Genomic DNA, 60,948 nt, shown 5'->3' on the forward strand with positions numbered 1-60,948 from the left:
AAGTGGTCCGTAATGTAGCGACCTCTACTCGAGGTTACGAATGGAACTTGAGCATCACGCCTGGAGACATATCGACCCGTACAGCAACATGGTGTCTCGAGAATAAAACTTGGCAAACAGCCATTTTGTCGAGAACTTTCGCTTAGTAAATTCCTCATATTCCAACTTATTCCATGCTATTAACCCTTGTGATTGGAATGGACTCACTCTCCCAATCTGAAACTAGCAGCGTGATAGGCCAATAACAAAAAGTGAAGAGAATAATACTCTTAACAATGCAGCTTGTTATATGGCTCTCGATACACCGTAGTACGCTCTCAGAATCAGAAATTTTCAAACTTGCTTCATTTAAGGTAACTTTATGAATTTCTGATTGATGCTCTAACAATTTATTTAAGTCTTCTATTGCTGTTTCACGTTCTTTCAACTGTTCGTTAAATTTGTTGTTTAGCATATCCACTAGAGAAATTTCGAGTTCTAGAGCATCGTTTCTTCTTCAGAAATTTGACTTATTTTCTCTTGTCTGCTGCTACATGTTGCTGTTATTTTATCAACTTCTTTCAACATAGGTGCTTGTTCTTTCTTTTTCAAGGAATATATCATTGTCCGTACCTTTGGATTTTTCTTTTATAACTGTATGTTCTTCATCTAAATTTATTACATAGTCTTCAGCTTCCATTCTCGCTTGTTTTGTTACTGACTCGAACATATGAGCTGCACGTCCTTATACTGAGTAGGTTTTTAAATTTTGTCTGGCGTTTGATATTATTTTTAGGCGATGATAACTCAAGCAAGGATTTAATCCACTGATCCATCATTTACTTTTTGCACTTCAGATACACTATCCTTTTCATTATCACATAAATTATTTTCTATAATAGGAGTTCAGAAATCTTTGGTTCACTGATACTGATTTCATTGGTTTCTTCAAATTCCTTAAAGTTATCTTTAGGAACTTCGATATTGTCGTTATCACAATCATTTGAAACAATTTTACCTACTTCCTCATCCTCAGCTGTAGCATCATAGCATTTCATCAAAGGAGAAATGTTGGAATACAACGATATCAGTCGCATGCGGATAGAGTGTTTGATCGTACAGATTCTTCCATTCGTTGCCCAGCGCCATCCCCACCAGCGTGCGTTCGTGAGATGCACCACGGCAGTTAGCACGTGCATGCTTTTTCAAAAGACGCCGGAAGAAGCGTGAGGATATGGATGGAACATTCTAGATGGGCACGTCGAGAAGCTACTAGAAGGTTCTGTGCCACATGTGACGCCACACGGACACCCACACAGGTCACACTCATTACTGCATAGAGAGTGGGGCTCTAAACCTTTTCAAGGGCCATGGGTCACTAAGCCAGTCTGTGAATAACTAGCCAACTGTCTACATTCCAGAACGCACATTTATAACTCTTGAAATAATTGTTTAATAAATATCACATTGTATTATTTCAACATAAACATTGTGTCTTCCACAGAATATTAATCCTAATTCCAAGATTAAATTCTAACAAGAAATATCCTCCACTTTATTAATTTTAATAAAACATTATTTTTCAGTACTTTTTTCTTTTTAATAATTCTGATGTTTCTTAGGAACTTTCTACTATATCTTCTGCATCATGTTGAGCTTGATTTTTCTTTCTTCTATGGATTTAAGATCTTGATTTAAGCTTTGTGTTTCGCTGTATGATTTATTATTATTAACAACTTCAACAATATTTTCATATTTTTTGTAAAGTAAATCACATTTAACATCTGATATACATTTTGAAGTAATTTCTATCTGTATATTTTTTTCCTTTCCCCTACTTCTTTTTCTCCTACTAATGAATTCTTTTTATTCTGTAAAATAGTTTTTGTATCTTCAATTTTGTTAAGTTCAGTTCTTATTTTTAATAATTTATTTTTATCTAATTTAGATAATGCTTGTGAGTCTTTTACTACATCTTCCATATCATTTTGAATGTGGCTCCTATCTTCAGTAAATTTAATATTTTGAACGCTATCATTAATTTCAATAGCTCTTTCGGTATCATATAAATCGCACTTATTATTTGATATACCTTTTGAATTAACTACTGTCTCTGCAGTTTCTTCTTTTGTATTTTCTTCGACATGTCTTTGTTCTTCTAATCCATTCTTTTTATTTTGTACGATGTTTCTTGGATCTTCACCTTTTTTAACTTCAACCGTGCCCCTAGGTCTGCCTCTATGTTTCGCTTCTCTCTTTGCGATATTAGCATTTTTGTTTTCTTCTGATTGCTTTTCATTATCACAACACTTCGATCGCCGACTACGCGATAGGGGACTGTCAAATAACATATTTATACGTAAACGAGATATTTCATTCCTATTACGTTGGCTTAAATTCGCTTCATCAATTGCTATTACACTCGTTACTGCATTATCATTTTCTACAGATTTACACCTATCGCTATCACTAGCTGTGTCCGTTAAAAGAACTTTGCTTCGTTGACGCGCATTAGTTGTTTCGCTTTCACTATCTGAAACTGATCACCCACTCCCGATAGTAGAATCAATCAATCCTAATGTATACATCTACAAATTTAAAACCATCGTAGCAGAATACCCATCCACTAGGTAAACAAAATAAAAACCTGCCAAGCACGAACGCTGTATAGATTGTTGTCACCTGTTCGATTCGTGCTAGATTTGACTAAAAAACTCATGCGAAGTTATTTAAAATATAAAATTCGAATTAACATCTAGTTTTCAACAACCTGTCTAAAGATACCGCTCACAAACAAGCTATCATTTCTTGAAACAAATATATAAGATTTATTTATGTTATCAATTTTGTTGTGTGTCGAAATACAGCCTACTCAAAACATTCTATGGACCAAACAAAAAAATTGTTGACATTGATTGTCAACAAGTCCTATAAACTAAGATCTTTCATATTTCTTTTGCTTTTGATAATTAGACACAACCTCCCGCTAGCCGATGAGTCATTCTGCTATATTTGGCTTATCCTTTGTTATTATACAAATTACTGCCATTGTTCACGGCTGACCTACTAATTCGTTTAGTGACTAGACACTACGTTAGATATTTTAACCAAATAAACTCATAATTGTAGCGATAAAATACTTCCTATCAGTACAATATATAATCTAAAATTTAAACATCCTGCTTCAGGCCTACATATCCAGTGAATTAACGGCGCCTGAACAATCCCTTAAAACGGGTAAATCTATAACTTTATTATCTAATTTCAACCTAATATCCAAAAACTGATCAACATAATTTCACTATGCCCAAAAAGCATCGCCTTACAAATGATATCGATATTTACGATATTTCTTTGCTATATTAATATAGTATTATTTGTTATAGATCCAGACCAACAATACGGACACACAAAAAACTACTGCAACAGAAACCCGGCGTGTGTCAAATGTGCAGAAAACCACCTAACAACAAACTGCTCATACATAGGAAAGATAAACGAAGTAAAATGCTATAACTGTAATGGAAACCACCCAACAATAGAGAAAGAAATGTTAATACCAGATCACTAATTTGGGTTCAGAATCAGGCACTCCACGATAGAGGAAATTCACAGGCCCATGAACGAAATTTGACTAGCAATAGAAAAGAAACAATACTGTTTAGCTCTCTTCATGGGCATTGAGAAAGCATTTGATAAAGTGAACCATGAATACCACTTACAAACAAGCAAAAAACACTTCCCGCAACAAATACACCACTCATTCAAGTCATACTTAAGCAACAGAATCTTTGTAGTAAAAATAAAGGATGTATGTTCTGAAGTAAAAGCATCAAGGCAGGGGTACCGCAAGGAAGTGTCTTAGGACCAATATTATATATACTATACACGGCCGACATACCAACAACTACCAACAGCAAAATACTCACATTCACAGACGACACGGCTATACTAGTTAGGCACACTAATCCAGAAACAACATTCACATTACTACAAAAGCACATCACAAAAATAGAAAAATGACTACAAGATAAGCAAATAAAAATAAACCCCAGTAAATACAACCATATTAAATTTACACTAAGAAAACGGAAACCATAAAATACTCAATTGAATGACGCGCGCATAACGCAAACAAAGCAAGCTAAATACCTAGGACTCCACTTAGACACACAACTTACATGGGAACAACACATTAAATCAGTTATAGATAAAATACGGATATAAAGAAGGGAGATGTACTGGCTAACTAGTCGAAACTCTAAATTCACCATAGGAAATAAACTAAAAATCTACAAAACGATAATAAAATCGTGTAATAAATCGATAATAAATTCGTTTGTCTGATTGAAGGACTTTAGTTAGCTAAATCTTAACATTTATAACGGGCCCTCGGGCTACCTGAACATGTACTGCGGAGACGCATCGACATCTGGCAATCATCTTACTCGAAGAATAGGGCCTGCGTGTGGCGAGCTACGGGACAGAGACCGTTGGAATGTTTACTGTCGAGCGTTACAACTATTTCGTTTTTAAAGAGAGCTATAGAATTGCTCCATGCCTTTGTTAGACAAAGCGTTCATCCCTTGACCGCGGCTACGTTGGGCGACAGACTGTCGCCTCGAGCCAAAGCTCACTATCACTAACCTCGAACAATTACAATCGGATTGAATAACTACAATTGTTTAATTACAGCTATAGTAGACTCTAGATTACAATGTTGCGGAATTATCCAAAATTCCAGAGGCTCCGGTGGTCTTTCATTTCCGACATGTATAATCGCATTCCCTTCGGACTCAAAAACGCACCAGCAACGTTCCAACGCACGATGGATACCGCGCTACCGGGATTAGTAGGACATAACTGTAATATCGAAAAATAAGGATAGAAATTTTTTTTTATTACTTACAATTTATTAATATTAAACTGAATATACAGATATAAATTGGACAGAGAACGATATTTATTTAACGGAAACTAAATGCAATACTCGTATCTATATCAAATAACTTTACAGTTATTTGATCACTGTCGTCACAACGAATCTAACACACACACTCTCTCTCTCTCTAACAACTCTATCAATTCTCACGACTCTACTCTTCGACGACTCGAAACCTCTAACGACTCTACTCTTCGACAACTCGAAACCTCTAACGACTCTACTCTTCAACGACTCAATTCGCTCTGATCTTCGCCAATACACTCCTGCCCGGTCGTGCTCGCTCTTGCTCTCGTCCTCTCACACACATACACACTTTTCGGCTCACATACTCTGGCCTCTCGATTGCCACTCCTTGAAATATGAAACCCTACCTCTGTTTTGACGCTGCTTATCCTTTCTCGCGTCGCTGTTACTAGGCGCTCTTGGATGTAAACAAATCACGAAAGACGACGTACACGGTTTTTTCTATTTTCAACCGATCTCTAAGTTTAGTATACTTAGACATCATAATATTCTGAAGCACCATCTAAGAACATAACCGAAATCTAGCTATTGTATTAGAAAGATTGCAAAATTTAGGATTAAAGATACAACCGGACAAATGCGAATTTTAGAATATCTAGGTCACGTAGTAACAAAGAAAGGAGTGAAACCCAATCCCAAAGAGATTCAGGCCGTGAAAGATTTTAAAATACCAAAAACCGCGACTCAAATAAAACCATTCTCAGGACTCGTTGGATACTACAGAAAATTTATACACGACTTTTATAAATTCGCGAAACCATTGACAGATCTCACAAAGAAAGGCACTCCATTCCACTGGACTGATAAATAACAGCTTGCATTTGACACATTGAAACAAAAACTCTGTGATGCTCCGGTACTACAATACCCAGATTTTGAGAAAACATTTACATTAATAACACAATCGATCAAACCAATAGATTACAACATTGAGCTAATAAACCGTTAATGCAAACCACTTTGCGCTTACATACCAGAGATAAACAATCTAAAAATCAAGTATAGAAATCTCGAAAACCTAACGCATTAACTTAAAATTGTTATTACACTATAGAAGCAAACTCGGACTGCTCAACGGCATGGGCTCAGTATCTAAAACTCTATTCGGTGTTACGTTTTTGTTTGGTTCGTTTTGGTTGTGTTGCCGTTAATTTTTGAATTTAGATTAAATGGTAGTGTTGTCTGACGTTTAATGCGATTGGCAATTAAACTCCACGTTTCGGCTAACCTGGTACGCGCAGGAGTACTGGCACGGGAGAGGATAAAAGTTGGTGAAAATAAATGTTCGCTTAATCTAATAATATAATAATATTATTAGACAAATATTCTTCACAAAAAATGTTTATTCGTATTCTAATTGGATATTGCCAGAATACTCGTTGAAATTTCGAATATTCGAAGTCACAATCGTTCGCAATATGTTTTCACTCTTATTAATTACAAGATTTTAATTTGATAGATTTTCAATAATTTACAAATTGACAAATACAAACACGTCGATTAAGAAGACTAACAAAAACTGGGAACTAATGAAACAAAGAACTAAAAGCTAAAGAACTAAAGGACTAAAGAACTTAAGAACTGAGAGCAAAAGATAAGAGCTAAAGGAACTAAGAGCTGAAAAGCTAAGGAACTAAAGAATTGAAAGGCAAAGGAACGGAGAAATTAAGAGCTAAAGGAATTGAGAATTAATCGCTATGAACAAAGAAATTACTTGCCAAGAATTGGGGAACTGATCGCCAAGAACCAAGGAATTAATCACCAAGAACTGAGGAACTAATCACACAGAACTGAGGAATTAACTACTCTGAACTAAGGAATTATTTCTCTCTCTTCTATGTCGCTACGCTTATTTATATTTAGGTCTACCGTGGAGGGGTCGTCATGTGACGGGTTATTCCGTGGGAGTTCTGAGGCTCGAATTTGGTTTCTATACAAATTGTTAAAGTTTATTTAAATTTCAAATTGAAACGCTCACTCGCGCTATTGGCAGTTTTAGTCTACGTTACGGCGCGTGCGCACCGCGGGACGTGACATCGGAACTCTCCTTAAAAAAGATCTAGAACTCATTAACGAAAATATTGATACATTATTTGACTCCAACAATAAAATAAAAACGATCCTTAGTAATCAAACCGCACTTATCAAACGCGTGCTAGACTATGCCATGACGAATCAACTCGAAAATGTTACCAACGTCATACACAAGATTGAAAACCATAAGGAGAAAAACGAAACATTGATCTCTTTACTAATTCAAACTGAATTTACCATATCGGAGCTCCATATTAACATCGACGAAATTTTTAACACTATCGTATCAGGAAAACAAGGAATCATAAACCCGCAAATTATGGAACCTAAACAATTCTTAACAATACTCGACCAAATAACGAAACAAAACTTTATGAGTAATCATATCGATCTTTCAGTTCAAAACTTTCTACTAATTCTAGATCTAAGTAAACTAAAATTATGGACAAATGATAACAAACTTATATATACGATAACTGTACCGCTTTTAGAAGACAACGAATGGAAAATAACAAAAATTTATCCGATACTGAAACTGATACTAATCAACTTAGAACGATACACCTTTATCGATAGCCACTACTTAAACAAATATAAACGAACGGCAATCATCGACATTACTCAACCAAGTCACAATAGAATCAGTTCACCTGAATGTAGAATCGAATTAACTAATAATCAACAGACAGTCAAAACCTGCCCAACTGCTGTATTCAAGTTGGAAGAATTGACGTTCATTCTCTTACAGACTGAAAATCATTATATCATTATCATTAGGAAAAATGTGCAGATCGACGTATCGTGTAAAACACATAAAATCTTAGAAATCAGACAACCGAGTTTAATTAGCAGCAAAACTGGAGTTCGACTCGAGACGTCGTTGCTTGCGGACGTGTTTGCCGCGAGCTCCCGCTCGTGAGCATAAGGCTAATTGTAATAGTAGTTGGTTAGGGATAGACGTGTCATATCGTGGGTGGAATTAGTTTAAAGGAAACATCAGAAAGATGGACCCTTTGGGGCGGGACAACTACCTGACGTTAATAGAGGAGGAGGTTACTCGATTTATGGAAACTGAATGGCAGGTACCAGATAATATCCCGACCGTAGACTGGATAAGGGCTGGTAAATGGTTAGAGGGAAAGAGTGGAACGGAAATGAATACAGTAGTGCACGTGGATGGAAAGAGGGTGAAAACGAGAAAGATGAAGGGAGTAATGGGCATTTACTGGTCCGACAGCGATGCGGTTAGAGATTTGGTCACGGCGGGCAGGGAGACCATGGACGTCCTGCAGAAGAGCGAGGGTGGGAAGATAAGGCCTGTCGCCAAGACCGGCAACTCGGTCAACCTGAACTACCTGCTGATGAAAGATGAACTACCTGAGTGAGGTGCTGGAGAGAGGGTTGCACTGGAATAAATTAAGCATGTTGTTCGCGGGTGAGCTTGGGAACGAGGCAATTGGCATGGATCTAATCGATGCGAGAAATTTCCGTACATGGAAAGTGCCCCTTGATCAAGGAGGCTTTGACCAGCATCAGAGAAATGCGGTGATAGCGATGACGCTATTTTGCATAGGCAGACATCTTTTAAAATTTGTGCCGTAAATAAGAATAGTTATTTATATAATCAGTCTTACCTTATCAAGGAGAAAGAGGATAAATTTCTTTATCACTGACAGCGCTAAGCATGCAGTACCTACAAATTAAATACATTGGCTCACCTTACCAGCGTGATATGGGTGATTGGGTTAAGTGGGACTCAGCAGATGGTTGCCATACCGACTAAAAACCCCTCCTCTATCCGCTCTTCTTATGGTACAGATACCAACCCCGGAACTGCCTTTAGGCATTACTTCAGGGTTGGCCCTAACTTCCTATTTTTCTTCTTCTTTCTACGTCTATCTCCTGTTTCTGTCTCGCCTTCATAATTCTTCTGCACAGTGCGTGGAACTTATTCCAGTTGTCCTCTTCCTTAATTACCTCCTCAATAACATTTCTCCTCGTCAATGTCGTGCCAACATAGCTCTCCAGTTCGGTCCTATCGAGGACCCACCTAGGGCAGTGAAACAACGCATGCTCCGCGTCGTCTACTTCCGTGTCGCAATCCCAGCATCTGGAGTGAACTTCTTTGCTGATCGTCCTACGGTACACGTTGAATATCCCTTTCCACAAAATTTTCAGCAATTTCTGCTCTAGATCCGTCAATATGCACAGCGCTGCACGCGACACAGTTCTGTAGGCCGTAGACGATCTCATAAGTGCGACCCTTTGTGCCCTCTTCAAGATGTTTCTATTCCTCTTGGTCAACAGCGCTTTGGCCCATACCGGGGACGCATAAAGCACCACCGACTCCCATATTCCATAGTAAAGCTTCCTGACTGAGCCAATGTGACGAGGATGATATGCCTGGTAGTTATTTATTTATAGGACTGCAGTGACATTCCTTAAATTAAATTTAATTAATTACATTGAATAATATTAAATGAATTTAATTAACGGTTGCACGTGGGTCTATGATACTTGCCAGTTAGAGTGCAGGTAATAAGTTGAATGGCTAATGTTGACGTTTAGGTTGTTAAAGAGCGTGTAACATTGTTAATGGTAGTAAGAATCCATGGGATGACAGATGCCTTGTTGTTGCTGGACCCTTGGCAAGATCGAATTGCGATTTGTATAACCATTTTGCAATACCGCTTGTAATGCACTTGATCGGCGCGAGTAGAGGCGACGCTTACGGCGACTGGCAATCGGCGCCATGTTGTGATAGTGACCTGCTCTTCAGATTTCGATTTCGAAATCACTGCGTCTGTGTCGGACGAGAATGCCGTATACGATATTAAACAGTTGGCGCCATATTGGGATGGTAGCTCCCTCCATAATCACATTGCGGTCGGCTGAGATAAGCTGCACTGTTGAGTGTAAGTAATTTTATTTACTTTTCATGTTATTTGCTTACCGCTCCTTCGGGTATTATTAGTACGGAGCTAAGCGTATACAGTTGTGTATGTTTGATTTGATGACATCCTCATACTATCGACAGTGACCTCCGAATACTGTCTGAGTTATCACTATATTCAGGGATAATTCGAATGTGTTGACCATGTTTAACGCATGTAAATATAGTTTAAGATTGGGAAAGTGGGGTCATTTTGATCACGTGAGTTAATAACATGGATAAGTCGGAATGGGAGTAATTTTCTAAACGAAAGTTCCCAACAAAATGGCGGCTTGCGAAGTTTGGTTCTCGATACGCCATGTTGTTGTACGGTTCGGTATGTCTCCAGGCGCAGTGTTCGATATCCACTCGCAGCTTCGGGAAGAGGTTGTCACCTTATAGACCTCTTGTTTGTTGGCAGAGGCAGAGCCTGCTCGTAGTGGGTTCCACCGTGGTTGAGCCGTTTCATTGCAGATTTTTGGTATTTCGGAAATGTGCTCATGGTTTAAAATTATCTTAGTTAGTTTTATACAGTTGTAGCTATCTACTCGCCAAATCGCGTGTCGGGAGAAAATCTGGAAGTATGGAAAAATTACTGTAGAATTTCGATACAGTCGGCTTGATATAGTCGGCTGCCCCGAAGTTCCTTTATAATATTACATTTGCAAGGAGGGCAAGAGCGGTGTTCTGTGAATTTTTGGTAGATGGGAAATATTGTCGAGCATAAGGCGTATTCTAGTAACAGATTATAGAAGCAGTTTCCGATTGGCTATACGCGGCGGTAGGGAAAGTTTGGAAGTATGGTCTTAGATGCTATGAGCGATTTTTGTTCTTACTGCCGAATAACTGATCTCTTCTAGTGGACCGTCGCCCTTTTATTTAACGAAATGAGAGGAGCCGGTTCATGGTCGAGCTATGTTGCTGCGGTATGATAGCGTGAAGATTTCCCCTGTATGTATAGAGTTTGAACATTGGATAATTATCGGCACACTGATTTAGGAACTTAGAGACACTGCGAACGGAAATGAAATTATGGTGAAACATTGAATTCGAATTCATGAGCTTTGACTATTGTAGTATTTAGCCGTTTCTCTAAGGACAAGGCTAGGGTTGTAGCTTGAATTCAGCCATTAGAGTTATCACGATGGAATAAGGGAATGTAGAGTCTAGGACCGCACGTATCGATGGACTCACTTGAAGAAGACTCACTTGAACTAATTCGCGACGACTTTGGCTACGATTTAAGGACACGATAATGGTACAACTCTCTTATGACGAACGCGGCACTGTCCCTGTCCGATTATAAATTGTCCGAGATTTGTGATAATGAGCTTGGGCTGGTTACTAAAGTTCAATTCTTCACCTTATTTGTAAAACGTTCGAACTGCGACGGAAGCAGATCACCGGTGATCTGTCAATTTTGCGATTTTTTGTGTCCACTACGTGACACTAACATCGTGGCGTCAGCGAGGGCGTGTTTCGACTCGCGGAAACTGTTTTCGGTCTGCTTCGAACACTCGATGGACGCGTTGCCCTTTTTTTTTGCATCGTTTCGTAAATTGTTGAGTGGTTGGAGGATTTTTGCGGCCGCTGATGTGAAATTTTAGTAGAAGTTAATCATACCGGGGTACCTTCGCAGTTGCTTAGTCGCGAGCTTTGGAACGTTCACAATCGCTTTAACACGCTCGACCAGCGGCTTAATTTCATCGGCGTTTACGGTGTATCCTAAAAATGTGATTTCGCTCGAACCAAATTCTTATTTCGCGGGGTTAATTACGACACCGTAATCGTTTAACCGTTCGAAGGTTCGCAAGTGATCGCGGTGTTGCTGCTCATCTTCCGAGGCTATCAAGAGATTGTCGATGTACGCGTATACGAAGTCTAAAGCAGGCCAGAATCCGTACATGAATCGTTGCCACGTTTGCGCTATGCTGCCGCAAAGGAGTGCGGAGGTTGTTTGAAAGTAAAAAAATGGGAAACAGGACACCCTCCCAGTTCTATAGAGAATTGAAGAAGCTAGCCGCCCCATCGATTTCTGACGACCTCGTTCTGACGCTTTGGAAAAACGGCCTCCCAGTGAATGTGCAACGGATCCTGGCTGCCATAATGGAAACAAGTTCGAATGACCTCACCACGGTGACAGACAGGATCCACGAAATAAGCCCAGAACAGCCCGGACAGGCAACAGCGGACAGCGAGGAATCGAACCGCCCCTAGTCACGAAGTCCGCGGACGTGTAGCGTAAATTCGCGCGCTGCTCCTCAACAGTCGTCGCAAACCACGATCGCTGTCCCCGAATATCCGAGACATGACGCAGCAAAATGGTAGGATGCACCGTAAACGTAAAAGTTCCAGAGGCTGCGACTGTTAAGCAACTGCGAATCGTGATCCTCGCCAAATGTCTCGAGAATCGGCACCCGCATCAAGTCGAGGATGCAGTGGTGAGTCCATCAGCCACGGGACGATACGCAAAATTAAAGAGTGAAATTATCCGCAAACTGGCTGATTCAGACAGCAGGAGAATGCGAAAGTTGCTGGAGTCTAAAGAAATGGGCGAAAGAAAGCCGTCCCAATTTTATCAATACCCAGGAAAACTCACCAGGCACGTAGCATCCCCAGTCGGAGCATTCGAAGCGTCAACGGGTAAATTTGATCACATACATATACACATACACATACACATTTCGTGATGCAATATTCGCAAGGCTACCGATATTGTCTAACGTGTATCGACCGGTTCTCGTGTTGGCCCCAAGCAATACCCATACCCGACATGGAAGCGTCAACCATTGCTTCAGCTCTCCTTTCCATTGTACCATCGAAAATAACAACCGATCAAGGACGCCAATTCGACTTATAATTGTTCAAGGAACTATGCCGGTTCTCGGTATCAAACATTTATGCACGGCGGCCTATCATCCCGCGTCCAACGGGATGGTAGAGCGCCTACATCGACAGTTGAAAGCGGCGATAAAGTGCCACGACACGAGCAACTGCGTCGAAATTTTACCTATAGTATTGTTAGGCATTCGAACCGCGATAAAGGAGGACGTAAACGCAACGATAGCCGAAATGATTTATAGCACCGGCATACGATTGCCGGCGGAATTTTTCATCGCAACTGAGCAGCAAGCCAACACGGAGTATGCGAACCGGCTTAAAGGACAGATAGGAAAGGTCAGGACGCATCCGGCTACGCGTCATGGAGGAAGAAAAATTTTCGTTTTTAAAGAATTAGAATCGTCGCCGTATGTTTTCTTGCGTCATGGCGCGATAGGAGGCCCTTTACAGCCTCAGTTCGACGGACCGTTCAAGGTTGTAAAAAGAGGCGATGAGGACTATGTTATTAAAATAAACGATCGTGACGTAACGGTTTCCATAAATCGTTTAAAAGCGGCGTTCATGGTCCCAGACGACCTTGAACAGAAGACCGCCGAACCTCGGGACATACTTATTCCGATAAAGTAAGCGAATGCGCGCGACGAAAACAGCGCAAACAGCGGTCGAACAACAGAGGAAAATACTAGGAATAGGTATGTTACGCGGTATGGTCGTAGAGTTCGTTTTCCCGACTGGTTCCAGGCAAGTCTCGATTAGGTGTTCTAGATTATCGGATAGATGTATTGATAATAAAAATAGCGACGACAAAAGAAACTTGGTAGGTATTTTATAAGTTTAACTTAAACGTCATCACTGGAACGGGGTAATGTAGCGGCACGTGAGCAGAACAATTCAAATCCTGTTGTTGTTTTGCTTCGGAGTATCAAGACCGTTAGGTCACAAATATTGTAAGGAGTAATGAACTCCGCTACTAACAACCGTCAAATGCAGTCGAGTTCAAATTTTCCGGCTGTCCCCTGACCAGTATAAATAAACAGACGCAATAACGAGCGACAGAGTTCATCGAACAGAGTCGAAGCATTTTGGCGCATAAACAAGCATCGCAGTGATCTACGAAGTCTCTCTGAGTGTTTAACGGGTATTTATACCGTAACTCAAAATTGTACCAGCGGACTCGCAATTTGTCCGTAATTGATTATTCAATTGAAAATATATTTAACGGATTGCAATAATTTGTCTTCGTTATTTCGCTTCACCAGAACAGACCTATCCTCCACAAATAAATAAGTAATGGTGTGCCGTGTAATGAGGAGGCTGTAGGAGATACGTCGCGATTAGTAGGTTGGAGTATGTAGCGGTTGTATGTAATGCACCGCTTTAATATTTTAATATTTTTATTTATTTTCTTTATTCTTTTATTTTATTTTATTTATTTATAATTTTGTATTTATTAAGTAGTTTTGTTTTATTTGTCTTATTTATTTATTATCTATTATTTTAAATTATTTATTTACTTATTTATTTATTTATTTAGTAAGTTATTATTTATTATTTTATATTTATGCATTTATTTATTTATTCTTTGCTGGTCATTTATTTACTTATTTATTCATCTGCCTACGTGACTATTTATTTTATTTATTTTTATTGATTTATTTTATTATTTATTACTTATTGTTCATTATTTCGTACATATTGTTTTGTTATTTATTTATATTGTGGCGTTTGGGCGCGCATCATCGGGTCTTTAGCAGAATGCAGGCGTTAAACAGACAAGTGAATCGTAGATAGCACAATATTACTGTATTTATACTATCATATGATCGGCTTATTTGTTGACGACCTGGCGAGTTTATGGACAACGATTGGATACTTTCGGACGGTATATGGGCAGGATGTTGACGACTTGACGATGTCTATGGACTATTCAATTATATATAATATGGACAAGGTGAATAAAGTTAATGAAGCTACGGCGCAGGGGGTGTCGGATTCCCCAGGCCCCGTCGGGAACACGACTGACTTACCAGGTTCGACCCGACGGTCATCAAGTTACTGGAAGAACGGCTGGGGGGAGGTGGAACCCCAGGCACCCCCTTGTGCGGTAAAAGCTACTGGGGAGAAGGAGAAGGAGAAGGGCAAGTTGAAGAAGGCGATAGTGGGAGGAGAGAAATCGAGGATGGTTTCTGATGTAAAACTGAATGAGAGTGAATCTCGGTTATTCCGAGGAAAGAGTGGGGGGGGGGAGGAAAGTGAGGATTTCTGCCCCTTTAAACCGAGAAGGAGACTTCAGAGGAGTCTTACGAGTAATGAAAGGACGGAGGCAGGAATGGTCGAAGAATCGGAGGATTCCTTTGGAATTAGAGGGAGCGACCACAGTACGTCGGTACACGGAGAGGAACGTCAGCGCGAAATCTGCGAGATCGGCTATGGCTAGTGAAGCCGAAGATAGTGCAAGAGACGATACGCAGACGAGCGACGTTGATGACGAGGACGTTTTGATTTCCAGGGCTGAGTTGAAAGGGCTCACGCAGGCCCTGGCAGGAGCGGTTAAAATGTTCAACGTGGTGATGAAGAAATAGAAGTTGGACAAAAATAAGGATGAGGGGATAAGGGAGATTTTTAATGGAAAACATGCGGCTAGCGAGACCCTGATAAGAAATGTAGGGATTGTAGAGGTCAGGAATTGTGACGTGTTTTGTGTCAGTGGTTATTGTTCCCCTAATAAGAGTAAGGACCAGTTCAACGATTATTTGAAGGAACTGGAAGGGGTCATAAAGGAGGAGAGAAAAAGAGCATCGGCGATTATGGTTGCCGGTGACTTTAATGCGAAATCCTCGGTGCGGGGGGGGGCGGCTCTAAGAGGGAACGTAGGGGAACATGCCTGCTGGACGTTACAACGAGGAACGAGCTTATACCTATTAGGACGACGGGAAACTACTCCTTCCTGAGAAATGAAGGGACTAGTTTCCCGGATATACTTGGTGTTAATAGATGAATGAGGCTAAGTTGGAGGGGGGTAGGGTCCTAGATTAGTACTCAGCCTCTGACCATTTTTATATTGAGCATAAGTTTAGGGATAATATTAAGCGGGTGGAGGGTGGTGCCCTTAAATACTCGACAAAAGAGATGAATGTAGAGAGTTTTTTAAACAAATTTGACGGAGTCTATGACGAAAGTGGTTTTAAATTTGACGAGGCGGCATGCGGCAAACGACTGCAGAAGTGTCTGGAGCATACGTGTGCCGTGGACTTGAAGAGGAGATACCCGGCGAGTGCGAAGAGGTACGCCAACTATTGGTGGAGCGATGAGCTCGCTACGTTAAGGTGCGAAACTCTAAGAGCTAGAAGAAGACCCCAGCGAGCGGTGGCGGCCCGCAAGGATGATGCCGAGGTCCTGATGGCCGAATTCAAGGATGCTAAGAGGCGACTGAAAAGGACGATTAGGGCGTAGCAAGGAGGAGAGTTGGTAGATGTTCTGCGCTACCTTAGATCAGGATCCATGGGGCAGGCCGTATCGTGTAGTAAGGAAGAAAATGATGCGGTCGACGCCAATGGAGCCCCTTGGAAGAGATAGAGTGGAGGGAATCCTGGATGACCTCCTTGTCACCAGGCAGGAACTGCGACTGCCTACACAGGAAGGGACATCGATCCTACCTGGCGAAGAAGGAGGGCTAATCATCGAGGAAGTAGACCTGAGGATGGCCGTTGGGAAATGCGATCCCAGGAAGGCGGCTGGAGTGGATGGGATTCCTAGCACTGTAGTAAGGTTATTGGCGGAGCAAAGACCTAGCGTTCTCCTGACAGTGCTCAACGGAATAAATACCTATGGAAAAATACCGGCGGTGTGGAAAGAGGCTAGGGTGGTACTAATACCCAAGCCTGGCAAAGATGGCCGATTAGCATACTGCCGGCGTTGAGCAAGGTGTGGGAGCACACGCTGAAAATGCTCATCGACTCATCAACTGGTCCATAGGGACCAGTATGGCTTCAGGAGAAGGAGGGGGACTCTTGGGTTCGAAGGAGACGGCTATCGGGACGGCTACAGGAGTTGTTAGCGGACTATCTGGCTGAGAGGTGAATACTGGTACACTGTCGTGACGGTGTCGTAAGGAGGAACGTCTACGCGGTGGTTCCGCAGGTGTCGGTCTTAGGGCCGTTACTGTGGAATCTCGTGTATGACGGGGTGCTGGATGCGCTGGACCGGGAGAAGGATACCGAAGCAGTAGCGTTCGCCGACGGTCTGGCGGTTCTACTCAAGGTCAGAGGGTCCCACGGCATCAATGAGAAGATAAAGGCGGTCATAGCCTTGGCCACCAGGTGGTGCCGCGAGGCTGGATTGCACCTGGCCAGGGAGAAGACGGAGGTTATTCTCTTAACAAGGACGAGAATACCGACGATTTTTAACTTTGACGTGGGGGATGAGGGGGGGGGGAGTTTTCCACTAGCCGTGTTGTGTACCTAGGGGTACCTAGGGGTAGTGCTAGGGGACTCCTCCCCACCTCGTAGCAGTTTGTGATAAAGCGGAACGGTTCTTGGACGCCATACGGAGCATACTCCCAAACGTCGGCGGGCCCAAGGATTTAGTCAGGAGACTGTATTGTGGCGTCTGGGAGTCCGTGGTTCTATATGGCGTACCAATATGGGCCTCCTCCCTGGGAAAAGAAACAAATAGGACGATCATGAGAAGGGCGCAAAGGGCGGCGTTGATCCGTACGTCGACCGCTTACCGGACGTTGTCACATGGAGCTCTGTGTATGCTTACCGGTAGCATGCCGATTTACATCAAGGTATGGTTGCGGTGGAAGCAGTATGGAGTGAAGAGGCAGATCAACGAGAGACCTGAAGAAATGGCACATGTTGGGCAAGAAGAAATGAAGGATTTAGAGACGGAGGCAGAGGACAGGTGGAGATTGGAGTGGGCGTTCCACAACCCCTACAATTGGACTAGGAGACTGCTAGAAGATCCGCTGATCTACAGAAGAAAGGGGAAGCTCAACTATTATATGATGCAGATCCTTACGGGACACGGTATCTTTAACTGGTACCGTCATGGGGTCGGTAAAGAATCGCACAGCAGTTGTTGGGATTGTGGTGCGGTGCTGGATGACGCCGAGCATGTGCTCTTTTGGTGCCCTAGATGGACGGTGGAGAGAACGGAGTTGGAGGTCGAGATCGGTGAAGATTTGATATTGGAGAATCGGGTCGTTGAGAAGATGGCCGCGGAGGAACGGTTGTGGAATAGGTTTTATGAATTCTGCACAAAGGCGATGAAATGTCGGCTTTCTATAGAAAGGGGGATGGAGGTCACAAGAAGAAGGGAAGGAAGGAGGAGAAGAAGGACCAGAGTCGAGGAGAGAAGATAGATAAAGATTGTGTACGTTGTGTAGAGGCCAACTCGAAGTAATGTTGTATGACTGTATCGGGTTGGTACCTCGAGTACCGTAGCAGAGGGAGAATGAGGAGGGGTTTTTAGTGGGTATGGCGATGTCATCTGGCCGAGCCCCACATAACGTGGTGACGTGGGTCACTGGGTATGCGTAATAACATTTTCCCCTCCTCGCGCGCGCAAAAAAAAAAAAGAAAAAAAAAGATTCTGGTGTACCTGACAGGTGGTTTGCACTATTTATATTAAATTGATAATGAGATAGTGTTTACTAAGGTATAGGTTTACCGGAGGTGTATGGATAATTACTCACTTACTGTTACCAATTGCTTCAACCCGCTTATTAAAATATCTTCGACCGTATCATTTGTCAAAACTGTTATTACAATGTAGATGAAATGCCAAAAGCAAGAAGGAATCATAGACGTAGAGGCTATAATCCAGAATGATCGAGTTCTGTATACGACTGTTAAACCCGACATTTTGTTATCGAACTCACGATAAGAATAAATATAATGACCGAGCCCTTCTCGCTGGGGCATTCGATTGTTGCATATTCACTACCGTAATTTCCAGGTCGCAATATACATTGACAAATTTTGAACATATGTTAAGATAATAAAATGAGCCGCGATACTTTAACAATTTATGATTTTACAACCCACGGGAAAATAACATACTCAATATTCTGATTTGTGGCTCAACAAAAATAAAGAAACAAATTTATACGTCCTTTGTACTGCATATCTCGTTGAACATGTGGAAAATCGCTAATAGCACATAGATTATGAAGATACATTTTGCTTGTTATGATATAGTAATCCTAGTTTTTCAGCACTGTATCATATTTGAATTTAGGCTTGAAGAACGCTTCTACTTTACTAGTGTTGCTGTTTTTAAGATCTGTTTCTCGTAGTAGGTCTATAGAATTGTATTATATATTCAACATTACTTCATGAATATATTATGAAAATTATGTAAGAAAATTTAAATAAAAGGCAAATTTGAGATAACAAACTGATAGAGCATGTTATATAAAATATGTTGTAAAACGAATAAACTGACTTCACTTCACTTTTCATTCACTTTTTATAACACTTCATGCTTTGTTTTTTTTTGTAAAATGTTTTGGCGTGCTCATTTTTGTATTATTTTTATGCAAAATTATGTTATTCCGCCAGAACTTTATAATCTCAAGTTAACTTACTGTTTGAAATTCACTTCCTTCTGCGAAAACATTTTTCACTAAATTTACCCGGATATTTCCTGTATCCAATACTCAGATCCGATGATTATGCGGAGCATTTCAAGGCTTGAATTTCGAACACCTCTATTAGGCGTCAAGTAGGCCAAGGTGAAGAAATTGACCTTCGTATTTGATAATAGAGTTCATTACGCAGATCCAATAGAGTAACGGTCCAAAGTGTTACAGAATGATTCAAAGTATTACAAGAGACTGCGTCAAAACATTTTAACAGACTGCTTCGAGCGCTTATTTTGGAGGGTTTTTATACTGTGGTTTCTAAGCGGTGGACTTCTTGAGCGTGTGACACTATCGTGGGGTTTTAGTCGATAAGTCCGACACTACCCCGACAGTGTCCATGAAGATCTCCCCGTGAAAAAAAATCCAAAGCTTGAATATTTTTAGAAAAATAATAATTTCACTGATCTTAGTATCAATTTCAATAATTTCAGTAAAAATAAATATAATTTTCAGTATTACTAACAATTCTATTCGCAGATAAAATTAACATGTTCTTCTGAAAGTTGCACTTTATTTTATCCTCTTCTTACCACATTTTGAAATACAAATTTTTAAATTTAACTTCAATCCAACAATGAATGTCATCATCCAGGTTGATACATGTTTTCGTTTCGCATATACATCAAAAGAAGTACCTTATCTTAAGTTGAGATCACAGTAAGCATTTTCAGTCTATTCTCTTGTATTAGTGGTAGAAAGAAGCAATCGAAGAGGTAGTATGCATCAAAATATAATACAATATGCTCAAATATAGTACAATATACTGCAAGAGCGATATCGGAAATTGTCTTTTTTTTATTTAATTCTTTATATTCACAATTTGTCAAGATTGGACATTAGGTAGAATTTTTTAGCTGTTTGATTATCATGTGGATGGCTACCACCAGCGGGATACCATCTTCGTGTTTGTTAGGCTGTGTCCTTTGTGAGGTCTTCTGGGTGTTTCCTCTTCACTCTTCTATCCATGTTTGAGGTGTTGATCGTTTCCGCAGCTAACCGGTTTGGGTGTGTTCCTATTCTTTCTTTGTATTTTCCTGCGTATCTGCTAATTTCCTCTTTGATCGTTGATATACCCAGGTCCTTCCGTATATCCCCGTTTCTAACGTACCATGGGGCGTTTACTATTGTTATAAGAATTTTAGCTTGTACTGTCTCTATTTTGTTTATATGTTATTATAAGATTTTATTAATTGGTATATTTGCTCCGGGAATTATTTCCATGATTGTTTGCAGTAGGCTTTCGTGGTTTATTTTGTCAAATGCTTTCTCTATGTTCATAAAGAGGGCTGTACAGTATTGTTTGTTTTCTAATGCTAGTATTATTTCGTTAATGAGCCTGTGCATTTGCTCTATAGTGGAGTGTTTGTTTCTGAATCCAAATTGGTGATCTGGTATTAATTTTTCCTTTTCTGTTATTGGTTTTATGCGGTCGTTTACTATTTTCTCTAGTATATTGGAAAACACAGGAAGTAGTATAAGATGTAGTTTGGTGTGAGTCTTTGCCTGGTTTAGGTAACATTATGATCTGTGCCAGTTTCCATAGTTTAGGGAAGTATTGGATTCTTAGTATTGCATTGAATGTTACTGTCGTTGCTGTTATTGTTCTGATTTTGGCTGTCTAAGGATGGCGATTGGTTGACTACTTGCGCGTAGCTTCGGCTACCAACGGTATTAGTGTTACTGTGGTTATTGCTCATTAAGTGCTGTAGATTTGGTGTTGTCTCAGTTTCTGTGCTATCCTGTTGCGCATGAAAGTTATTGTGTGTCCTGTTTCGAAGCGGCGGAAACAGTTTACGTTGCAGTTGTTTTCTGACTACACAGACTTTGTAGCTAGCTGGGTGGTTTCCATTGCAGTTGTAGCATTTTACTTCACTTATTTTTCTTATGTATGGACAGTTTATTGTTAGGTGCTTTTTTGCGCATTTGACACACGCCGGGATTCTGTTGCAGTAATTTTTTATATGTCCATATTGCTGACACTGTGTGCATTGCGGTATGTCTTTTTTATGTCTAGGTGGCTCCACTGTTACTATTGTGTTTAGAACCTTTTTAATTTCAAAAATTTCTTTGTTATTGTTTTTAGGTTCGAGTTCTATTAGGAATAGCGGTAATGGTTGTTTCGTATCATACCTGGTTATGTTGTTTATTGCTCTTACCTGATGCCTGATTTTAGCTAGTTCTTCGCATATGTTATTTGTATTTGTTTTTGGATGTAATCCTCTGATTACTGCTTTATAACTTTTATCAGCTTTGAGCTGATAAGTGTGATACCTGGCGTTTTTTTCTTTTAGTGCTTTTGCCACTTTTCTGAAAGTTTCTGGTGTGTTCGTTTGTACTTTTACCTGATCTTGTTTTAATTGCTTTATACTGTAGTTTTCTTTTCCTGCCGTGTTGCTCAGTAGTTCAATGAGGGGGTCTGTTATTTGGGATTCAATGTAAATTGGTGGTGGTTTGGCGATGTGGGTTATTGGTTTTCCTGCTGGGTCTGTTTCTTTCTCTTCTGGCAGTGCGCTGAAAGAGTTTCGGAGTGTAATTTCTTGAAGCCATTGTTGCTTTTCTGCTTCTATGGCTTTCCTAACGTTTGTGTTTGGTGTTATTTTGCGTTTTTTATTGTAACTTGCCACCTTCCAGCTTTCATCCTGGTGGGTTACTTCGTTATTGGTTTTATTCTGGTCATTATTTTGTATTGGTTCCATTTCAATTTCGTTTGTAGCTGAGCACTCCTGTGACCGAACATAGAAGACCTTTTTGTTCCTTATTTGGGCTTTTAGCTCCCTTACATTAATCAGCTCTTTGTATTCTATCTGTTTTCTCTTCTTTTTCCACCTACTTAGGAGCTCGTTCCTTGGAATCCACGGGTACAATACGTAATTGATCTTCGTCGAGCAACCTTGCCAATACGCATCGGCATTTGCCACTCGCTCATTTGAAGAGATTAGATCTCGGTACTATTCCTATTACAGCGTGTATATTTTTCATGATAAGGAGTAATATCATATGATGGTAATAAAAACATACATCGAGTTCAGCAGACGTTCATATAGATCAAATTTTTGATATCCAAATTTACTACAGTGGTGCAGTGCGACATATGATTAAGTAATTTTACAAAACGACCTGAGTTAAAAATTTGGCAGGAGTCCCATTTCAAGAATAGGTTATCCGGAACAGTAAACTCCATACATTTTAAGGCAGTCTGTATGAGATGGCTGTCCCAATAGACTCAAATGCCAACAAGAATATCTTACAGGATTTACAAATCCAAGTCGAAAATGCATTCATAAGCAGTTGCAATTTTCTTACAGCGATGATTGATTTTAGTTTCCTGTGCAAGCACTAAATATGTTTTCACTTGAAACCTCTTTGACTTCAGGTGTTTTCAGGTTTTTCTTTGCATATTATCTGTCGACAGTCTTGAGTGCAGTGACGTTGGTTTGAAAATTTTGGGTGGGCTCGACACCCGTGTTTTGATAAGAAACGTAATTGTTGACAATACATCTGTTTGGTTGGAATGCACTTGCTAAGGTATAATAAATTAATTGCTTTATTTGCACACAATATCGATACATATACATTACACTCTGAAGACTTCGATAACCTTCTAACACGCACCCTTGTTGTCAAACAGACTATTCTAGATGCTTCTAACAGCTACCAACAGTCTTTTGTCTCAACTAAGACCTGGACGTCCTCTGACGCTTACACACACATTCCCATGTACAGTGTAAATGTATCTACCTAACAGTATACTACCGCACTGATACATTGTATTAATTGTATTGTCACCTATACCGTGACTATAGCCAGTTTTCAATGGTACGAGAAGTATTGTAACTCGTACAAGAGTTACGTACAAGATAAAAGAGGAAATGACGCAGTGCGTTGATCGCAGTCAAAGCAGTGAAACTTTGTGCTCCTGTTTAGCAACTGGAGGTCAAGTTACGCGAATTGCATTTTTCTGTACAAGAAAATGCAAATACGTCTGTAGTAAATGCCGCATATTTATCGAAAAGTAGGTTGTTCATAAGATTTTCAAGTTTCAAATATTTTTGAGGTGTTCATTAGATCTCTTCAAGAAGTTTTTGCATCTTACAACCTTTTCCATCGATTGCGACCTCACTGCGTATAGTTTTGTTTGTATTACATAAGCAAATGTTTCATTTGTTCTTTTATCCATATTGAAACTTAATATTATGTTATATTATTGTTGCTATATTACATTGCACAATCCTTGTATTAAGAGAAACAAGTTAAAATTCTGGATATAGTTTCCTTACAGATAAAGCATGATGCTACATTCGAAGTATACAAATGTATTCGTTTGTGAAATAAGGAGGATCTCGTCTTCGTGATTAGAAAATTGATGTCCTGCATCGCGTATCTGACAAAAATAATTGGGTCCATTTCCTTGAGTAAAGTTGTTACAAAACTGTGTGCTATTCACGCGATTATGTGATTTGAGTGCACAAACGAAAGATTGGACTCGTTATAGTTTTCTTCTTTTTATATATGTATCTGTATATAACTCTGCGCGTTTTAAGCGAATCACGTTGTTTATATTTTTCCCGTTACTTTGTCAAACTTCAAACCGCAAATTTTTTCTTTTATTTTTTACTAATAATTATTTACGAGTCTGCCAAATTATTCAAATTCCCCGTCACATAAATATATATCACAAGTTCAAAACGTTGCTGTGTCATTGTCCAATCTGCATAGAGCTTTCGACGATATGATGACCAATATCTATATCTTTAGATTTGTTATAGATATCTCCAACATATGTCGATATACGATAAATTACAATATAGTAGATAATATATTGTTGGCTAGGAACTTCCTAAGTATTCTACAATTCCGTTCAACTAGACGGATTGCATTTCTTTAATGTTTCCTACATTATATACTGTTTAAGTATTTTTATGAACTCTATACGTTTTTACGTTGAGATGTGAATGATATCTAAGGTCGTAGCGTTGCATGTTACAAATGCTTATATCGATGCAAAATACATTGTACGGTTTATCGCAAGACCTACTATTTTAGCGAATCCTTTTTTGTCAATGAGACTGCTCTATGCTCTTTCTTGTTTTATATTTTGTAGCATTTCTAAGCAATTGCTTACGTTGCTATTTACGTTGCGTTGTAATTACGTTGCTATCTTTCCATTTCTACTAACAAATTTTGTAACTTCTATGACGGTGTAGTTGTTTACTGTAATAGCAGAATTCTGTCAATTTCATTATTATTTACAAATTTTTCCTTGAAGGGACACTTACTTACTTGCAAAATTTAGTGAGAAATAAAAGAATGAAATTTTGTGTAGACTTGTACTCTATTAGTCTGCTTTCAAAACACCTCAACAGTAATTAATAAAAAATGTAATAGGATTCCTTCTATAACTCTAGATTTTCTTCTATAATTTTCATAATTAATTACAGCGATTTTCCATATGCTTTGCGCGACACACATAACTTATAGAATATAAACTTGTAAAACTTATATAAATATTAAGTATGTTCTGTATCACTTGTAATGCCAGTTTATAACATAACCAAGAAAAGTGTGTCGCAAAAAAAAAAAAAGAATGGGAAATACAAATGAACAATGGAAAAAGGTAAGATATCTCTTGTAAATACAACACAACCCCTATACGTAATCTGTTGTTTCAGTGATCGTGCTTTTACATATGAGAATCAGTTACGATTAATTGCAACCCGTTAGAATGAAATAATTACATAACCATACAGAATGATTTATACAGAGACTCGCATCTAAAATCGTCCTGTGTGATGCAAAAAATATTTCTAATTGTTTACTCACAAAATATTGTAAATAAAAGTAGAAGGCAAAATAAAGACTTAAAAACTTAAATACATGGCTTAAGTGCTGCATGGACCATATTAATTAGCAATAAAGTTAGAAAAATTTGCCGAATGGACATATTGTAAGGCACAAATTAAATAAATAAATAAATAAAATATATCTGTAGCGGCATATGAGTTACAGAACGATTCGAATCGAGAGTAACTCATGTTGTTTTGCCTCGGAGTATCAAGCCCGTTAGGTTCCAAGTAATGTAAGAACAAATAAACTCTGGACAAAACAAAGTCGCCGCTACATACAACTGTCAAACGTAAACAAATTCCAATTTTCCGGTTCTCCCCCGACCAGTATAAATAAACGGACGCAACCGAAAAGAATTTAATTATCTAGAGTTACCAACCAGTTATCTATCCAATATTTATTAGCGATCTTATACACTGTATGGGCGTCTTAGCGATTATGGTTTGCATACATATTTATTGAATTATTTTAAATATATTCGACAGTTTCAACAACGAGCAATCTCGTCTAATACATTTCACGATCAAACATTCTCTACAAAAGTCCTCTACAACAATATTTTTGAAGTGCGATCGACAATACATATAAAAGAAATGACAAAAGCAAGAAGGAATCGTTTACTAAACGTTTCCCGAAATTAGAAGAGAAGAAGAAAAAATTGGAAAAAATTAGGAATACCTTAAAATTAGGAAACCACAGAACAAACAGAAATTAGTTTTATCCATCGAACTCACCTATACCCGAACGCGATCTAGGGCTGCATTGCCAATAGTTTAGGATAACGATAATTATCCTCGTTTTATAAACTACATAGAGAGTTAAGACCAGAATTTTGATAATAAATATATAACTAAATAAAATCGAATAAATTACCAGTTACGAGACATTGAAATTATTTATTTATTCTTAGAAAACTTTAATCCTTCTCGCGCTAGTACTCTCCTGCCCATAGCAGCTAAGCTGAAACGTAGAGTTTATTTACCAATCGCATTAATACGCTAGTTAACGCCACTCCTACGGTCATATTAACGAATTAGAATATCAAGAATATGACAGTTTGAAAATTCAAAATAGAGTTGCGCTTTAGGAAGGTGCGACAAGTTTTAAATCTATTCTGGTGGCAGCAACTACCGTTTTGATTCAAGCGTTAATTTAAGGAAGCTAGGATCCGAAATCGAGAATATTAAGTAACGGTAACGGAAACGCTTAACCGAAACATTAAGCAAAAAAGATGAAAATACGTGTATTTTCAGGAAATGGCCTTTTTCCTGCTAGTGAATTCGAATATTTATCTAATGAGCAAAATTTATCTAATTGTGATAATGGTGAACGAGACGAAAATTAAAAGAAAAAGATTGTTACAGGAAAGCTCTGCTGAATGATTTTCCACTTTATGAGATCAACGGTTCATCGATCAATGTTTTTCAAAACTCATTGTACAGGAGCATTATGTGTATTTTATGTTTTTTCTTTATTATAACCATTTTTAAACTTCATGATTTACGCTATACTTCAATTTTAGAGTTGACAGCTATATTTTACAAAAAGATTAAACAGAGATTTACTTCGTTTACAGATTTACAAAAAATTCTGTACGAAGATCCGGGCTGTACCAATATTCCTGTTTGGCACTGTATTAGCATGAACGAACAGTCTAACTTTGAGTCGACTTGACACAAATCGAACGACTAGCACAAAGAACTAGCGACTGCTTATTTTCCATAGCTCGGAATACAGTTACGGGCATTAGGACAAAATTGTTACCGGAGAAAATACAAAAGTTATGTAGTTCAATACGACAAAATTTCTACCGGTTTTCTACATGTTATGTATATAGAAACCAAAAATGTAATAAAAATAAGAAGCGACGTAAAATAAGAAGATTAAATATATTCGTATTCATGACTTACCCTTTTATGTAGAATAACTTCCTGTCTGGTTACTGCATTACCCTATCTATTATTCAACAAATTTTTAGGTTACAATCATTTACACAAAGCTAATACGCGTACGAATATCTTTTCATTTTATAAACGTTTATGTATAAAATATCTATCCACGTTAAATCAATCTCTTTTTATAGAAACTTAATAAGTTAATTTTCTAGATCGAAAAATTAAGACTTTCAGTAAATTCTTATACATCGCGCACTCTACTGCGTTCCGGATACGAATGACGAATGAACGTTATCGAACTCTACGGTGATCGCTTATATAGTGACGACGACGGATTAGTACTGCTGAGTAATTGGCTACGCTTCGGGTCTAGAGGCGGTACCTGTACGCGTAAAAATCATTTCGTGGCATGCTCTCTTCCCCCACACTGCTACGTCCGCCGTTCCTGCAACCCCACAGGAACTAAAAGTAAGCTACCGATCTATCCTGTTTTGCGATTAAGTTTTCAGGACAGGAAAAAAGAGAAAAGACAATATCGCATAAAAGTATCGCTTTTGAGCAGCTTAAATTAAATTACAAACTGTAATGTTAAAAATGTAAACCCAACACAAAATATGGTATGGCTACGCCGTACCGTTGCGTAAAGGTACTTTTGTTAAAACCACTATCAAACAGAAATTCATTGTTTATTGCGAATACACATATGCAATTTATATTTTTCTTAGGCAATAAACATTATATATATGTAAATTCTATAGAACTTAGAACACCAACCGACGGTCTGACGTTACCTGTGTTTACTGGGAGTCGGTCGAACGATATGAATAGAGGAGGACGGGGACTTGGGATAGAAAATAAAACAGGACTTGGAGAAGCGAAGATTGAACAAAGAAAAAAGTAAGTTAAGAGCCAGAAGGAGAAAGAGAAGACTTAGACAATCGATTCTTGAGTTTTCACAAATCGATCGCCTGATTTCCAAAAATATTACAACATTACATATATATATATATGTCGGGTTTACATTAGAATTAGGGTTAGGGGCGTGAAACGAATCTTCGTTTGGGGTTACACGTTGTCGTTATGCAATAGAGAAGACATTGACTAGTGCAAATATGATTATTATAGAACCGGACAAGTAACCGTGGTAGTTAGGTACTCGAGAAACTAATGACAATGATCAAAGATTCAATAACGAATCCGCGGTCGACGTGATGATAGATGAACGTACTCACAAAATCTAAATCGGACGCGTAATATTCACTGGTCGTAAAGGATTACTCCTTTCATCAATGAGATCGCGAGCGAGAATGCCTTTCCCGTCCCGATGATGCCACATAGGAAAACTATAATGGGGTGTGTCTAAGGACACGAGATCATCGGATTCGTCGAGAAAAGCCTTCGCTCAGAAAGTAAGGGAAATTGACGTTGCCGCTAATTGGTCAATCTCCATATCGGTGGTTAGAAAAAGATGCTAGCCGCCCTCGAGGGAAAGTTGCTAGTGGGAGACGCCGCTCGTTGAAAAATAGGTCTCCCTTATTTTCCCGTAGTTGGGACAAAGACTGTTTGTGTGTTGACTTTAGTTGATTTAGTTGACTAAATCTTAAGATTTATAACGGCGTGTGGCGAGCCACGGGACAGAAACGGGTTGGAATGTTTACTATCGCGTGTCGCCACGAATATTTCTTTTAAGGAGAGGTATAGAATTACTCCATACCTTTGTTAGACAAAGCGTTCATCCCGTGACCGCGGCTACGTTCGGCGACTGACTGTCGCCTCGAGCCCAAGCTCATTATCACAACTCTGGAACAATTACAATCGGATTGAATAACTACAATTGTTCAATTACAGCTATAGTAGACTCTTGGTTACAATGTTGCGGGGTTATCCAAAATTCCAAAGGCTCCGGTGTTCTTTCATCTGCGACACGGCCATCCTGACTATCACACGTCCTCGTGTGTAACTAAAATATCGTGTTTTCTTACTGTTACGACCGTTCGCGGAGAGACGCGATCGCGAGATAGCACGTCAACGAGAGTTGTAAATTCTCGCTACGATCATGTTAATCGACGCCGCGAAATAGTCGTTCCCCTGTTTCGTTTAGGATAACAGAGGTGGTTTAATGAATATAACACTGTATTAACAGGTTAACATAGAACAATATATTTTACAATAATATGATGAAGATGTTACAGAAATTTGACTCGATTTTGCGATATCTCTAGATAAATTCGTTTGCTCGTCAGATTTGTCGAAGTGTCATGTTTGACTCTTCAGAAGGAACTGAACAATCGGATTCAACGCTACTAATCACCTTGAATTTGACAAGCTTCAACGAGCCTTTGGACCTGAAGAAAGAGAGGGTCTCACCAGGCGACCAATCATTTCAGAAACTAATCTCCCATAATCTGTTACAGAACGTTTCGAGAAGCCGAACAGTCAACACGTATCTTATATCGCGCATTACGTAGTTACATTTCTTTTTGTTGTTCTCTTTATGTCTTCCTAGTTGATAATTTGTTAAAATAAACGTTAATTTATTTGTGTTAATTCTGTGGAATTCATTAAACCACCTCTGTTATCCTAAACGAAACAGGGGAACGACTATTTCGCGGCGTCGATTAACATGATCGTAGCGAGAATTTACGACTCTCGCTGACGCGTTCTTCTAGCGGCCGCGTCTCTCCGCGAACGGTCGTAACACTTACATTAGATTCGATGCAACTGACATTATTTACGATTTACATTATTTACATTAATTACGTCCAAGTAAGTCAAGGGTCCAGTGCAATAACAAAGTTTTGTTCGGAGGTTTGACAACAGAAAAATAAAAGAGAATAAGAATTTGTAATGTTATAATTTGTATTCAAAGTGTTAGGTGCGTTCTGTGAGTCGCCAGTCAGACCGTAATGACACAACAGATCATTTTCGATTTCGTACACTGGTAAATCTCAGTTTGTTGGATCATATTGCCACGTTAGGTGCATTACAGAAAGCGCAGAACACCACTCAACGGGTTACAACAGAAAGCACATAAAACCACTCAACGGGTTACAACAGAAAGCGCATAAAACCACTCAACGGGTTACAACAGAAAGCACATAAAACCACTCAACGGGTTACAACAGAAAGCGCATAAAACCACTCAACGGGTTACAACAGAAAGCACATAAAACCACTCAACAGGTTACAACAGAAAGCACATAAAACCACTCAACGGGTTACAACAGAATGCGCATAAAACCACTCAACGGGTTACAACAGAAAGCACATAAAACCACTCAACGGGTTACAACAGAATGCGCATAAAACCACTCAACGGGTTACAACAGAATGCGCATAAAACCACTCAACGGGTTACAACAGAAAGCACATAAAACCACTCAACGGGTTACAACAGAATGCGCATAAAACCACTGGGTGTATTACTATGACCACAACGCAGTATTAATGATCCTCTAAGGTCAGTGTACTTGCATCGTTATTATCACCGCCGTTGTCATCATCGCAGACGTCTAACTCAGCAGGGACGCAACCTTCTAGCATTTTTCTCAGTCTGTCATGTCTGTCCTTATATGATTGTTTGCCGTCTAAGGTTTTTAGGGTATATCTATCTCCTTCCAAAATCTCTGCTATCACGAATGGATCCCTGAATTTCGGATCTAACTTCGTCTGGTTTCTTTCCTCGTTTTTGCATAATACAAAATCACCAAGGTTAAACCTAACTACTTTAGCTTTAGTTTTGTCAACTCCACCTTTATCGTATCTATCACTAATTTCTATATCCTCTATGGCCCGCTGTCTTACATCAGGGATATCTACTTCTCTTTCTTCGATATTATCGGGTATCAACGAGTCGTAAGGTCTTTGCTGTTCCACCAATTAATAGTTCCAATGGGCTCGATTTAGTCACGCGGTTGGTGGTGCAATTCGTAGCCAGCTGTATTTTGCCAATCGCGTCTAGCCACGATCGCCCGGTCGTTTCTATGATTGTGAACATAATTTTGAACGTACCCATAATACGCTCTACCTGACCGTTGGCCCTACTCGCACCGGTTGAGATTAAGTGGAGTTTTAGTGTTTACCTTGCCAGAAATCTTGGAATTCTTTACCTGTTAGGACACCTCTCTTGATCCGCTATTATCCGACAAGGACTGCCGAATAAAAATATATTACTTAAGTGCTTTAACGATACTAAGGAAATCTACTTTACGAGTATGATGCAGATATGTGAATTTAGTGAAGACGTCGATCAAAACAATGATATACTCATTCGAACCACTTTTACCGCTTAGTTTGCCCGTTATGTCCACGTGAACTGTATGCCAAGGTATGCTGGTCTTAGGTATAGGATGTAATTCAGCTTGTATTTTACCTGAACTGGCCTTCGAAACTTGACAAGCGTGACAGTTCTCTACGAATTGGCGAACATACTCCGCCATTCCTTCGAAGTAGTAACACTCGCACAGTTTCTCAAGCGTTTTATCGCAACCTAAGTGCATAATTGACTGTTGCACATGGTTAATAACAGATCATCTAAAACCTCTGGGGACAATGGACAAGCAGAGAGTTCTGCCTTTTCTCTGTATTTTACGATGAAGGGTACCGGGCCGTAATTCATACGTATTCGCGACGTCTTTCGCGAGCTCTTCGTTCTGTAATTTATTGACGATCCCAGAAATTTGGGAGTCGCGACGTTATTCCACTAATAGCAAGTCTTCGGAGATGTCGGTCAGATTGATTTCCTTCCCTATGACTTCGTTGATCGTAAGGTGATCCAAGTCTACGGGATTTCGCGAGACAAAATTTACGTGGGCCATTTGTTTACCCTCCTGGTACAGAATGTCAAAAGTAAAAGTTTGTAAGTAAGCCCACCACCTGTAAACCCTGTCATTCAAGTGTACCTTATTACTGGATGCTTTCAAGGAGTTGCAATCAGTGATAACAAGAAATTCTCGTCCGTGGAGGTAATGACGGAAATGCTTGACGGCGTTCACAACTGCTAATCTTTCTAGTTCGTAAGAATGATACCTAGATTCCGCAGAGCTACTTCCTACACTGTAACATTCTATTACTCTATTTTTACCTTCAATCTTGTGCATTAAAATAACCTCATATCCATCCGAACTAGCGTCGATATGAAGTTCTATTGGATAGTTCGGGTCAAATACCATTAACACCGGCGCGTCGGTCAGGGCGGAAATTACCTTTTGCCTTATTTTTCCATGCCTATCCGTCCAAGTCATGGTTTTATTATCGGAAGTAAGCGCATACAAGGGTTTCATTATCCGTGAAAATTTAGGGACGAATTTTCGAAATAAAGGGCTAAACCTATGAACTGCCTGAGCTGTGTGGCGGTCGTTGACGCAGGTAAAGAACTCAAGGCGTGCATTTTACCCGGATTGGGACGAACTTCTCCGTCGTAAATTACATATTCCAAATAGAGTACCGATGCCTTCAGAAAAGAACATTTTGGAAGGTTAAAGGAGAATCCGGCTTTTACAAGGGTATCTAGTACGGTGTGCAATACTTTTAGAGCTTGATCTATCGAGTCGGCAATAATTAGGGCATCATCCAAATAGACGACAACGTACGAATGGCACGTTGGCTGTTATACGTGTTTTCAAAAGAATCTCAAGAATGATCTCTCGTTTCGTTTGTTCGCAACATCGAAATCAGCAGCCGCTGCTGAATACAATGAAGGAATGTGTAGTACAGATCACTCCGACCAAATGATTTCTTATGTCACCACAGTTAAAAAGGGTCAAATGCTACAGAAGACTTGGCACGCGACTACTCCTGAGGATTTCCTTAGTAAACGCTTTGATGGTTTACAAAATTGTAGCAAGGAAGAACATAAATATTAGAATATTTAGACAAGTACGAGTTGCAAAATTATTAGGGTTGTCCGAAAATATAAGAATCCCCATTTTCGACTGAGTCAGCATAGTATCGCCGTCCCGAAAATGACTTCCGGAAGAAACATTAAACGCGCACGCACTTATGTTATGCAAATAAAGGACATCGAATGGATCGAACAAAGGCACAAAAGCATTCGAAGAAAACAACAACTTATTATCCAAATTTTTCATCGAGGGTAATCAATGCTGTATACTTCCTAGAATTAGGATGAATAGGGATTTGGACCCACTGGCCATGTCCAAAATAATAAAATATCTCGCTTTTGCAATCTCGCGACTTGATCCGCAATGAGGGGTAAAGGATACCGATCCGCGACCGTATATTTATTTAGTTCTCGAAAATCTACCTATCATCTATCTGAACCATTGTTCGTCTTCACGAGTAACACAGGGCTCGCAAACGGTGAATTACTAGGCTTTATGATTTTTGGCTGTAATTAAGTCGCTTGTTCTATCACGTACTATTCCGCTCTCGCGAAGTCTATTAGGACTCCTTGTACGGCGATGTTAGGATCAATTAATTGTACTTCTAACTGGCCTGTATTTTTTTGTACGAGTACGTAGGGAACCCGTAACGGATGAATCTCTGAATTTTCGAAAAGAAAGATTAATCGACTTTTATCACTACCACGTACCTCATTGTCAACTTCATTAACATCGATCTCGTTTTCAGCGGTTTTATTACAGGCATTAATTATTTTTGTTTTACACATAGCGAGGCTATTTTGTGTAATATTACGTCAAAATCTTGGCTTAAAATTTAACGAACAATCGCGATATCGTATTGTTAAATAACTATCAGCGAGAACATGAAAAGTTTATCTCTAACCACCGACACCTGCAACGGACAAAATTTGAGCGATACGTTTAGTACCAATATTTCTTATTCCTTCGTTCTTTTGCCAGAGATTCTCAAGACTACGGATTCTTTAATTAGCGAACAGTCGGTTCCGAAATCGGAGTAAAATGGAAACGACTCACCCGGATGGCTTGATCTACCAGTTAGCGCCTCCACTACGTAGAAGTCGATTCGACACTCGGTATTGAAATTATATTCAGGGCACTGCTTTGTAAAGGATCTTCCTCCATAATCAGATTGGTAGCTGCGCACCATGTAGCGGAGTCGAAAAATTGTTAGGTTCCACACTCGATTTTTGCACTAGCGACGGAATTAACTCGCGCACGATGGTCGTAAGCTCTTGTACTGTTATAATCGGCACTGATCCCACTTCTGATGTCGGGTTTACATTAGAATTAGGGTTAGGGGCGTGAAACGAATCTTCGTTTGGGTTACACGTTGTCGTTATGCAATAGAGAAGACATTGACTAGTGCAAATACGATTATTATAGAACCGGACAAGTAACCGTGGTAGTTAGGTACTCGAGAAACTAATGACAATGATCCTAGGTTCAATAATGAATCCGCGGACAACGGGACGGTAGTCGTACGCACTCGCAAAAAGCTAAGTCGGATTCTGTGTTAATATTCGCTGACCGTAAGGAGTTAATCCTTTTTGTCGATGAGACCGCAAGGGAGAATGACTTTCCGTCCCGGTGATACCCCAGAGGAAAACTATGACGGGGTGTGTCTAAGGACACGAGATCATCGGATTCGTCGGGGACATCCTACGTTCGGAAAGTAAGGAAAATTGGCGTTGTTGCTAATTGGTCAATCTCCATATCGGTGGTTAGAAAAAGATGCTAGCCGCCCTCGAGGGAAAGTTGCTAGTGGGAGACGCCGCTCGTTGAAAAATAGGTCTCCCCTATTTTCCCGTAGTTGGGACAAAGACTGTTTGTGTGTTGACTTTAGTTGATTTAGTTGACTAAATCTTAAGATTTATAACGGGCCCTCGAGCTAGCTGAACATGTACTGCGGAGACGCATCGACATCTGGCAATCATCTTACTCGAAGAATGGGGTCTGCGTGTAGCGAGCCACGGGACAGAAACCATTGGAATGTTTACTGTCGCGTGTCGCCACGAATATTTCTTTTAAGGAGAGATATAGAATTACTCCATACCTTTGTTAGACAAAGCGTTCATCCCGTGACCGCGGCTACGATCGGCGACTGACTGTCACCTCGAGCCCAAGCTCATTATCACAACTCTGGAACAATTACAATCGGATTGAATAACTACAATTGTTCAATTACAGCTATAGTAGACTCTAGGTTACAATGTTGCGGGATTATCCAAAATTCCAAAGGCTCCGGTGTTCTTTCATCTCCGACATATATATGTCGGTTTAACATTAGAATTTAAGGCGCGTAACGATACATCGTTTGAATTAGCCATCGTTTTACAAAACAGAGATTATATTTACGCGTATATACAAGATTTTACGAAATATTATGAATATTGAGTTTAATGAATAATAAGATTAACAAACAATAAGTTTAGCTAATGATTAGATTAAAGAATAATAAGTTCAACTAATAATGAGATTAACGAATAATAGGTTTTACGAATAATAAGTTTTAACGAATAATGAGTTTACTAAACGCTGTTAACAATGTTCTTGGGTTCAAACGAATCCACGGTCAACGGGATAACTTTTTACTATGCGTAGAATAATTTTAAACACAAAAATACGATTGCTGAGACACTCGGTAAACTGCTACATGTATCACTTTCCAAGGCGGTCACACGAATGATGATCTGATGAAAATCTTTCTCGCTGTACGACTGCATTTGTTTATTATATGCTCGCTGGAAGCATCGAGAAAGTTCCAAACGCCGTTGCTAGGCAGTTTCTGTCTGGAGTTTGATTCTTAATACAACGTGTGTCCCATTATATCGACATCTCCAAAGTACAATTCTGTGTGATTTCTAGGGAGAACTATACAACCGATTCACACCTTCGTCAGGCAAAACGTTTATCCCATGACCGTGGCTACGTTCGACGACCAGTTGTTACTTCGAACCCACTTTCGCTATCACAAATATCGAGCAATTACAATCAGATTGAATGACAACAATTGCTTAATTACAGCTATGATAAAATCTAGGCTAAAGCATTAGAAGATTTTCCCAAAATTGCAAAGGGAAGGCTTCGGTTTTCCTTTCATCTCCGACATATATATGTCGGATCACGATTGGAATTTTGGGCGCGCGACGACTCTTCATGTGGACTAGCCATCGCTTCACAAAGCCGAGATTTTATTTACACGTATATACAGGTCTATCACTAAGCTTAACAAATAATAAGTACAACTAATAATAAGTCTAACAAACACTAAGCCCAATGAATAATACGATCTACGAATAATTAAATTAAATAATACTATTAGCAATGTTTGAGTTCAAACGAATCCACGGTCACCGGGATAACTCCTTACTAAGCGAAACTAACTTAGACGCAAATGCGATCGTCGAAAATGCTCGATGTATCACTCTCCAAGGCAATCGCAAGAATGCCAGCCTCGTGGAGATTTTTCTCCCTGTACGATTGCATTTTGTTTTCTATACCCGTTTGGAAGCATCGAGAAGATTCCAAACGCCGTTGCTAGGCACACTCGTTGGAAGCATCGAGAAAGTTCCAAACGCCGTTGCTAGGCAGTTTCTGCCTGGAGTTTTGATTACTAATACAATGTATGTCCCATTGCATCGGCACCTCCGAGGCAACATCACACGTGGCTAGGCCCGCTCTCGAGGCCGCATGCCGCCACAACCACATTTCTCGGAAAACACATACAACCACTCCAGACCTCCGTTAGATAAAACATCCATCCCGTGACCGTGGCTACGTTCAGCGACCGATTGTCACCTCGAACCCAATCTCGCTTATTACAAATCTTAAGCAATTACAACTATAATAAAATCTTGGCTAAGGTACTAGAGGATGTTCCCAAAATTTCCAAGGAAAGGCTTCGGCTTTCCTTTCATCTCCGACACGGCCATCCTGACTATCACACGTCCTCGGGTGTACCTTCGTCAACAAAACAAAAGGAAACAGGATTAGTATCATTGTGATTAGCATTCAAAGTGCCAGTTGCATTCTGCGTGCTTTCAGTCGGGTCGTAATGACATGACGGACCATTCTCGATTTCACACCCAAATGGGTCTCATCCTTCGAATCGCACATACTCTCAAAGTTCGTTACATAACCAGCTTCGTAACACGATCGCTGTCAACACTAGACCGCCTCCAGCTTCGTGACACTGTCACTGTCGGTACTAGACCAGCTCCAGCTTCGTGACATCGTCGCTGTCGGTACTAGACCAGCTCCAAATCCGTGACATTGTCGCTGTCGGTACTAAACCAGCTCCCAGCTTCGTGACATCGTCACTTCCAGTGCCTGACCGCACTGAACTCCATCCCATGGCCGCACCTGGGCTCATATAATTCTATGATCCTCTGGGATCGGGGTACTCACATCGCCATGGTCACTGTTCTCGTCATCACAACAGACATCCAACTCCGCAGGAATGCAACTATCCGGCATTTTCCTTAACCTGTCATGACTGTACTTGTATGACCTTTTCCCATCCAGTGTTTTCAAGGTATATCGGTCTCCTTCCAGGACCTCCGATATTACAAATGGACCCCTGAATTTTGGATCCAATTTTGTCTGGTTCCTTTCTTCATTTTGGCGTAGTACCAAATCACCGGGATTAAACCTAACTACTTTAGCTTTGGTTTTATCGAATCTCTCTTTGTCATACCTAGCACTAGTTTCCATCTCTTTTATTGCCTGTTGTCTTACACTGGAGATATCTATTTCTTTTTCCTCGATGTTATCAGGTAGTAATAAGTCATACGGTCTTGCTGCTCTACCAATCAATAACTCTAAAGGACTCGATTTGGTTACGCGGTTGATGGTGCAATTCAAAGCCAATTGCATCTCCCCGATCGCGTCTTGCCATGAACGCCCGGTCGTTTCTACCGTTGTGAACATATTTTTTAACGTGCTCATAACACGTTCTACTTGCCCATTGGCCCTACTTGCACCGGTCGCGATCAAATGAACTTTGATTTGTTTGCTTGCACAGAATTCTCGAAATTCCCGGCCCGTGAAACATCTACCCTGATCTGCTATTATCCGACAGGGACTACCGAACAAAAACACGGCGGACTTAAGTGCCTTGATAACGCTAAGCGAATCCAATTTGCGTGTGTGATGTAAGTGCACGAATTTCGCAAAGGCATCGATCAAGACGACGACATACTCTTTCGATTCATTCTTGCCACTCAGCTTGCCCGTTATGTCCATGTGCACCGTATGCCACGGTATACCGGTCTTAGGTATAGGATGCAGTTCAGCCTGTATTTTACCTGAACTAGCCTTCGAAACTCTACAAGCATGGCAGTTCTCGACAAATTTGCGAACGTACTTCGCCATTCCCTCGAACCAATAATACTCATAGAGCTTCTCGAGCGTTTTATCCCATCCTAAGTGCATAATTGACTGATGCACATGGTTGATGACGGACCATCTAAAACCTCTCGGAACAATGGGTAAGCAAAGGGTTCTGCCCTTTCGTTGTATTTTACGGTAAAGTGTACCGGATCGCAGTTCGTAGGTATTCGCGATATCTTCCGCGAGCTCTTCGTTCTGCAACTTATTAACGATTTCGGAGATTTGCGGATCGCGACGTTGTTACGCTAATAGCCAATCCTCGGAGATCTCGGCCAGATTAATCTCTTTCTCTGCGACCTTGTCTATCATACGGCGATTCAAGTCTACGGGGTTTCGCGAAAAGAAATCTACGTGGGCCATTCGTTTACCCTCTCGATACATGATGTCAAAATCGAATGTTTGCAAGTAAGCCCACCACCTATAAACCCGGTCGTTTAAGTTTACTTTGTTGCTGGAGGCTTTCAAAGAATTACAGTCGGTAACTACTAAGAATTTCCGTCCATGTAAGTAGTGTCGGAAATGCTTGACGGCGTCTACTACTGCTAGTGTCTCCAGTTCGTACGAATGATACCTAGATTCCGCGGGACTGGTCCTTTTACTATAATATTCGATGACTCTGTTTTCCTTTTCGACTTTGTGCATTAAAATAGCTCCATACCCCTCCGAACTAGCGTCGGTATGTAGCTCTATGGGACGATTGGGATCAAATATCATTAACACCGGCGCGTCGGTCAGAACGGAAATTATCTGTTGTCTTATCTTTTCGTGCCTGTCCGTCCAAGTTATGTGCTTGTTACTAGAAGTGAGTGCGTACAAGGGTTTCATCACTTGTGAAAATTTAGGAATAAATTTTCGGAAGTAAGAGGCCAAACCTATGAACTGCCTAAGCTGTGTGACGGTCGACGATGCAGGTAAAGAATTCAAAGCTTGTATTTTTCCCGGGTTTGGACGAACTTCTCCGTTACGAATTACATATCCCAAATAAAGTACCGACGTCTTCAGAAAAGAACATTTAGCGAAATTGAAAGAAAATCCGGCGTTTACAAGAGTGTTTAGTACAGTGTGCAACCTTTCTAGAGCTTGATCTATTGAGTCGGCGATTATTAGAACGCCGTCCAAATAAACAACGACATACGAATAAGCGAGGTCGCCTAAGGCCTTGAAAATGGCTCTCTGGAAAACGGCTGGTGCATTTTTCAACCCAAACGGCATCGTCACGTATTCGTATTGACCGTCGGGGGTAACGAACGCAGTATATTCCGTCGAGTTAGGATGAATGGGAATCTGGTGAAATCCGCTAGCCATGTCCAGGCTAATGAAATATCTCGCACTCTGCAATCTCGCGATTTGGTCAGCAATAAGGGGTAAGGGATACCGATCCGCGACCGTATTTTTATTCAGCGCTCGAAAGTCTACACACAGTCTGTCTGAGCCGTCCTTCTTCTTCACGAGTATCATAGGGCTCGCGAACGGCGAATTACTAGGTTTTACAATTTGTGCTTTAATTAATTCGTCTATTCTCTCGCGTACTATTCTTCGCTCTTCCTCGCTAAGCCTGTAAGGGCTTCTCTGCACGGTGACGTTGGGATCAATTAGCCGTATTTCCAACTGGCCCGTACTGACGCGAGTACGCGGGAAACCCGTAATGAATGATTCTTTAAATTTTTCGAGAACAGAGATTAATCGATCTTTATCGTTACCGATCACATCAGTGTCAACCTCGTTAATGTTGACCGCATCTTCCGCGACTTTACCACAAGCCTTAACGACCTTTGTTTTACAAATAACGAGGCTATTTTGCGTGATATTTACGTCAAATCCCTGGCTCAAAATCTCGCGACCAATCATGATGTCGTATTTTAGGTAATCGTCAGCAAGGACATGAAAAACTATCTCCAATGTAAGACCGTTAATACAAACAGTGGACAAAATCTGAAGTGTACTCTTAATACAAGTATTCCCGATCCCCCGCATCACTACCACATCGGTTATTCTTTTACCCGAAAATTTCGAGGCTAGGGACTCTTTGATTAACGAACACTCGGCCCCAGAATCAAAGTAAAATGGATACGACTCACCCAGATGGCTTAATCTACCAGCCGGAGCTTCCACTACACAGGAATCGATCCGGCGTTCGTCAATGGAATCGTGGTTTCTTTTCCGCGATGATGGACAATTAGGCGCGATATGTCCCTCCTCGTGGCATTTGAAGCAGGTCACCTTCGACGATGCGGCTGATCGTTTTTCCTTCGGGTTTCGTATATCCTGCTCCTTCCCCGTTTGTGTTTGCAGGCGACACTCCGTTCTCCTATGTCCGTGAGCACCACAGCAGTAGCACTTAATCCGAGGAACTGATAGCCTGCTTCGTTTAGCTTCAGGTTCCGTTAGTGAATTTCTTGGCGAAAATGTCGGTTGATCGTTGTAAGGGAGAATCCTCATTTCATCATGAAATTGGTCCTCCGTCCTGATATTATTCGCGAGCGTTAGTCGCCGAAAGCGTCGATCTTGTGAACTCAGTATATAAAGGGCGAGGGCATTGATCACTTCGGGCATCGTTAGATCTTGCAACTTCATCTGCAGCATGGAGCGGAGGCGACTACCGTACGCTCCCGGGGATTCAGTCTCCGACGGTCGTTCTCTGCATATCCTTATTAACGCCGAAGCGGCTGTCTCTCTGCCACCAAAACGCGAAAGAAATTGTTCCTTAAACGTTGGCCAGGTAAGCTTTCCACCGCGCACCATTTGTGAAAGCCAGTGCGCAGCAGAATCCCTTAGGGCGCGATTTAGAGCGGAAAGTAACGCACTATCTTGCATCGGGTGGTCTTTCAAAATCAGAGGTCTCTCAGCATGAGAGCACCACGCGGATGGATCGGCGCCCGCGCCTTCGGGGTCAAAACGTGGTAACGTTGCATCCTTAGATTCCGTACTCGGTCTTTGCTCAGCCGGTTTGTGCGCTAGCGTCTGAATTAACTCGCGCATAAGGACCATTTGCTCTTGTAGCACTTTAAACGGTTCTAATCCCACTTCTGATGTCGGATCACGATTCGAATTTTGGGTGCGCGACGACTCTTCATGTGGACTAGCCATCGTTTCACAAAGCCGAGATTTTATTTACACGTATATACAGGTCTATCACTAAGCTTAACAAATAATAAGTACAACTAATAATAAGTCTAACAAACACTAAGCCTAATGAATAATACGATCTACGAATAATTAAATTAAATAATACTATTAGCAATGTTTGAGATCAAACGAATCCACGGTCACCGGGATAACTCCTTACTAAGCGAAACTAACTTAGACGCAAATGCGATCGTCGAAAATGCTCGACGTATCACTCTCCAAGGCAATCGCAAGAATGCCAGCCTCGTGGAGATTTTTTTCCCTGTACGATTGCATTTTGTTTTCTATACCCGTTTGGAAGCATCGAGAAGGTTCCAAACGCCGTTGCTAGGCACACTCGTTGGAAGCATCGAGAAAGTTCCAAACGCCGTTGCTAGGCAGTTTCTGCCTGGAGTTTTGATTACTAATACAATGTATGTCCCATTGCATCGGCACCTCCGAGGCAACATCACACGTGGCTCGGCCCGCTCTCGAGGCCGCATGCCGCCACAACCACATTTCTTGGAAAACACATACAATCACTCCAGACCTCCGTTAGATAAAACATCCATCCCGTGACCGTGGCTACGTTCAGCGACCGATTGTCACCTCGAACCCAATCTCGCTTATTACAAATCTTAAGCAATTACAACTATAATAAAATCTAGGCTAAGGTACTAGAGGATGTTCCCAAAATTTCCAAAGAAAGGCTTCGGCTTTCCTTTCATCTCCGACATATATACAGGGTGGTTGGTAACTGGTGGTACCAGCGGAAAGGGGGTGATTTAAAATTTAAAAATTTCTTTTTTGCATTTTTTTATTTGTTTAATTGAATGCATAACATCTTAAGAATATTGTGTCAAAATTTCAAGTTGATTGAAGCAAAATTGACGAAGTTACGAGTATTTTTATACATGTCGGATGATATTACCTACCCGACCCGTGCTATGTTACTTCGTAGACAATTTTTTTCTCTATATAATACCTAATCTTACCCCCAGATCTATTTATAGTACTTAACGACTTAAGTACAAACTTCCTTATACCTGTACTGTATATTTTGTCAGTGTAGAGTAAAAAATTTAGTGTAGGAGTAAATATTCCATTTTCATTAAGTTTTGTGTTAAATTATTACTAAAATGCTTAAAAAAGTTACTAGATCTGATAGACAATCAACTGGTTCGAGATTATATCGACCTAGAAAAATTGTATCTCCGCATAAACGTAAATACGAAGGCACTTCAACAAGTAGCGCGTCAACTAAAAAAAGTAAAATTGACCGTTGAAGATCAAGTTACGAAGGATCGTGAAAAATATTATAGGATAATTGATTTTTTATTAATCTTTTCAACAATTTCTACGCTAGTGAAGAGGTAAGCCGATAAAATTCGCTTATGAGCGTTTTATACCAGATTTTTTAGTGTTCAAAATTTTAAAGCGTTTTCCCCACAACTCACGTTTTCAAAGTCGGTGCCCCCAATTACTTCAAAACTACTGCACCGATCCTTTTGAAATTTTGAAGACTATTACTGTACATAATTTTCGACGTAACGCTGTAGGGTATTTTCAAATTTGTTAATTATTTTTATTTTAAAATAACAAATTAGCCGCACATTTTCGCACAAAATCGCGTTTTTCCATTCAAAGTGTTCCAACAAAGTGACAAATTTAAATTTCGAATTACAGAAATGTAGTATCGTGGACGAAAGGCCTAAGAAATATCGGGCGAACTATGAACAATGTCGCGAGAGCCGAGGCGCCGTCGGGCCCATCAATGTGTCATCGGTCTTTTCAAGTGCATAGTTTCGTGGAAAAGACCTACGTGACCCTGGCCACGAGCGTCTGCAGAACACGTGTGCGGTGGGCCTAGGAAAAAGACAACAGAATGCGGCAACGACCAGAGAGTTAGTCGAAAAGCAGAGAGTGCGAGTCGAGGAGCCGAGTGCGAGCTGAGCGGAGACAGAGGTTGCGAGTGGCGTTGCCGAGAGAGTGTGGATTGCGCTGTTTTCTGTGCGTTTGGCGTGAATAGTTCAGGTTGAACAACAATCGTCTTTTTCTGTCTGATTAACATCTCTATTGTCCACTCTTTGTAAACACATTATATCACGATATTACAGAAATATCGCAAAACACTTTAGCCATCCGCCACTTGGACGAAGAAGATGAAACAGAACACTTGGTGCAAATTCAGATGAGCACGTACCAAAGTGCGATTCCACAAATCCATAATGAAGAAACGTTAAGATTTTGGAGAACCAAAATCATTCTAAGAAGGGGAAAATGAGACAGCCACCACACCTTAAATGACGTCATCTAGATAGCCATTATCAGCTTTTGCACACGGCACCCACAACTTCCAACATCGCCCATTAGCACCAATACTTTTAGGATATAAAAGCCGAGCATCTACCCAGAAACCGCACTCTTCACAAATCTTGTCGACTCTCGGTCATACTCCGGAATTATACGCTAACGTTACATATTATAAATCTATTGTATTCTTATACTTGATCAATATACTTGTTGCGCCACGAGGCTTACCACGGGCTGTATTTTCTAGCCGTCGCTCGCGGTCCTACGACGTCGCAGACGGATCGTCGCGGCTGCCCGGCAAACAAACATTGTAGTGGCAATCGCATGGTTCATTAAGCAGGGCGACCTCCAGAAACGTCGACTCGTGGCCGTTATTTTACCTCGCGTAAAAGAATGTGGCGTGATCCGAACGTAGTGGGGGTCGCCTTCCAGAAAAGACGAAAATAATCGAAGGGCGTGCAGTTCCTTCTGACGAGTCAAACGTGACACACCGAACATATCAGACCAATAGCAAACGAATTTATCTAGAGATCAAAGTCAAGTCAAATTTCTGTAACATCTTCATCAGATTATTGTAAAATATATTGTTCTATGTTAACCTGTTAATACAGTGTTACATTCATTAAACCACCTCTGTTATCCTAACCGAAACAGGGGAACGACTATTTCGCGGCGTCGATTAACATGATCGTAGCGAGAATTTACAACTGTCGTTGACGTGCTATCTCGCGATCGCGTCTCTCCGCGAACGGTCGTAACAAATATTGTAAAAGAAAATATAAGAGTTGGGGATCCTCCTCATCTTACCTTTTTTTTACTTTCTTCTCACGAATATTACGTGAGACAAGCATAGTCGAGAAGCAAGAAAGTCAGTGGTAATCGAGGATTGTTGATTGTTAAATAAATTATATTGTTGAACACCGCCGAGTATTTCTTAGGCGCCTTACACCAAACATCACCTCATGTATATTATACAAGTCAAATGACACGAGTCTGAATTAAAATAATAAATTCGAGAATCCAAATAACGAACAGTTTTATAGCGACACCCGAAACGCAGATAACTTATCTCAAGCGCCCATGTTCAATGCAGCGCCCATCAATCAACACAGAAAATGAAAGTAACACGAGAAGTTAAATTAATTATAACAAATGAATATCCATGACGTATTTCGTTGATTTTGCAAGAATAATTACAATAATAAAAATTTATTTACTTACGTAAAACGTCAGGACATCGATGCATCATGGCACGCACCTGAGACATACCAATAATTAATAAATAATTAATAGTCACAAATTAGAACATTAATAACGAACAACGATAAATAATAATAAAACACTAACATTTAAACAATATTAAAACCCACAATGTTCATTAAAAGAACATGTTGTAAAACGTGTGGTAGTTTAATGACGAGATTTCTCGATATTGAAACCGTCAAATATATTTTAAAGTAATTATAAACACTGAGAAAACCGTAGATTGCTCGATACTGGTCGTTAAAAGAATGTTCGCTAAGACGCTCGGTACTAATTCGCTAAGACTGTATGTAACTTGCTGAAGAAAACTGGTCACCTTAGGATCGCATTCCTTTATTTATGCTGGTCGAGGGGATACAGGAAAATTTCCATTCGCCTTTGTTAGACGGTTCCACGAAGCGGCGACATTGTTTTTGTCCGAAGTTTACTTACTATTACAGTATGTCCTAACATTGTTGATACTCCGAGGTAAGACCACACGTGGCTCGATTTGTTCTTCAGCTCGTGTGTCGCTACAATATTATATAAATTTGTAAGTATGGGTTGCGGAAAAAAATAAACGAGCCTGAAAAAAGCAAATTCTTGAACTAAGACTCCCCGGACCTTAATATTATTAAAAATTGCTGGGCAGAACTTGCTCACGGCGTATACGCAGTATCAACACGTACAAGAATTAAAAAATGCAATTGTACGCGAATGGGATACATTGAGTGAAAATTATTTTCAGAAACTACATAAATTGATAGCAAATCGTACAATAGAAGTAATAGAAAATAAAGAGGCATGTACTCATTTTTTTTTGTTACACACTAAATCTCATAATACTTTTAATTATTTTCAACGAACTGCATATTCTGAGCTCACAATGTTTTGATATCATATATTACAGTCAGTATTGCCCGAGCAGCCGAGCTAACTGGACGTGCAAAGTAGTGCTTCGGTGCAACTGGACGTGCAAACGGTGGAAACCCGTGTTTTCTATTAAGAAGACTAGCAAACCTACCATGAAAACTATTGCACCAATAAAAATTATAAACAAACAAAATCAATACTACATATACAAAACAACAGATACATCAAAAACAAGTCAACAAACAAACCGAGGACAGGACTGCTCAGCCACAATTGAAGTTGACATGGAAATCAACAAAGTAACAACTCAACAGGACGAAAGTTGGAAAGTAGCCAGCTATAACAAAAAAAGAGAAATAACAGGTAATCTAGATACGGAAAAGCAGCCATGTCTGCAAGAATTACCGCCAAGAAACTCCTTCAGCTCGCTAACGGAAGAATTAGACGACGACCCAACAAGCAATATAACAACTCAATCAACACACATTACAAAACTTCCACCAATCTTTGTTGAGGCGCAAATAATAGACCCGCATATTGATCAACTAAACAATATTGTTGGAAAGGATAATTACACAATAAAACAAACAAAATTAGAACAGGTAAAAATCCAAACAAACACACCAGAAAATTATAGGAAAGTTATAAAAGAATTAAGGGAAAAAATGCTATATACCACACGTACCAGCTCAAAACGGAAAGGAGCTACAAAGTAGTTATAAGAGGACTGCATCCAAAAATTAACACAAAAAAGCTAAGTGACGAATTAGCAAATATTAGCCACCAAACAAGAGCTATAAACAATATTACAAGGTACGATACGAAGCAACCACTACCGCTATTCTTAATAGAGTTAAAAATATACAAAATGATTATAAAACCAATCTGGACGTACGGAATACCATTTTGGGGAACAGAAGCAATGAGCCATATAAGCAAAATAGAGGCAATCCAAGCTAAAATTCTTAGATCAATTGTAAACGCCCCATGGCACGTTAGAAACGAGGACATACGGAAAAACCTTGGAATACCAACGATCAAGGAAGAGATTAGCAGATTCGCAAGAAGGTACAGAGAAAGAATAGCAACGCACCCGAACCGGCTGGCAGCGGAAACGATCAACGCAACCATAGAAAGGAGACTAAAAAGGAAACACCCAGCAGACCTCACAATGGATATATCTTAACAAACACGAAGATGGTACCCCATTGGGGGTAGCCACCCACATGATAATCAAACAGATAAAAAATTCTACCAAATGTCCAAATTGGACAAATTGTGAATGTGAAATTTTAAATAAAAAAAAAATATATTACAGTCGAAAAACTCTACACGCATCATTGAGAAATTGAAGATAGCTCACATGGGCTATTTCTTTGACGAGGAATGTACCTATATGAAAACCTATAGCACGATACGGAAAACAATTTTAGTCTCTCCAGCCAAATCCATATTCAACGTAAAACAATTCCATAAACGAACAAACTTTTCGTACATTTTCCATCTGCAGTTTTCGTCCGAAAAACTGGAATGTTCATGAATGAAATAAAGGTTCGCCTGAGCGACTCTAACGCTCGCGTAATATCTGGCACCCTGCGCGCGAGTTAAATATATACGCGCGTGTCACACGCTCAGAAGCAGTAATAGGGTAGACGAAACACCCTGCATGTCACAGCTATCGAAACAATAACCACATAGTAACGGAATAGCCGCCTCTGATATACACCCGACAATAACCCCTCGAGAGGGACTAAAACCCCAGTATAAAAACATTTATTTAAAACATTTTGAATCGATTTCCTATAACACTTTGAATCATTCTATTGTAACACTTTGAACCGTCACTCTGTTGGATTTGCATAATAAATTTTATTACCATATACAAAGTTCAATTTCTTCACCTTATTCGTAAAACGTTCGAACTGCGACGCGAGGAGATCACCAGCGATTTATCGGTTTCGTGATTTCTTGTGTCTCCGACGTGACATCATCCTCTTTTTTTCAACCGCTTATTCTGGACCTTCGATCACCTCTCCTCCACCAACCTTGTAATGTTCAACGAACGGCTACGACCCGCAGGTGAATTCTGCGGGACGACCAGGCGCGAGTCCGAGGTTGTCGTGTCGTTCGATTTGTCAAACTTGAATCGCGCAGCGGTTAGTGAGAGTTTTGTGTTTCTGCGATCGACATGGTAGACGCATTTCCGGCCTTCCTTAGCGTTGATTTAGCGAGACCGCGTACAGGATCGAATTCTACGATAAGTGAACGATTTTCTCTTCCCGGACCGTGGAAGGCGAGCAATTTCATTGTGAAGGATTCTTTGTCGTCGATACTCTGTGATTTTTTGCTTGCGCAGATAATAATTGTATCAACCAACGATAGAGTTATTTGAGATAACCAGTTATTTGAATCAGTTACTCGAAAGCTTAGCAATGATTATTTATATACAGGGTGGTTGGTAACTGGTGGTACAAGCGGAAAGGGGGTGATTCTACGCGCAAAAAGAAGTCGAAAATATATGTCGGAGAAGGGTCAGGAATAAGGTTGTGGACGTTTGATAAATCTTCATTGGAATTGGCCATCGTCGTGTTATAACGAAGGTACGGTCTGTTAATACGAGTATGGATACTACCGACTCGACAATCAACCGCGGCGGTTGGACACACGCGATACTAGTGATGTTGGTCTTAGGTTCAATAACGAATCCGTGGTCAACGGGATGATAGATGTACGTGCTTACAAAAATCTAAGTCCGGCTCTTTGCGAAAATGTGGAATATCCACCGAGCGTACAGGCACTAAGTAACTCGCTAATACGACCTCAGCAGAGAATGACTCTCCGTCGCGATGATGCTGCAGAGGAAAACTATGATGGAGTGTGTCTGAGGACACGAGATCATCGGATTCGTCGAGGATAGCCTTCGTTCAGAAGGCGAGGGAAATTGGCGTTGTTGCTAATTGGTCAATCTCCATATCGGTGGTTAGAAAAAGATGCTAGCCGCCCTCGAGGGAAAGTTGCTAGTGGGAGACGCCGTTCGTTGACACCGTCGAACAAGAGCTCTACTGTCGCATACAAAATTGTTTGATAAAATTGTATTGCTTTCGCGTGTGATTATTTGATTGAATTTAATCAAAACGACCGTGATTTGAAAATATTGAAAAATACTTTTGCGGAGCAAACACTGACTCTACAAACCGCATTGCACGCGGTCACAAATATTCCCTAAAAATAGAGTTGTTTATGGGTGGGGTGGGGTGGGATGGGGAGTAGGAAAGAAGCGAAATATTGTTTCGATATTTTTCTTCTTTTCTCTATCGAACGTTTATTTGGAAAATAGTGCTACTTTTCTTTTACGTATGAAAAATATTAATTTAAAATTACAAGATATTTCTCGATATCGAACAAATGTTTGCGAATACCATGAATGCAATGTGAGCATTTGCAAGAATTATACTATGAATGTTCGTTACTAGAATATGAGATATACACTCCACTAATACATTAGAATCCCGTGTTATAAACAGTTGAAAATATTTGCAAGATTTCGAAAGTTCACAACTAAATATACTTAAATAATACTACAGAAACGCATGCGAAATCTTGTTTTGAAGTACTTGAGTTTACTTGCGCGTCACCTCTATCAAAAAAAATATATGTTACAAAGTTAAAAAATATACTAATGAATAATGCGAAGAACACACTAATGAAAGTAATAAAGAGCCGACGCCACCAATAGGTTATAATACGTTACAAACCTGACGCAACACTATCCATGTTATCGGTACGAATGAGACGACTAAATGACTCCTTGTACCTTAGTTTCGCATAGCAACTTCCATAGTGGCGAGGGAAGGGGGGGCACACGAGACAGTGGCACAAGCAGCTACGCAGTTAACGATTATACGTTACATACGGTTATACGTATACATAAACAAAAACATTCCTATTCTACGGAGCACTTCCTGTCGAATTACGCAACAGGAATCTTTCGAATTGCGCAGCACAATTCTTTCTCTACACCGATATTTACAAACATCGTACAATAATTCGTAGCCCTACTGGCAACATCACAGACACATTTGTCTAATTTATTACCTTAGTTACCTTACTTTATAATCTTAGTTTCGTTAAACAAAGCAAGATTGAAACAATAGCATGGAGAAAATGGAAAATTACTTAAAATTACCGGTCGGAAATGACCCAGTATACAGAAGAAGGGTTAAGCGCTTTTTAAGTGCGTATTCGCTTTTAATACTATTATAAAAATAATAAAAGAGAAAAGTTATTTATTCCTAAGCTAAAAATGTGGTAAGAGAATTATTTTCTCACGATTGAAAATTTGAAGTCCATTGATATTTTCTGTATAACATTTTTATTATCACGACATAGTATCTGAAATTTTGACCCATCCAATGATTTTTATTCTTAGAAATATTGTTACGACCGTTCGCGGAGAGACGCGGTCGCTAGGAGAACGCGTCAGCGAGAGGCGTAAATTCTCGCTACGATTATGTTAATCGACGCCGCGAAATAGTCGTTCCCCTGTTTCGGTTAGGATAACAGAGGTGGTTTAATGAATGTAACACTGTATTAACAGGTTAACATAGAACAATATATTTTACAATAATATGATGAATATGTTACAGACATTTGACTCGACTTTGCGATATCTCTAGATAAATTTGTTTGCTCGTCAGATTTGTCGAAGTGTCACGTTTGACTCGTCAGAGGGAACTGAACGCCCTTCGATTATTCCTTTGTCTCATTTGGAAGACGACCCCCACTATGCTCGGGTCATGCCACCGCTCGCGCCTATGATCACGTATGCCTCTTCTAGTGTGAAAAACGTAACGGTCAAAAATCGACGTTTCTAGACCTCGCTGCTTGGCGACAACTATGCTCTCGTCGATACATTGTATATGATCCGGCGGGCAGATAAGACGATCTGCCTGCGATGTTGTAGGACCGCGAGCGACGGTTAGAAAATACAGCCTGTGGTAAGCCTCGTGGCGTAACAAGTATCTTGAATACGGAGAATTAAAAAATGTATAGTGAAGGATGTAAATAATGAAAATTAATTATGGCGGAGGAATCAACGAAGGAAAGTTATTTTGCTAATTATTATACGAATGAATATTCAAAATATCGAGCAACGACTACTAAGCTATTTAATTAACACTAATCTTACCAGGCCTAGCTAAACGACTGATTTAAAGATCTAATTTAAAATTGTACACTTATCGCTATTTCTTTTGTTCATCTAGGTTTATGTGAATTCTTATATTCTCTAATTAATTGATTTCTCAACCTTTAAAACCAGTTATGTGACCGGGCCTGATGAGATTAGTGTCAAAAGCCAGCCTGAAATTTTCTTGAATTTCTGATCTTCGACTGATTTTCAGTATTTTGCCTCCGACTTTTTATCAGCAGTTAGATTTGACAAACGAAATGCAATGTAAGACTTGCCAACGTTTAGGCCATGTGGCTTTTAACTGCAACAGACTGCCGCAGCGTTAAATTCAACGATAAATTATGATCCAGATGAATGTATTAATCCAGATTCCTGTACCGAAGAAAGCGAGGATAACACAAATCAACCTTGTTGCGTGTCGTGTAAAAATTTTGATCATCCTGTTCACATCAAGATTGCTCTCAACGCTCACTGTTAGTGTTAAAGAGGCGATGGCAAAAGAAAATTTGGAATATTAACGAAGAGCGAAACAAATAAATACGATTAGTTCGTGAAACAAGTGACTCAAAAAATTCTTGCAGTCAAATTCCATCGAATAATAAACTAGATAATTGTTCTAAACTCTGTATTCCCTTATTTCATCGCGATATATCTGATGGCTAAATATGAACCACAACCCTAACACTGTCCTTGGAGAAACGGCTAAATACTACAATACAAAGCTCAAACTCTAAACTTATATGGGAAATCTTCACGTTTATACCGCAGCAACATATCTCAACAGTGAACCGGCTCCTCTCACTTCACTAAATAATAGAGCGACGATCCCCTAGACGAGTTCAGTAACTTGGCGGTAAGAACAGAGCATCGCTCGCAGCATTCAAGATTTCCAAATATATCCTACCGTCACGTATAGGCAATACGAAGCTACATCTGTGTATCCATTATTAAACTATGTTTTGTTCCTTGACAATGTTTCACATCAATCACATATTTAAGAGGAAACAGCGCTTGCCCTCCTTATAAATGAAATAACAGCACAACAACGGAACTTACTTAGAACAGCTCTATTTCTGTCAACAAACAAGTGGTCCGTAATGTGGCGACCTCTACTCGAGGTTGCGAATGGAACTCGAGCATCGCGCCTGGAGGCATATCGATCCGCACAGCAACATGGTGTCTCGAAAATAAAACTTGGCAAACAACCATTTTGTCGGGAACTTTCGCTTAGTAAATTCCTCCTATTCCAACTTATTCCATGCTATTAACCCTTGTGATTGGAATGGACTCACTCTCCCAATCTAAAACTAACAGGGCGATAGGCCAATAACGAAAAGTGAAAAGAATAATACTCTTAACAATGCAGCTTATTATATGGTTCTCGATACACCGTAGTACCTGCTCAGCTCCACAGGTGTTACTTGGTGCTCGAATACCTAACTGTCGTGACTAACAATAATCCCCAGATGGCACGGCATGTTCCGTATACTCGTCTAAGACTACATATCGTAACTTGTACGTACAGCGTATTGGTGGCACTACCAATTCATATATCCGCATCAGGCTGGTGATGATTCTAGAACCTGCCCCGAGTAACGGGGCCCCCATACCAGGCTGGCGACCGCTTGACAGACCCGTGCGCGTCTCTTCACGTCGATACCGTTGGCTTCCGCGATAAGAAGACCTACCGTGCCAAGTGAGTGCCACCCTTCACTTACGAGATCCAAAAACTCAACGCACCACCGAGCTTCCGACGCCCTTTATGCATCGTTCCACCGTTCCGAAGCCAGACGAGGCTAATGCTGTTTCACATTTTTTAACCATTGTACGCATCAGTAATCTACCCCGTTCAGTACACCACCATCATCATCCACCATTCTGGTTTTGAAGTCAAGATCATTTACCTTATTGATGTCCAAAGTTACCGTAAATTACATAACGTTAGTCAGTACAGTGACCAAAGTAATGCTAAACAACTGGCATGTGCATAAATAAAAACTCTCAGTTTTGTCAGTTACACCCCATAACAGCACCGACATATTGTACATTATTTAAAAGGTTTCATCCTATCTTGGCAATATCAAATTCAAAAAGTTTAAGGGCGGAACTTACTGCAAGCCGACAATATCTTTGCAAGCCACTATGTGATAATGGAGGAAGCCATCACCCCAATATGGCGCCAACTGCCTGATGTTGTAAACGGCACTCTCATCCGACGCAAGCGCAGCGATCTCAGAATCGAGCTCCGAAGAGCAGGTCCTTTTCACAACATAGCGCCGAATGCCAGTCCCGAAAAACGTCGCTTCTGCTCGTGCCGATCAAGTGCATTACAAAAAGTATCATAAAGTAGTCGAACCATATTACAAATTTACATATTCGTCAACAGCCCAAACGTCAGCATTAGTCGTTTGACTTGTTACCTGCACTCAAACCGGTACGTACCATAGGCCCTTGTGCAGCCATTAGTTAAAATCATCCAATATTATTTATTTAATCAGTTGATTAGTTGATTAATAATATAAATAACTAATTTTTATTTACAATTCGCAAATCCTCCTACTGTTTGTCCAATTTTAACCATTACCACTCCTTTATACCTAGTTAACAGCTACCGCTTTAATTAGATATTACACTTTCTAACTCAGTTTAATCATTAAATTGTTCTAAATTTTTTAACGGCGTAGTGAGCCCCATGGCTACCAGTGATTCAATCTCTTTGACACATCAGTACTGCTAACCAAAAATAAGAACACTACATCGTTTAATTCCCAATTCTGGACCTACATATGCATTATATATTAACGGTTATTATTACATAACCCAACCAAAACAACGCTAATATTTTTATAAAATTAAATTTTATAAAAAACCATATCTATTAAATATTTATTATATATGTCAGGTTCGCATTATGATTAGGGTTAGGGGCGTGAAACGAATCTTCATTTTGATTACACATTATTGTTATGCAATAGAGGAGACATTAACTAGTGCAAATACGATTATTGCAGAATTTTACAAGTAACCATGGTAATTTGATACTCGAGAAACTAATGACAATGATTCTAGATTCAATAACGAATCCGCGGTCAACGGGATAACAAATGTACTATCTTTCAAAGTCTAAGTCGGAAACGATTTATTTACCTACGGTACAAGTATTACCAAACTAGCTCTCTGTTAAAACGTAAAATATTCACCGAGCGTAAAGAGGCTATGTAACTGGCTAATGCGATCTCACGAAAGAATGACTTTCCGTCGCGACGATGCTGCAGAGGATGGGGTGTGTCTAAGAACACGAGATTATCAGATTCGTGGAGAGATGCCTTCGTTCGGAAAGTGAGGGAAATTGACGTTGCTGTTAATTGGTTAATTTCCATGTTGGTGGTTAAGGAAGGGTGCTAGCCACCCTTGAGGGACAATTGCTAGCGGGGAGCGTCGCTCGTGAGAAAAATTGATTTCCCCTATCTTCCCATAGTTGGAACAAAGACTGTTTGTCTGTTTGAAGGACTTTAGGTAATTAGATCTTAGTCTTTATAACGGCCCTCGGGCTAGCTGATTACGTACTGTGGAGACGCGTAGGCATCTGGTAACCATCATACCAGAAGAATAGGATCTGCGTGTGGCGAGCCACGGGACAGAAACCGTTAGAAAGTTTACTGTCGCGTGCCGCTAAAATATTTCTTTTAAGGAGAGTTATAGAATTATTCCATACCTTTGTTAGACAAAGTGTTCATCCCGTGACCGCGGCTATGTTCGGTGACTGGCTGTCGCCTCGAGCCCAAGCTCATTATCACAAATCTCGAACAAATACAATCGGATTGAATGACGACAATTGTTTAATTACGCCTATAATAGAATCTAGATTACGGCCTTAAGGGGTTTTCCCGATGTTCCAGAGGGAAGGTTCCGATCTCCTTTCATCTCCGACATAAATTTTCCGGCTGGACATTGGATATCTATATGCCATTGTTGGTATAACATAAATATTTCCGTCGTTGTTTTTTGTACTAGATAAACCAATTATGACCCATAGGTCATTTATTATATTTCCGTATATCCTGCTTTTAATTGTTAGTTTACCTCCTTTGTTCTAAGCTAAATTTATTTCGAATAATTTTAACATTGATTTAATTATAATTAACTTCCTGTGTATTCGTATTGTGCGGCGATGTGAACTATCTACCATATACTACGGTTAATTTAATTCTTTTTATTACTTTTCAGGACAAATTCGCAGATGTTTATCTACACCTAGCTTTATGGCTCATCATAATATTGGTCAGTCAATCTCTCACGTGTTTCGCAGACGCTTGTTGCCAGGGTCACGTAGGCCTTTTCTACAAAACTATACAATTGAAAGACCGACGACACATTGATGGACCCAACGGCGCCTCGCGACATTGTTCATGGTTAACTTGATGATTCTTAGGCACTTTTCCACGATACTACACTCGGTGATCCTGCAGTAACATCTGCCCTCAGATTCAGGCCCAAGGTTTCATGAAATCGGCAGCCGTCGATGTTTGCGCAGGCCCCTCATGCTCCCCTACTTTCACCACAGTGTAGCGGTCATTCCACATGGCTAGCAATACCCAGTGCGGTCCCAAGAATCTTCCTCCGAGTTTTAACCCTGAACCAAACTTTTTATTTCGTGGAAGAAATCCGCACAGACGCCAGGCCGCTTCTGGAGAAAGCGGCGTGGTAGTGTCGGACTCCAACCGACTAAAACATCCACGATAACCGTTCCGGCTGCGATCGAGAGAAGCCTGGGAACTGGTGCGAGCGACACACCGCCCCCCCCCCCCACCCGCCCAATACCACCGCTGATGGAGCGGTGTGTGGCTATGTCACACCGCGCGTCGTCGCCGGAGCCGCCGTGCCAGGCAGCCCCGTTCCCCTACCGGACTGCTTGGCGACCCCGAGGCGCTGAGCCGCCAGGGCTCAAACCCGAACCCCACCGGGGGGCGCGGCGGACCCAGCGCGCTTCGCCAACGCCACACGGATTTCCCAGGCGATCACCCATCCAAGTACTATCCGTGCCCGACGCTGCTTAACTTTCGTGATCTGACGGGAACGAGTGCACTCAGCGCGGCCAGGGCGTTGGCAATCCTGAGCCAAACTGGTTTCTCTTTATGGCCACTAAATCCCCCCGTCGGTACTGTTTCGCACTCCTTCTTCTTTTATCATAATTTCTTCGATTTTCTTCATGAGTTGCGGCGATCTTCCTTTTTGCGTCCTCACGTAGCTCGCGACGTTGTTCTTCGAACTCCACAGCCCACTCTTCATCGATTAACTTTCTAACCTGTGCATCTCCTTTAATTCGCATTTCGACCCCGACAAGTGGCTGAAAAGGAGTTTTTCCCGTGCTTCTGTTTATTGTATAATTTGGATACTCCGGGATATGGTCGACACGTTTGTACCAATCATCGGGCTTAGCAATTTTCGCGTAGCCTCTAATAAATTTTTGAAAATACCCCGTGAGTCCCAAGAAACTCTGAACCTTCTGTATAAAGCGACATTTTTTCCAGTTTGATGGTCTTATAACGCCTTCGTCTGTCCGTAACTTCATCAAATCGTCCATCTCTTTTTTCTCAGGCGGCGCCAGTCTTCGCGGTCTTCGTACTACGGGTTTCCACTTTTTAAAACGCTTTCTGCAGTTACCTCGGCGTCCCGCTTCTTCTCCGGCTTATACCCTCTGATGTTATCGCTAATCGCTTCACAATAATAAGGTTCCTGTACGTGCGATAAGTCTATCTCGTCGGTTTGTTCTACTATGTTGACTCTCAATATATCCGGTGCGTCTTTGTGACCATCAGTCTGTTTGTCAAATCGTAAAAACCTCTATCTACCGATTTATACTCAGCAGACCGTCCCCGCTGAATTTCTCTAGCGAGACCTCTACGTGTTTGAGCGTTAACACTGTGCACTTAGGCTCGTCTTGCCCTGGTCGTCTTATCACTGGAGTTACCCGAACTCCGCAGTCTTGATTATTGAGATTGCGATTTCCTGGACCGTTAACGTCTAAACGTTCCCCAAGCACGCCAATCTCATCGTCGTCGTCGTCTTCTAAATCGCCGTCGTTGTCATCATCTGGATCATCTTCTCGCGCACCGTGTTCCCGCTCTAAGCGTAACGCAGCAAGCAATCGCGCTACCAGCTCGCGTTTTCTGCTCGCTAGTCCCAGCTGTCGTCTTCTCAATTCGCCCTTCGACTCAGGTATTTGCATCTGGGCCTCTTACTAGAATTATGATAATGGTGATACTACAAACATGATGATGGTGAAAGCATGAATCAAAATGAAAATTGTGTTCAAGATAGATCTGGAGTTAAGAGGGAGCGAGGAAGTCTAAACATACTGCGAACAGGAAATGTTGGTAGACCAAGGAAAATTTATAAGACTGTCCAACTGATCAAGAAACGGTACAATTAGTCAATGATAATTCGACTGAGTCAATAGATGAATTATTATCCTTTTTTTTTTTTTGTACGTGGATAAATCCTCATGGACACTCCGCTGTTGTAATAACCGCGTACAGCGCTGACTCCTACCGGCTAAAACTTCACGATGACCATCCTACGCGTATGACAGGGGTGCTCCAGGAACCTCTTATGAATTAACTTCTGTTGCAGCCCCTCCCGCGTCCTCTTGTTCGAGCCAGTCCTAATACTTCCTAACTATTAAATTGGCGTTAGGGGGGGGGCATTGCCCCTAGCGCTGTCGCTCCTTATTGATATTCAACGGAGGCTGCCTTGTATGCTTCGACCATCCAGCGCCCCAGAGGGGCACACTCCAAGGGCGAAAAATGGCTTCGACGCGTCTCGTCTTCGTCAACACCTCACGGAGCGGTCACCCATCCTAGACCGCCCCGTGACCGCCGCTGCTGCTTAACTTTCGTGATCGGCTGCGAACGAATGTTTCCACCACGGCTAACGGGCGTTGACAAATGAATTATTATCTGGACCTCATGCAGAAAAATGGAAAGAAGCCATGAAAGAGGAATATGACGGCTTGATCAAAAATAACGTTTGGGAATTAGTAAAATGTCCAGTGAATCCAGATCTCCAATTGGATCAAAATGGGGTTTTAAGACCAAATACAATGAAAGTGGAACAACTGAACGCAGGAAAGCTAGATTAGTAGCGAGAGGTTCTACTCAAAAACCAGGCATTGAAAACCACGAAACCTTCGCTCCTGTGGCACCATTAACTCCCATTAGAGTTATAATGGTCTTGCTGCCAAATTAAAATTGGACTTATATCAATTGGATATAACCATGGCATATACTTATGGTGATCTGAATGAAGACATTTACATGCATCAAGCCAAATATTTTGAAGTGCCGGGCAAGGAAGACTATGTATACTATCTAAAGAAATCTTTATATGGATTGAAGCAAACCGGGAAACAATGGTTTGAAAAATTAAATGGCTACTTGACAGAACTTAACCTTAAACAAATTGAAGAAGATCCTTGCGTTTGGAGATACAATCCTCATACTGACCTAATAATAGCCACTAATATCCATAAAGTGGATGACCTAATAATGGCCACTAATAGCCATAAATTGTTTAATAACTTAAAAAAAAGCTTAAGAAAAAGATTCGAAATAAGAGATCTTGGAAAGTTGAATTTTTGTTTGGGTCTGCAATTTTATCAAGATGAAGAGACCAAAGAGGTAAGAGTAAGTCAAGAGAAATACATTACAGATATGGTGAGGAAATTCGGTCTTGAAGATGCTAAAATCGCAACTACCCCATTGGAAGCAAAAATAAATTTAAGCAAAGATGACGATTCACCTGAAATTGATTCGAATATCTATCAGTCATTGATCGGATCATTAATGTATGCCGCTGTAGCTACCAGGCCCGATATAATGTATGCTGTGAGTGTACTAAGTTGTTTTAATAACATCCCAAGGGAAAGTCATTGGTTTTCCGCCAAAAGGGTCTGACGTTACCTTAAGGAAACGTCTAACATTGGTCTGTGTTTCAGGGATATTGGTGATGATATGACAGGATATGTCGACTCCGACTGGGGTGGGGGGGGGGGGGGGGGGGGGGGGGGAGTGATATTAATGATAGCAAATTCAGAACTGGCTTCATATTCAAACTATCGAATGGTGCTATATCATTGGAATCTAGAAAGCAAAAAAGTGTAGCAATTTCCAGCATCGAAGCATGGCGCTAACAGAAGCCACTAGAGAAGCCGTATACTTGCGACGATTTCTAAGCAAATTTGATATGATGGCTGAAGAAAGAGCAACCGAAATATATTGTGACAACCAGAGTGCAGCCAAATTAGTTCAAAATCCAGTATTCCATGGTCGCACGAAACATATAGACATCCGCCATCATTATATTCGTGAGATTTTCCAAAAAGGAATCTTTGGAATTCACTATATGCCCACAAATGAGATGCCAGCCGATCTACTAACAAAAAGCTTGGGCTCGCCAAATCATAGTGCTCACATAGAGACCATTGGTTTGACGAGCATTCGAATTCCGTTGAGAGGGGGTATTGAAAATGACAACGTGAGTTCGTGCTCGCCATCCATATGCAGATGCGTTAGTTATAAGAAATAGTAACTAAAGGATGATCCTAGTTACACTCGATTGATTTGTAGGAGGTTGATTAATGAGATTATTATTAGGTGAAGTCGATAATGTATTTTAAAATTGTCAGTACAAGTGCAAGTCGCGAAACGGTGTGTATAAAGTCGTTTGGTCACAGTATAATAATTCGTTTACGATCGCGTCCGTTTATTTATAATAGTCGGGGGAAGTCGGAAGATTCAAATTTGTCTTGTTTTACGGTTACATGTAGCGGCGGCATTGTTTTGCTCGGAGTTCATTACTCCTTACAATACTTGTGACCTAACGGTCTTGATACTCCGAAGCAAAACAACAACATGATTTGAATCGAATTCTAACTCTTGTTCCGTTACAGATTTAATCGATAGGCTTATGATGCCTTTTTGTTTTATACCTTTTTGTTTTTGTAAGCTCGTGCAATAAAAGTTTTTTTTGGCTCAGAACGGTGTAATAGATTTGTCCATTCAATAAAATAATAACTATTATGATCTTACCTCTGAGTATAGAAATAACGACAAAAAGTTATATCTTCGATTTTGTAAACAGCAAATTTACAAATATCTGTCTTTCTGCAAAAGTTGATGATTTCTGACGCAGAATGGTGAATGGATTTCTTATCGTGTATGGCTTGTGTTTGTTTGCACATTGTGACTCCTATTTTTATGTTAGAATTTTGATCGAGGTATTCATTATCAACGCTCATATATGTATATTGTTGTGTAAACAATATTGGATGTTCAACTACTGGTGCCAGAAATGCATGCCCTCTTTTGGTTGGTATAAGGTATACTCGCACTATATCCCATGCCGAATCTGTTAGCAAAGGTACGATTATTTTAAAGAAAACTGTACTTGTGACAGTGAATACAGTTAGCCTTGATATATCTAGAATGAATTGATAATTTTTGTATTTCGTTTCTAATCCTGTGTTATACAGGTGATGTCCTGATGCTTTCTTATAATTTTCGATAAAAAGTACATATTTATAGCGTTGAATATTTCATCGAATTGAATCTGTTAGTAGTCTTTCTCTAGTGGTATTCATCATATATTCGTCAAATTTTACTCTTACTTCATCGATTAATTTAATACTGTCGGATTTTATAATTTTGCGTATGAGCGCGGTTTGATTTGCAACTATAGTTTTTAATTTGTTTCGTTTCTTCTTTGATCATTTTCATTCGATCATTCAACTATTATTGTTAATTTA

General features: G+C 40.3%; 1 protein-coding gene and 1 non-coding gene across 2 annotated transcripts; one reads left to right on the forward strand and one right to left on the reverse strand.

Moving 5' to 3' along the window:
* Window positions 1-16,738: 16,738 nt before the first annotated feature.
* Window positions 16,739-18,120, forward strand: LOC126868405 (uncharacterized). The gene is made up of 3 exons (XM_050623765.1): window positions 16,739-16,807; window positions 16,896-17,120; window positions 17,242-18,120. Exons 1-3 carry the CDS (start codon window positions 16,739-16,741, stop codon window positions 18,118-18,120), a joined length of 1,173 nt encoding a protein of 390 aa, XP_050479722.1.
* A 38,012-nt stretch (window positions 18,121-56,132) lies between these two features.
* Window positions 56,133-56,251, reverse strand: LOC126869084 (5S ribosomal RNA). The gene has a single exon (XR_007690822.1). It is a non-coding gene; the product is annotated as a 5S ribosomal RNA (ribosomal RNA).
* Window positions 56,252-60,948: the final 4,697 nt, after the last annotated feature.

Source organism: Bombus huntii, chromosome 8, assembly GCF_024542735.1.
Source record: "Bombus huntii isolate Logan2020A chromosome 8, iyBomHunt1.1, whole genome shotgun sequence".
Lineage (NCBI taxonomy): Eukaryota > Metazoa > Arthropoda > Insecta > Hymenoptera > Apidae > Bombus > Bombus huntii.

Bases quoted from the DNA above. Each gene is read 5' to 3' on its own strand.
- LOC126868405 (XM_050623765.1), top strand. From the start codon at position 16,739: ATGGCTTCAGGAGAAGGAGGGGGACTCTTGGGTTCGAAGGAGACGGCT. The intron at 16,808-16,895 runs GTTAGCGGACTA...GTGGTTCCGCAG, and splicing joins TCGGGACGGCTACAGGAGTT to GTGTCGGTCTTAGGGCCGTT. The intron at 17,121-17,241 runs GTTATTCTCTTA...GGGTAGTGCTAG, and splicing joins TGGCCAGGGAGAAGACGGAG to GGGACTCCTCCCCACCTCGT.